Source organism: Musca autumnalis, unplaced genomic scaffold (assembly GCF_047663935.1).
Source record: "Musca autumnalis isolate F117 unplaced genomic scaffold, ASM4766393v1 scaffold_4, whole genome shotgun sequence".
Lineage (NCBI taxonomy): Eukaryota > Metazoa > Arthropoda > Insecta > Diptera > Muscidae > Musca > Musca autumnalis.
In genome coordinates this window covers 21,186,504-21,248,920 of record NW_027411977.1, presented here as the reverse complement: position 1 = coordinate 21,248,920, position 62,417 = coordinate 21,186,504, and the positions used below count along the sequence as shown (strand labels likewise).

Here is a 62,417-nt window from a genome sequence, read left to right as displayed (position 1 = left end):
TAACCTCCTCCAAGTTCGAACGATAAGCCGCGCAGTAAATCCCCGCTTGTAGAGGCGATACAACGTTTGTTAATATGTGAGGTATTTTATTAAAATTTAAAAAAATAAAGCCCTAATAAACATGTGCTTCTTTGATTTCCAAAACAAAACATTGAAACAGCTTCTCCTTTTTCTATGAATTTCCAGCGACACCAAACTTTTCTGCAAGAATTCTACTTTCTGCGAGAATTTATGCATTTAGTGGAATGATGTGGAAACATACAAATTGAAAATATAACGAATTTTCATTCATGTTTTCCAAAATATTCAACCAAATGTGAAAAATTATTAGTTTTTTAAATTCCAATAATTTATAGACATTTCCTTGTTTTGTATACAAATACAAGTGGCAGTAACGTTACAAACAAAAACAAATTCATTTGTGGTTGTTGTTCGAGTTGTATTTGTTGTAGTATTAACTTTACCTTGTATTTGTTCTACCATGCATACAAATGTTCTAAAAAAAAATTTAAAAACCATTGAATTCGATTGCTTTTAAAATTGTTTGACATATTTTTCAAACAGCACACGCACATACACAGATTGTGTATATAATTTTGAAGTTTTAGGAACACTCAAAAGAAAAAAATTTAAACTGACAGATAGCTTTAGCTAACCTTTTTAATTGAACCATGGTATGGTGTAGAGTTGTGTAGTTCCGGAACGAACTAGTTCCAAGGAACTATTCCGGGCAAGGAACTATTGGAACTATACCCGCTCTTGCATTTATATAGTTCCTTTCGTTCTCAATTTAAAGCCTACGTCAATCATTCGTCTTTGCTGTTTTTTCGCTGTAATTTATTTATTTTTATGTCATTCATCCACCAAACCATGAAAAGATTTCGGTCTCGGAACTATTTGGAACAAAGGAAACAAACGAACGACGAACGTTGAACTATTCGGTCTCGGAACTATTTTGAACGAAAAGAACGATGAAAGAGAAAGATTCGTTGATCTATATACATAGGTCTCGGAACTATTTAGAACTATGGAACTATATTAAGGAACACGTTCCTTTTGGAAAAAGGAACTAGAAGGATCGATCCACTCCGGGAATTGATTGCCCAATTCTAGTAGGGTGCTTTCGCATTTTCCTGCAAACATGATGAAGGCTATCTGGTAAGTGATACAGATAGCTTACCGAGGATCTGGAAGGAGGATTTCATGAAGCTCTTACCATCGAATAGGGGCGACAATGACTGTACCCCAGAATATGACATAAGGAGACTCTATTGACATAAGAAGACTCATCTTATCATTAAACACTTCAATAGAAAATGTCAACATTTGTTCAAATTATTTTGAACATTCTGCCCGCTCGCAAAGAGATGAAAGCTACAATTTTCTGTTTAAAATATTTTGAACAGGTCGTTTGAATAAAATGAAATAACACTTTCCCTAGAATATGACCCCAGAATATGACATAAGGAGACTCTATTGACATAAGAAGACTCATCTTATCATTAAACACTTCAATAGAAAATGTCAACATTTGTTCAAATTATTTTGAACATTCTGCCCGCTCGCAAAGAGATGATGCTACAAATTTGTGTTGAAAATATTTTGAACAGTTCGTTTGAATAAAATGAAATAATACTTTCCCTATATTTAAGTTTGGTTACGGAATGTAATCTATTCTGCAGACTTATTACCATGTGTAACGTGTTTGCTTGAGAGATAACGATGCGTGTTTATGACCTCTCCATGAACACTAGTTTAAGTCATATTGTAATACTTAGTTCATAAGAATATATTTCACTATTTGGTGTAATTTAGTTGATCTTTGGGCTGAGTATTTTTGTTGGCTTAGTTTCGCTTTTAGGTCAGAAATTAAAAAAAAAACAAAGTTTTTGTGTTTATTTTATTTTTATTCTCCCAATATTTTCAACATCATCGACGTTCATCATGTGGATTTTATTTTCGCTTTCTCTTTATCGACTATCGGCACACATCATCACTTTCTTACAACTAGCATATGGAAATTAGTTGTGAGCAAGTTGAGATGTGTGCCGATAGTCGACGATAAATAGAAACCGAAAATTAAAGCCCTGATGATAAACGCCGATGATGTTCGAAATATTCGAAGAATAAAATAAAAACACTTCGTCGGTGCACGTCGTCAATGTTTCTAGAAGGAAGATCAGGTAACATTTCAAATACCAACAATTCATGAGTGCAACAAACAGACGGAAAATATCGGCGACGTATGAACCACGAGCTGTATCTGCTATACAACGACATCAGTATAGATAAACGTATCGCGATGCCACAATTGCGTTGGTTAAGACATATCATAAGAATGAGCGATGATGTGCCCTCTAAAAAAGGTGTATAAATATGGGCCACATGAAAGTTAACGGAAATTCATCTCAATTAAATTAGATCAAACAGTTACATTCGAACCACAAATAAATTCCACCAAAATAGTGTTTTTTTAGTCGCTTTCTCAGAAGAAACTGGCATTTTTCGCCTATGAAAGAAAGTTTATAATATGTATGAACTTGAACATTGGCAACACTTTTTCCATCATAATATGTATGCTTTTTTTCTGCTCCATCCATTCTAAACACAAAAAAAACACATAGCAAACAAATTTATGTTTTCAATTTATTTTATTATCGAAACGAGCTCAAAGAACCAACTATCCAGAAGTTTTCTTTGTTTATTTGTTGACAACACCAGACTTTTCAGCGATCCAATCCAAGTAGGCAGTGACACGGGTGAATACACCTGGGAAGCCCTTTTCGCAACCCAAAGCAATACCGAAGGAGGTGGCACCAATAACGGTGTTAACACCATCGTGCTTGTATACCAAGGGACCACCAGAATCACCATTGCAGGTGGACTTCTTGCCAGAGGTACTGATGCAGATCATCTTATCGGTAACAACACCCAAGTAGTAGGTCTTGCAAGTGCTTTGCTTCATAACGGGAACTTCAATGTAACGCAAGAATTGGGAAACAGTGGTGGACTTATCGCTGTCCTTACCCCAGCCAGAAGCCCAAACCATATCACCTTCATAAGTGGAGTAGTGACCGTCCATCTTGGGCAAAGCAGCAGGTTGGATGCGATCGTTGAATTCAACGGCAACGGGCATTTTGATCAAGGAAATGTCATTGCTCAAGGTGCTGGGATCCCAGTCGGCGTGGATAACAATGTTGGACTTGGAGGTGTAGATACGTTGTTGGCCCTTTTCGTTGTCGTCCTTGATGTCAATGGCACCCAAGTAAACGGTAACACCATCAGCACCATCGGTACAATGGGCAGCAGTCAAGATCCAACGGTCAGAAATCAAGGTACCACCACACCAGGCACCGGAGCTACCGAACACCAAACTCAAACCGACTTGATAGGGGAATTGACCAGGCTTGGCCAATTCACCATTGGTGATGCGGCCCTCCAATTCTTCCAAGGGCATCAAGGGGACCAATGGCACAGCCGAGGCAACGGCCACCAACAAACTCAGAGCTACGATCACTTTCATTGTCAACGCTGTTTAGGTATTGACTATGTACTGTCTTTTTCGCCTCAGGCCCTGTGGTTTATATAGGAAAATTATGTTTGCCAAAATGAAATGTTCTAGAAATGCTTAGAAATGCACTGCGGCTCTTTATCTTATCCATCCATGCTGGTGGTAAAAACATATTAGTCAAATGTTGCATACCTGACGCCTCCGTTGTCCACCATTTACTATCTACTGGAGTTTATAATGATAAGTATTATCAAAAATGAATTTAAATCTCTTAATTTTGCCAAATATTATTTAGATTCGTAGGTCTTCACAATTTTTCTATATTGAATATTTTTGCAAGTTAGTCAGAAGAATTTTATCTTTGTTTTTGCCTTTAAGCATTTGGTACTGATATCGAAATTGGGAAAGTGTGCCGCTTTTATCTTTGTTTTTATGTTCTAAATCCTTTCGGTGAGCGATATGCCTGCCTAACTTTAAACAATGGTCTTCAATTTTCCAAACTACCTACACGGTGCTCTTGAACCAACTTTAATACGACCAAAAATGTGCCTCATCGAAATAATGGTTTTAGACCCCAAGTATGTTTGGACGAAATTCGTTTCAGACAATTTGGATTCGATTTAGCCGTGTCCGTCCGTCTGTCTGGCTGGTGCGCACGATAACTCTCTAACGGATCAACCGAATCGAATTAAGTTTTGCACTTCGTAATATTTTCCCCAAACTTAGTTTAAGTTCGAAAATGGGTCATATCGGTCCACTTCTTCGGGTACCTCTCCCACAAAAGTTCAAAAATTTTCTGTAAAATGGTGTGAACGATAACTCTCGAAGGGGGCAATCGATTTGGATCAAGCTTTGCCCATCATATTATCGAATATGGGCTACGTCGGTTCACTACTTCGGGTACCTCCCACACAAAATTCGGAATAAGTTGAGTTTAGGAGCTCCTATCGGATCTTTTTAAAATATTTTCAGCGTGTTGTCCTAAAATCTCCAAGAAACTCTGACAAATCCAACTAAAAAAGCAAATCCGCACGATAGCTCTCCCACACAAAGTTTGTGAAAAGTGCAGTTTGAGGACTCGTCTCGGATCTATTTGAATTTTTTTGCAGAAGATTGTTTTCACGGTCCCTATTACAACTGTACAATTTTTTACCGGAGAAGTCTCCCTTGTCCCTTATGGGATGTTTGTGGAACAATTATATATAAGTTTATACTTCCTGAGGAAATGACCCAAAGTATCACAAAAAAACCCTGTCGACGCGTACTAAAGTGACTTTAGTGCATACTTTTTCAAAAATGTCTTCCAAAACTTTAGATGAAAAAAATCCAAAAACAAAAAAATCGCTTTAGGTATTTTTATTTTATGTTTATTTTAGGTTTTCGCAATTTAGCGTGGAAACCGCAAGTGCTATCGAAATGGGGCTAAAGAAAATGTTGTAGCTGTTCTCTAGAGGATTGTCGTTATTATTTGTTCCTATGCTTTACCATTTTTGAGGTATAGAAAGAAGTTCAGGTCACATTTTTAGGTTTTTTTGTTAGGTTATCACGATTTGCTTCAAAACGGTAAGTCTTATCGAAATTGGACTAGAGAAAATCTTATAGCTGTAAACATTTTCTACAAATTTTTTCCCGTAATTTTTTCCTAGGTTGTACCATTGTCCCAATGTGAATTTGACCGCGATTTATTTAAAAAGCGCTCCGGCGATTTTTTGTTTTTTTTTTTTTTTTTTTTTTAATTTTTCTCATCTAGGAACATTGTGTTTTCAGAATCCGCAAAAACTTCCCAGGTGTAAGCTTCTTTCATTTAAAGTTGATTCAGCAGCACCGTGCCTAAAATGCCAGCAACGGATTATTTAGATTAATAATATTTCGCATAATGAAGAGTTCGTTTCTGATAATATTTATCATTATAAACACCAATAGATAGTAAGTAAAGGCTGGATAACGGAGGCGGCAGGTATGCAGCATTTGGCCAATATGTTTTGGATGGATACGATAATGTGCAGTTGTGCATTTCTAAGATTTCTAGAACGTTTCAGTTTGGCAAACATAATTTTGCTATATAAACCACAAGGCCTGCGGCGAAAAAGACAGTACATAGTCAATACCTAGACAGCGTTGACAATGAAAGTATTCGTAGCTCTGAGCTTGTTGGTGGCCGTTGCCTCGGCTGTGCCATTGGTCCCCTTGATGCCCTTGGAAGAATTGGAGGGCCGCATCACAAATGGTGAATTGGCTAAGCCCGGCCAATTCCCATATCAAGCTGGTTTGAGTTTGGTTTTCGGTAGCTCCGGTGCCTGGTGTGGTGGTACCTTGATTTCTGACCGTTGGATCTTGACTGCTGCCCATTGTACCGATGGTGCTGATGGTGTTACCGTTTACTTGGGTGCCATTGACATCAAGGATGACAACGAAAAGGGTCAACAACGTATCTACACCTCCAAGTCCAACATTGTTATCCACGCCGACTGGGATCCCAGCACCTTGAGCAATGACATTTCCTTGATCAAATTGCCCGTTGCCATTGAATTCAACGATCGCATCCAACCTGCTGCTTTGCCCAAGATGGACGGTCACTACTCCACTTATGAAGGTGATATGGTTTGGGCTTCTGGCTGGGGTAAGGACAGCGATAAGTCCACCACTGTTTCCCAATTCTTGCGTTACATTGAAGTTCCCGTTATGAAGCAAAGCACTTGCAAGACCTACTACTTGGGTGTTGTTACCGATAAGATGATCTGCATCAGTACCTCTGGCAAGAAGTCCACCTGCAATGGTGATTCTGGCGGTCCCTTGGTATACAAGCACGATGGTGTCAACACCGTTATTGGTGCCACCTCCTTCGGTATTGCTTTGGGTTGCGAAAAGGGCTTCCCAGGTGTATTCACCCGTGTCACTGCCTACTTGGATTGGATCGCTGAAAAGTCTGGTGTTGTCAACAAATAAACGAAAACAAATTTTATTTACTGGCATTTTGAGTTCGTTTCGAAAATAAATTAAATTGTGATCAAAAATTTGTTTGTTTTGTAGTTCGTTTTGCGGGATCGATGGTACACAGAAAAAAATAACTTATACAAATTGTGAAGACTGTTCAAAAAGTTGTTCCCAAAGTTCAGGAAAATCTTAAGAATAGTACACACTGACCAACAAAATAGACAGTCATCTATACTTATAGATGTAAGATTGAGATGTAAGATTGAGATATGGAGGCAGTTTTAGAAATTCGTACATATGTGTACGAAAAGTACTAAGTAGTACTAAATTTGGCACAATGTGCATTGGGTGAACGGATAGAGCTGGGAACCTGCAATTTGGAATTAAGATCCCTGTTGGTGTGTAGACTTGAGATATGGATGTAGTTTTGGAATTTCGTACTTATGTGTACAAAAGTACTAAATTGAAGTAAATGTTGTAACATTTTGAGTTATATCAACCGATAGAGCTAAAAAATTTACATTTGGAATAAAACCCAAGTTTGAGAAGTAGAGTTGATAGATGCAAGGAGGTGGTTTCGGAAATGTTTACAAATTCGTACTTATGGGTACGATAAATACTAAATGGTACCAAAATTGGTATAATTTGTAAACGGATAGAGCAGGAATCCTGAGATTTGGAATTAAGATAACTGTTGGAGTTTAGGATTGAGGTAGTCTTAGTAGTACCAAATTCGGTACAATTTGATCTTAGGTGATCGGATACATTTAGAGTCCTGAATTTGGAACAAAGAATGCTGTTGGAGTGGAGGATTGAGATAGTTTTGGTATATGGCACTTCGTAAAATAGTACCAAATTTGGTACAATGTGGATTTGGGTGATCGGATACAGCTATAATATTGAAAATTGGAAATAAGATTACTGTGGAGTGTATGACTGAGGTAGTTATGGAAATTCGAACTTATGGGTTTTTTGTACTAAATGGTACCAAATTTGGTACAATTTGGATTTTGGTAAACGGATAGATCACCAAATATACGATTTGGAATTAAGATCACTGTTGCAGTGTGGGATTAAAGTAGTTTTAGAATTTCGTACTTATGGAGAGTACTAAATGTTACTATATTTGGTACAATTTGGATTTGGGTGAAGGAATAAAGCTGAAACTCTGAAATTTGGAACTAATACTACTTTATAAGGTAGCGATATACTCAATACATTGTCCCAATTTGAAGTTCTATATTTCAATAACGGTAAAACCTATGAAATTATCATAAAGGTCAATCTTGTAGAGAATTTTTACAGCTACAACATTTTCTTTAGTTCCATTTCGATAGGACTTGCGGTTTCCAGACAAAATCGTGAAAACCTAAAAAACCCCTAAAATGTCAACTTGAATCACGATTCATTTAAAAAGCGCTCGGGCAATTTTTTTTGTTTTTTTTTTATTTTTCTCATCTACGAACATACGGCGGTCAGAAGTTGAGGTTAGGTCGAGTCGTTTGACGATAATATGAAGATGGTCTCCGGTAAACTGCTCTAATGTGAATTTCTCAATTTATCCGTACATCGCTGGACTCCTCTAGATATTGCGTAGGACTAGCAATGTCTAAGCTTATGATGAGCATTGAAGTTCCCTCCAAAATCCATTTGTATCAGGCATATAGCGCATGGCACACATGCAAAAATTCGTACATTCTGTATCTGATTCAAGCTCAAATGAGATAAGTCTGTACTGGACAGACTCGTGTATAAAGAAAGCAAATCAAACTTTTCCGCTTCCTATGCTATCCTTTCACAAAACGTTGTAACCATTGCAACGTTGTTTCCTGGATCGCGTCGACCATGATGTTTCTCTGACTCAAAGTCCACAATTTTGCTGATTTTGTTCCGGAGACAATTGAATTGCAGGAACGATGCATTAGGGGGAGCTGAACAAGAACATGTTTTAGTTAGACGCTTCGTTTGTTTTTGGGGAGAAAGTGGTGTGTCTCGTATTCCGACGATGACGTAGTTGGAAACGCGCTGAGAGATGTTCTGAAGCAAGCAACATAACTCCTATCGCAATAGTCTTGTAGGCGGCTAAGACCAGAACATCCTCAGAACTGTACCCATTCGCTACATCCATTACATTCCACCGACGCTGTTGTCATGTGGTGGATGCGGATCTGGCAAACGGAACAAATCCATGGTCATGAGGTTCATATCTATCCTGACACGGACCAAAAAAGTTCGGAGCAATCATTCCGGGAAATTTTGCCGCTTCCATGTTAGATAAATACGAGGGCCGCACGAAAACTATCTGCCCTAGACAACACCAGGCGCCATTTGAAATTTTTTTGGACATTTTGACAGTTTTTAGCCAGGACAGTTTGCCATACGACCTCGTGTTGTGTTGTTTACAGTGACTTGAAAAAATCACTTTGCAAAAAAATTGAATTTACTTGTGAACACTTTCGTTCGATCATTTTTCACAACTTTCGACGTGGATATCAACAATGCATCGATCAAATCAAATATTTGTATGTCGATAAAGGGCCGTCCGAAGGAACTATGAAAAACAGGTTTAATAAATTCAATCGTGGCCGACACTAGCTAAAACACGAAGGTCGTGAGGGTCGTCCAAAATCGGACGTTGTGCCAGAAAAAACTAAGCCGTGCGTGAACGGATAATGCAAGATCTTCATGTTATATACCGTGAGATAGAGGCATCCTTGGGCATTTGTTTCCACTAACTAACATTTTGATATTGCCCGAAACAAGACATGAATCGACCGTTTAGGTCTCCGAAAGCGAGACAAATCCAAGGAAAGTTGTTCATATAAAAAGCACTTGGAAGCAAATGATCGCCTGTTTCTTCGGCAAAACTGACGGTGTGGCGACTATATGGCTTCAGAAATGTAGGACGGTTAATTCTGAGTGGTACACTACAATTTGTTTGCCAGAAGTCTCCTGATAAATTTGCAAAACGAACAAGAGAAGACGAATCATTCTGCATCATGACAATGCGAGCTCTCGCACATCGATTCAAACCAACGCATGTTTGACCGGACAAAACATAGAATTGATGGGTCATCCGCCGTACAGCTCTGTCTGGGGATCCAATGACTTTATTTGATTCCAGCATATCAAGAAAAAAAGGCATGGTCATCGAGTTTCGTAGCCGGAAGATGCTATAAAGGCGTTCAAAGACCATGCTTTGGAGGTGTCTAAATCGGAGTGGAAAAAGGGATTATGCAATTGGTTTGAGCGCATGAAAAGCGTATAAATCATGCTGGAGACTATTTAAGAAAACAATAAAACTATTTTTGAATGTAAAGATTCGCTTTTTCATTGTTAGGTCAGATAGTTATCATTCAACCCTCGTATATGCCCGCAAAACAAATAAAACACAAATCAGAGATGAGAATTGCTATAGTGGTCATTACTGGTTACTGTCATATAGGATCTGTGATAAGCCAATGGGAGAACAACATCGGAAACTCGTCGATTCTCAGCGTTACAGTAACTAGTTCCACTTCTGACCCCTCACAGTCGTCGCAAGCGGGACAGTACCCTTGAGATTGCAGATCTTTTTAAATGTCTCCCTCTCTCTTTTCATGATGAATTTAGGATCTTAAATGGTTGTATTACCCCTTGCCGTGTTCTTTTAGCATTTAATATAACCTAGGGGGTGCAATGTTTTTAACTGAGTAACCCACTCCTACATATCGTAAATGTGTTGTAGTTTGGCGCCTAAAAGTCTTTAAAGATTTAAAGTCTTTAAAGATTTCTAACTCAAGTTTATGTAGGACAAAAACCCTTAATCTGAATTTGTTGTTCTGGCCACATTTCAATGATTTATTGTTTACCTTATTTGTGACAACTTTAAAGCGGAAAATTGATAATGACGCTAAAAGATAAGAACTTCAGACATAACAAAATTAGACAAGGGTCGTGCGTACTATAGCATAATATTTCGATATCAGAAGTTAATTAATAGAGTCAAAAATGAAAAATATGTTATAAAAGATATTTCGCCAACTTGCAAATTGGAACCACACAAATCTCATAAGCATTCTGCATAATCTAAATAAACCAAAATAAATAAAAAACAATGGAGTGTCTCTAATTGAATTTGATAATACAAATTATGACAAATAGAATATATGATAAAGGATGGAAAATGGTGTGCATTAAAAACATAATGCCCTGATAAATGTTACCGACCAATGGCAATTGACTTAGATAAAACGTAGTTATGCATTTCAGAGAATTCTAGACATCTGGATAAATGATAATTTTTCCTATAAAAACCTTTGACCATTTGGGGAAAATACAGTAGTCAATAACTAAACAGCGTTGACAATGAAAGTATTCGTAGCTTTGAGTTTGTTGGTGGCCGTTGCCTCGGCCGTTCCATTGGTCCCATTGATGCCCTTGGAAGAATTGGAGGGCCGCATTACCAATGGTGAATTGGCCAAGCCCGGTCAATTCCCCTATCAAGCTGGCTTGAGTTTGGTGTTCGGTAGCTCCGGTGCCTGGTGTGGTGGTACCTTGATTTCTGACCGTTGGATCTTGACTGCTGCCCATTGTACCGATGGTGCTGATGGTGTTACCGTTTACTTGGGTGCCATTGACATCAAGGACGACAACGAAAAGGGTCAACAACGTATCTACACCTCCAAGTCCAACATTGTTATCCACGCCGACTGGGATCCCAGCACCTTGAGCAATGACATTTCCTTGATCAAATTGCCCGTTGCCGTTGAATTCAACGATCGCATCCAACCTGCTGCTTTGCCCAAGATGGACGGTCACTACTCCACTTATGAAGGCGATATGGTTTGGGCTTCTGGCTGGGGTAAGGACAGCGATAAGTCCACCACTGTCTCCCAATTCTTGCGTTACATTGAAGTTCCCGTTATGAAGCAAAGCACTTGCAAGACCTACTACTTGGGCGTTGTTACCGACAAGATGATCTGCATCAGCACCTCTGGCAAAAAGTCCACCTGCAATGGTGATTCTGGCGGTCCCTTGGTATACAAGCACGATGGTGTCAACACCGTTATTGGTGCCACCTCCTTCGGTATTGCTTTGGGTTGCGAAAAGGGCTTCCCAGGTGTATTCACCCGTGTCACTTCCTACTTGGATTGGATCGCTGAAAAGTCTGGTGTTGTCAACAAGTAAATGATGTCAACAATTTGATTACTCTGTTGAATAAATTGTTTAAATTATAAATTTTAATTTGAGTTTCTTGGGATATAAACTAGGATGTTATTTGGGTGGGCACAAAGGGTAAATGGGAATCAAGTAAAGAGAAAGTCTTCAATGGACATAACTTGATTTCACTTCTAATGTTAATTATCAGTAAATAGAACTATTTCGCATGAACATTCGATAAGTTACAAGATGCAGCTTCACACAACTTATGGAAGACAATGACTTAGTAAAATTGGGTCTGAAATTGCATTTGTCTCGGACCTCAGACTCAGATATTATTCTTGTTTAAAGGTAAAAACCCTTAAAATATATTTCCATTGGAAATACTCGATCAGAGGATTAAAAAAATCTTGCTCTGACATTGAGGGTTATGGTTTTTGCTCGGAAAATATTTCTTCGGCCATGAGAACATTAAATTTGATCACGAGATAAGAAAAAAATATTTCTTAGGCCGTTACAGACCACCGAATTGTTTTGCTATAATAAAATACCATTTTATAAAAGTGAGAGCTAATAGCCTTGGGCAATACAATTTTCAGAGAAAATCACGGTTAGATTATCTCAGATAATAGCGAGTTTTGAGTTTTTTTTAAGCTGAGTAGGGAGGATATATCGACACCGGCAGAAAAGGCAATTAAAATTGCTTGTGTCGATAAAACTACCACCGATTTATGTGTGGCTCGTGTATAGGTTATATCCAAAATCACTTCTTAATCCACATTTTTAGAAACATCCTTACCATTGCTAAGAATGCTTATCAATATGTATAAGGATCATGGCTTCGCTATATGCAACATATTTACCGACAAAGACTTCAGAACTACAACCGACGTAACTAGGCGTTTACACACAGACAGTATTGGCAAGACAATAGCAAAGTTACAAACCATTTTCACCAATACATTCATACTTTTCTCTATACATATTTAAAAATTTATAAATGTATTTGTGAAAAAGGTTTGTATTTTTGGGGCTATATGGAAGGCGTGGACCTATACCGACAAATGTAAAGGAGAGGATTGAGTACCCCCAACGAAGTTTCAATACCAAATTTCAGCTATTTTGGGGTAATATTTAGGCCACAACCTTCAAAATACCGAAAATCGGGAGGTACAGTTCTATGGGGGCTACATGAAGGCGGGAACCTATACCGACAAAGCTAGAGGGGGAAGTTTTGTACTCCCAAAAAGGTTATATACCAAATGTCAGCCATATCGGTGGAATATTGAGGCCACAACCTTCAAAACACCGAAAATCGGGAGGTACCGTTCTATGGGGGCTGCATGAAGGGATGGACCGATACTGACAAAATTCTTGGAGAAAATTTTATACCCCCCACGAAGGCTAAGTACCAAATTTCAGCCATTTTGGTGGGATAATGAAGCTAAAACCTTCAAAATACCGAATATCGGGAGGTACCGTTCTATGGGGGCTATATGAAGGATTGGACCGATATCGACAAAATTCTGGGGGAAAGTTTTATACCCTCAACGAAGACTATGTACCAAATTTCAGCCATTTCGGTGTGATAATGAAGCTAAAACCTCCAAAATACCGAATATCGGGGACTATATGAATGCGTGGACTTATACCAACAACATTTCAGGTGGAAAATTTTATACACCCAACGATAACTAAATACCAAATGTCAGCCATTTTGGTAGAATAATGAAGCTAAAACCTTAAAAATACCAAAAATCGGGAGGTACCGTTCTATGGGGGCCATACCAAACCGTGGACCGATATATCCCATTTTCAATACCAACCATCCTGTAAGTAATAAAAACTTCTGTACCAAATATTGACTCTCTATCTTTAAAATTGTGAGCTGTATCTTGATTTCAACAGACAGACGGACGGACGGACAGACGGACATGGTTAAATCGACATAGAATTTTATGCTGTTCAATAATATATGTATATACTTTATAGGGTCTCCGACGAATATTTCGATGTGTTACAAACGGAATGACAAATTTAATTATACCCTCCATATGGTGGAGGGTATAAAAATCACTTCTTCATCGACATTTGTAGGAACATCCTTTACATTGTTAAGTTTGTTTGTCAGCATGAATTCGAATCATAGTATCAACAGACAACGTCATTTGAAGCACCGCCTTTTTATACCCTGAGCCTTTAGGCTAGAACGGTATATGGCGAATAACAAAATTCCTTTACAATTCCATTTGAAAAAAATTAAAATTTTTTTTACGAGCACATCTACGATTTTTGGTACAGAGGTAAAGGAAAAAAATCCGGTTTCAAATCTGCTCGAGTTCACGAAATTGGCCAATGCGCGCAAAAGTTATAGCGGTTTTTATTCTCATATAAAGAAAAAATATTTAAAAATATATTTTTTGTTGTTATGAGAAAATGTATGCATAAATCGTTAACAGCATTCCATATCTATTAGTAGATGTTTAAATAGTTATTAAATTTATTATTATTTTCGCGGAAAATCAACAAATAATAAAAAAATTTTGAAGTACATCCAAATTATCCTGTCCCAGAATCCGTACAAACCCTCAAAAAATAAATTAAAGAATATATGCGGAATCTAGACAATGCGTAGAAAAATATGATACCAAATGTATAGAGATTGGGTACATAAATTGCATATTATAGCAACAACAAAAGAGAAAAACTTATTTTTGGAAAATATTGTTGCAAATATTTTTTTGGTTTGATTCTAAAAATTAGAAAAAAATATTTGGGAGTTCTCCAACTATTTTGCTAAAATCCCATAGAATAATGAATGTATACTGTTAAAACTTCATCAAAACATATGGTTTACCATCGCAAGAGTTTAACTGATTACTGTGATAACTTATAAGGGTAGGAAATTAAGAGTAATATTGAAATTACAATCATTAAATTAATATTATAATTAAAAAGCCTGTTATTCGCGAATTAGTTAAAGTCGGTTGATGCGCATCCGTTTTTGGATACAGCGAATCAATCTCTGTGAAAATTTATGCATATTTCGATGTTTCACTCAGGGGCCATTGTGTGCCACCAGTTGCATCATACACAGCAAAAAACCTTAAAGTTGGTAAAAGTCGCGCAATGTGCATACGATTTTGATGCGCATCCGGTTTCGTCAGCGCCTATCAAAAATACGTCCAAATATACCAATTTTAATTAGATTCTTCAAGAACCGCGGATGTGCCTCCACATTCTATTTTTGGTGAAAACCCCATATTACAGGCGAATCTCTGTAATTTATGACACGCGTTTTCGCAAATATTATAATCGCGTATAAAGGATTCCATTCACGTAAAAAAATTTCAAGAAAATCGCGGTTTAGTAAGCGGATTTGTCGAAATAATTTTTTGCTGCTTTTCCTATTTTCAGGGTATCTATATCCGCGGTTTAAGTGGATGGATTCGATCGCGGAAGGTCTCATTAGATCCGTCGCGTAAAAAAACTAAATTCACGCGGGGTACAAAGGAAATTTAATGGCACTTGTAAATTTTAAACGCAAAAAATAGGTTTTTTAAAAAAAATCACGCATCAAATATTGGCCTTTAGACTCCAATTACTAGGATGCTGTAAGGAGCACACTCATGAGATATGCATTAAACGACGTAGAATCACGAGTTTTATAATCCTAATGTGAGTTTTGAATATTATCTTGTTGCGCGTCCGAATTATTAAAACAATTCAAAAAAAACCCGAAATTCCGGCTTCAAAATGTCAGCATCAATTTTAGGTGGATGCAGTGGATATATCGAAAAATGATACACTAGTATCATATTGCCCATGAAGTATTCTTTGAGTCTTTCTTTGGGCATATGTCTATAAAATGTAAGGTTAAGCCTAAAATCGGAAGGGAGCATAAAAAAACTTGTTGGCTTCAACCCATTTTTACCTATTTTTCTACATTGATGCCAACACAGCTTCCACGTAAATTAATTTTAATGGTCGACCTTATGGGATTCCTCCTAAAACACTTCAGTTTAAAGAATGTATATCATACTATATAGAATATGTTAACAGTTCGCGAATTCTGAAAGGGTGAAACTCGGATTCATCGATTGTAAAAATTTTTTGTTTTTCGCCATATACACTTTGATACGAACAATGTTTGTCTGTCTGGCTTTTGCGCACGATAACTCTCGAACAGTTGAACTGATTCGAACCAAATTTTGGGTATCGTAATATTTTGTCCAAACCTAGTTTAAGTACGAAGATGGTCCATATCGGTCCACTCCTTCTGGTACCTCCCCCACAAAAGTTCAAAATTTTTCTGTAAAATTGTTTGAACGATAACTCTCGATGGGAGCAATCAATTTGGTCAAAACTTTGCACATCGTATTATTCCTTCCAGATGTAAATCTGGTTCGAATATGAACTATATCTGTCCTCTCCTTCGGGTACCTCCCATACAAAATTCGAATAAAGTGAAGTTTAAGGGCTCCTCTCGGATGGTTTTACAATTTTTACAATGGCAAATCCGCAACATAATCCTCGCATGGAATTTCTTATTGGTGCTGGCTTTGCACATCGTATTATTTTATGCAGTCATGTATCAGGCTGGAATATGGATTGTATCGGTCCACTCCTTCGAGTACCTCCCACACATAATTCGGTTAAAGTGAAGTTTAAGGGCTCCTCTCGGATGGGTTTTCTATTTTTTTCAGTAAGTTTTTTTTGTGGCTCGCTTTACGACGGTACAAGTTTTTGCCGGAGTAAGTCAATAATTCCTAAGATATTGGCCTAAAAGCTCCAAGAAACCCTAACGGCACCAACCAAAATGGCAAGTCCGCAAGATAATCCTCGCAGGGAGTTTTTGATTGATGCATCCTTTGCACATCGTATTATTTCATCCAGTCCAGTATGGGATTGAAATATGGACTATATCGGTCCACTCCTTGGGGTACCTCCCACACAAAATTAGGATAAAGTGAAGTTTAGGAGCTCCTCTCGCATCGTTTTGACTCTTTTTCAGTAGATTGTTGGAGCGGCCTCATTTACAATGATACATTTTGTTCCGGAGTAAGTGAATACTTCCTAAGATAATGGCCCAAAATCTTCAAAACCCTGTCGGATATTGCGCAAGATAACTCTAAAACTTTTTCAAACATTTCTTTCAAACTTATTTTAACATAATTTAATATTTTGAGTCCTTTATGAGGACGTTTGGTTGCCAAAAATGTTTGGTATATGTCAATGATTTGGTATAAGCCCACGTTACGGTACCTACAGACGGTCGCCACTGTTACATGAGCGCAACCGGAAACCGAGGGTCTATCTGGCCCATATTTAGCACCATGCAACCCACTTATATAGGAAACGTTTTTGCAAAATTTTGGTGTCCTACGTCCTTTACATTAAACGTTATTAGTAAAGTTCCACTAAAGTGCACATATTTCGCACTGTGCAGCGCATGTTTGACCGGACAAAACGAGGAATTGATGGGTCATCCGCCGTACAGTCCTGTCTGGGAATCCAATGACTTTATTTGTTTCCAGCATATCAAGAAAAAAAGGCATGGTCAACGAGTTTCGTTGCCAGAAGATGCTGTAAAGGTGTTCAAAGACCATGTTTTAGAGGTGTCTAAATCGGAGTGGAAAAAGGGATTATACAATTGGTTTGAGCGCATGAAAAGCGTATAAATCATTCTGGAGACTATTTAGGAAACAATAAAACTATTTTTGATAGTAAATATTCGCGTTTTCATTGTTAGGTCAGACAGTTATCGTTCAGCCCTCGTATACGTCCACAAAACAAACAAAACACAAAACAACCCAGCAAACCAAATGTCTGATGTCAGACACGTCTGAACAATTTCGGAAGCAAAGTCGTTGAGATTTCGTTCCGATTTCTAAACGATTTTTCGGAGAGGAAATAGTTCAGATTTTGTACCGATTTCGGAACGAATGTCGGAAAGAAATTTCCTTTCCGAATTTCCCAAGGATTTTCTTCAGATTTCGTTACGAAATCGGACCGAAATCGATCCGATGTCGCTCTGACATTTCGTTCCGAAATTATGTCAACCACTTCATACAACTTTCGTTAAGATATCGTTTCGATTTCGGATCAGATATCGGACCTATCGTCCGAATTTCGTTCCGATTTCGTTACGATGTCTGTACGATTGGTTTGCTGGGAAAACACAAATCAGAGATGATAATTGCTATAGTGGTCATTACTGTTTAGTGCAGGAGGAGGCATTGTGACTCACAAGAGAGCCAATGTGCTCTAAGTGAGCGTAAATTTGTTATCGCTCACAGCCTGTGTAGATGCTAACACGTTGTGAACAACAACAAATTTATGCTCATTGAGAGCACAAGAGAGACCCAAAAATGTTCTCTGCCTCACTCTGGTTTAGTGCATGGATGCTCAAATTAGTTGGTGTATTAGTAGTGGTAACACACTCTCCCCATTGCTAAGCAATGGCAAATCAAAAGTAAAGAGAGAATACATATGGTTTGTTTTTACGCTACCGTAAGGAAGCGAGCGCCAATGGCTTAGTGTATTGGTGTCCACAAAAATGAGAGAGGATTGATGGGAGACTAATGTCCCTTTGATAAACAACGGCTGGCATAGCTCTCATTTGAATTCGTTATTCCCTGTTGTTACGACAACGTGCAGGATCTGTGATAAGCCAATGAGAGAACAACAACATTGAGTACTGAAGGCTCTCGAAGAGACATACACGATCGAGTATCTTCTCACTTCTCTTACCTTGTCTGTTGAACAAAAGACACAGTACCCTTGAGATTGCATCTCTTTATTCTCTTCCATAGAACACACAACCCTGATGGGATACTGGAGGATTTTTAAATTTCTATGGGTAGGTTTATTTAGATCTACTTAAGTTCCATTACACGGTGAGCCTTAACTAATTTTAAATGGAAGGTGCTTACACCTCGGAAGTTTTTGCTGATTCTGAAACTACAATGCTCACAGATGAGAAATATCATGAAACAAAAAAATCGCCGGAGGGATTTTCAAATAAATCGCGATTTATTTTCACATTTTTAGGGGTTCTTTAGGTTTTCACGATTTTGCTTAGAAACCGCGAGTCCTATGTAAATGGGACTAAAGAAAATGTTGTAGATTTGAAAATTCGCCACAAGATTGCCATTTATGATATTTTCGTAGGTTTTGCCGTTTTTGAGATATAGATGTTCAAATCGAGACAATGCACTGACTGTACCGCCTCCTTATAAAACAATGTCATTACTGCAATTTTTCAAATAAAACTTATTAACTTGAAAATGGTACAACCTAGAAAAAAATAAACCATCCAGTCTTGAAGAGAATTTTCACAGCTTTAACATTTTCTTTAGTCCCATTTTGATATGACATGCGGTTTCCAAGCAAGATCTTGGAGACTTAAGATAAAAACCTAAATATTTGAACTGAACCTCTATATCTCAAAAATGGTAAAACCTAAGAAAAAACCTAAAGGTCAGTCTTGTAGAGAATTTTCACAGCTACAACATTCTCTTTAGACTCATTTCGATACGACTTGCGGTTTTCAAGCAAAATCGTGAAAACCTAAAAAACCCTAAAATTGTGAATTTCGATCGCGATTTATTTAAAAATCCCTCCGGCGATTTTGTCTCTTTTTTTATTTTTCTCATCTATGAACATTGCTGTTTCAGAATCCGCAAAAACATCCCATGTGTAAGCCGTTTTCATTAAAAGTTAGTTAAGGGACACTGTGCATGATATTGTTTTATAAGGGGGCGATACAGTCAGTGCATTGTCCCAATTTGAACTTCCATATCTTAAAAACGGTAAAATATACGAAAATATCATAAAGGGCAATCTTGTGGAGAATTTTCTCTGCTACAACATTTGCTTTAGTGCGATTTACATAGAACTCGCGGTTTCCAAGCAAAATCGTGAAAACCTAAAGAACCCCTAAAAATGTGAACTTAAATCGCGATTTATTTTAAAATCCCTCCGGCGATTTTTTTGTTTCATGATATTTCTCATCTATGAGCATTGTAGTTTCAGAAACAGCAAAAACTTCCGAGGTGTAAGCACCTTCCATTTAAAATTAGTTAAGACTCACCGTGATTAACTTCTTCACCACTTAAGTTTGATTTTCTCCATTTCTCCTTGTATTTCCTCCATTCCAGTTTCCCCCCTTCCTCTCGTCTCCTCACTCCCTCTCTCTCTCCTTTCAGGACGAACACAATGTATCGCTTGTCACCGAGTGGAGTAGCTGTCTACTAAAATTGCAGCGCAACCTACAACCAAATTTAATCTAAGGTAAGAAACTTTGAAAAAAAAATCTTTGATACTGCATTCTTTAAAACGAGCGTCATCTTAACGTCAACTAGTGCATAGTGCATACATTTAGGCGCTGCAGATTGGGGGCCTGGTGTGAATTTAAACAATGGATCTGTATTCCTCTTAAAGATAGAAAATTAACTTGATTTAAAGACCAGACAACTGAATTTAGGATCTTAAAGGATTGCATTACCCCTTGCTGTGTTCATTTAGCATTTAATATAACCTAGGGGGCGCAATGTTTATACTGAGTAACCCATTTATACATGTCGTAAATGTGTTGTAGTTTGGTCCCTAACCCGGCGTTTACAAATGCCAGTATTGGCAAGACAACAGCAAAAATTCAAACCTTTTCCACAAATACATTTATAAATTTTTAAATATGTACTCAGAAAAGTATGAATGTATTGGTGAAATGGTTTGTAACTTTGCTATTGTCTTGCCAATACTGTCTGTGTGTAAACGCCTAGTTAAAGTAGAAGGCTTTAAAGTCTTTAAAGATTTCTAACTCAGGTTTATGTAGGACAAAATCTCTCAACATGAATTTGCTATTCTGACCACATTTCAATGATTTATTGTTTACCTTATTTGTGACAACTTTAAAGCGGAAAATTGATAATGACGCTAAAAGATAAGAACTTCAGACATAACAAATTTAGGCAAGGGTCGTGCGTACTATAGCATAATATTTCGATATCAGAAGTTAATTAATAGAGTCAAAAATGAAAAATATGATATAAAAGATATTTCGCCAACTTGCAAATTGGAACCACACAAATCTCATAAGCATTCTGCATAATCTAAATAAACAAAAAAATAAAAAACAATAGTGTGTCTCTAATTGAATTTGATAATACAAATTATGACAAATAGAATATATGATAAAGGATGGAAAACGGTGTGCATTAAAAACATAATGCCCTAATTAATGTTTACCGACCAATGGCAATTGACTTAGATAAAGCGTAGTTATGCATTTCAGAGAATACTAGACATCTGGATGAATGTTATTTTTCTTATAAAAACCTCTAAACATTTGGGGAAAAGACAGTAGTCAATACCTAAACAGCGTTGACAATGAAAGTATTCGTAGCTTTGAGTTTGTTGGTGGCCGTTGCCTCGGCCGTTCCATTGGTCCCCTTGATGCCCTTGGAAGAATTGGAGGGCCGCATTACCAATGGTGAATTGGCCAAGCCTGGTCAATTCCCCTATCAAGCTGGTTTGAGTTTGGTGTTCGGTAGCTCCGGTGCCTGGTGTGGTGGTACCTTGATTTCTGACCGTTGGATCTTGACCGCTGCCCATTGTACCGATGGTGCTGATGGTGTTACCGTTTACTTGGGTGCCATTGACATCAAGGACGACAACGAAAAGGGTCAACAACGTATCTACACCTCCAAGTCCAACATTGTTATCCACGCCGACTGGGATCCCAACACCTTGAGCAATGACATTTCCTTGATCAAATTGCCCGTTGCCGTTGAATTCAACGAACGCATCCAACCTGCTGCTTTGCCCAAGATGGACGGTCACTACTCCACTTATGAAGGTGATATGGTTTGGGCTTCTGGCTGGGGTAAGGACAGCGATAAGTCTACCACTGTTTCCCAATTCTTGCGTTACATTGAAGTTCCCGTTATGAAGCAAAGCACATGCAAGACCTACTACTTGGGTGTTGTTACCGACAAGATGATCTGCATCAGTACCTCTGGCAAGAAGTCCACCTGCAATGGTGATTCTGGTGGTCCCTTGGTATACAAGCACGATGGCGTCAACACCGTTATTGGTGCCACCTCCTTCGGTATTGCTTTGGGTTGCGAAAAGGGCTTCCCAGGTGTATTCACCCGTGTCACTTCCTACTTGGATTGGATCGCTGAAAAGTCTGGTGTTGTCAACAAGTAAATGATGTCAACAATTTGATTACTCTGTTGAATAAATTGTTTAAATTATAAATTTTAATTTGAGTTTCTTGGGATATAAACTAGGATGTTATTTGGGTGGGCACAAAGGGTACATGGGAATCAATTAAAGAGAAAGTCTTCAATGGACATAACTTGATTTCACTTCTAATTTTAATTATCAGTAAAAAGAACTATTTCGCATGAACATCCGATAAGTTACAAGGTGCAGCTTCACACATTTTACGGAATACAATGACTGAGTAAAATTGGCTCTGAAATTGCATTTGTCTCCGACCTCAGACTCTGAGATATTATTCTTGTTTAAAGGTATAAACACTTAAAATATATTTCCATGGGAAATGCTCGATCAGAGAATTAAGAAAATCTTGCTCTGACATTGAGGGTTATAGTTTTGGCTCGGAAAATATTTCTTCGGCCATGAGAACATAATATCTGAAAAAAAATATTTCTTAGGCCGTTACAGACCACCGAATTGTTTTGCTACAATAAAATACCATTTTATTAAAGTGAGAGCTAATAGCCTTCTGTAACAAGGTTTTCTGAGAAAAATCACGTTTAGATGATCTCAGATAATAGCGAGTTTTGTGTTTTTTAAGCTGAGTAGGGAGGGTATATGGACACAGACAAAAATAGCCACATAAAATTGTTCCGGATAGATATCGCTTTTTTTCCTTACCCAAGATACATACAACCCTTGTGTCGATAAAACTACCACCGATTTATGAGTAAAAGGCTTGTGTATTGGATATTTCTAAAATCACTTCTTAATCAACATTTTTAGGAACATCATTACCATTGCTAAGAATGATTATAATAACAATATAAGGATCATGCCTTGGCTATATGTAACATATTTACCGACAAAGACTAAAAACTACAACCGATGTAAGAGCAAAAGGCTCGTATCTAGGATTATAAAAGCACAGAATGTTTGTCAACATGAGGATCATGTCTTGGCTAGGGCCAACATATTAACCGACAAAGACTATAAAACTATCATGCCTAAGATATTTATAAAAGCACTTCTTATCGACATTTTAGGGACATCCTTCCTTACTATTACCAAACATGTTTATTAGTACAAGGATCATATCTTGGCTATGGTCAACATATTTACCGACAAATACTTGAATTCGAATGATAATATCAACAGATAACGCCACCAACCATAGTTATTATAAAACATCGGATTTTTGCATGTTTTGGAAATTTCAAACAATTCTAACTACGTTACTATATAGAATTATGTCGTTCTAATAATGTAAATTGGATGTCATATTAAAAATTATCAATAATACGTACAAAGAAACCTATTGTTTAATAAACGAATTATTTGCATTATAATTTTTAAAAATATGCAAAAATCCGATGTCTAGTTATTATTTCTGACAAAAGGTTTGTGGAAATGCCTTGAAATTGAAATGAGAATACCAGCAGATACTATGAAAGATGACACAAAGTGTTTAAGAAATATTATGAGCAGAGACAGTGGCTAATATTAAAAATATAATAGCTAAGGCTCACATCTCCAGGAGAAAAGTGACAATCTTCTCAAATATCATATGGGAGTGAATTGGCCAACAACTCAGGAAAAATAACATTATAAACAGTTTTCTATAAAAAACATAGGTATCACTAGTGAATCCAATATTTCATCAGTTTTCAGCTTTGAGAAACATATTTATATTCTCAAGCAATGAATCAATTATCCAAATTCTTACATGACCCCTTACAAAAAATCCCCCAGCCATCACTCAAAAAATAACTCAAATCACATTTTATAAAATAAATAATTTATTTAACAGAGTATTCAATATCACGATAACATCATTTACTTGTTGACAACACCGGATTTCTCTTCGATCCAATCCAAGTAGGAAGTGACACGGGTGAATACACCTGGCCAGCCCTTTTCGCAACCCAAAGCAATACCGAAGGAGGTGGCACCAATAACGGTGTTGACACCATCGTGCTTGTATACCAAGGGACCGCCAGAATCACCATTGCAGGTCGACTTCTTGCCAGAGGTGCTGATGCAGATCATCTTTTCGGTAACCATACCCAAATAGTAGGTCTTGCAAGAGCTCAATTTCATGACGGGAACTTCAATGTAACGCAAGAATTGGGAAACAGTGGTGGCCTTATCGCTGTCCTTACCCCAGCCAGAAGCCCAAACCATATCACCTTCATAAGTGGAGTAGTGACCGTCCATCTTGGGCAAAGCAGCAGGTTGGATGCGATCGTTGAATTCAATGGCAACGGGCAATTTAATCAAGGAAATGTCATTGCTCAAGGTGCTGGGATCCCAGTCGGCGTGGATAACAATGTTGGACTTGGAGGTGTAGATACGTTGTTGACCCTTTTCGTTGTCATCCTTGATGTCAATGGCACCCAAGTAAACGGTAACACCATCAGCACCATCGGTACAATGGGCAGCAGTCAAGATCCAACGGTCAGAAATCAAGGTACCACCACACCAGGCACCAGAGCTACCGAACACCAAACTCAAACCAGCTTGATAGGGGAATTGACCAGCCTTGGCCAATTCACCATTGGTGATACGACCTTCCAATTCTTCCAAGGGCATAACAGGGACCAATGGAAGGCGTTGTTGGAGTGGCATAGTGCCGGCCGAGGCAACGGCCACAAATAAACTTAGAGCGATGATTGCTTTCATTGTCAATGAATTTGACTACTGTTTTTGCCAAGTCTAAGCAATAAGTTTTTATAGCAAAATATGAAGCTTTGCTAAAACGGAAGATCCAGCAACAACAGCGAATAGTTTTATCTTATCCATTTGTTCTAGAAATGGCAAAAAAATAATAATAATTCAAAATATTGGTCAGTGCATGCCTGTCACACTAATTGAGACGCAGTCAAACTCAAGAGCAGCATAAGGTTTGATAATTATGTTATCGTCCATATTGGTTGGATGAGTTGTTTGTTTGTCGCTGATTTTCTGAAAAGATATGGTTTCACGTCAATATTCGCATGTATTTGTTTGAAAACAAAAATATTGTTACGGAACTAGGTTTAGATAAACTTCGTGTGAACGTTATTTGTATGAAATAAAACTAGGGTTTGTTTAGATTACGGGTTCTACAATGCTTTATTTACTTTATTACATTTATTCACAATCGACTTTAATTAGGAAGCACACAGCTTAACTCTAATCAGAACACACAGTCTCAATTACAACTGACCCACAACTCCCCGGAATGTTTGCCAATCGCTTCTCGTTACCGATGTTTCTAGACTGAAGATCTGGTAGCGAACTATGACATATACATACATATGGCCGACAGAGTGACAAACACAAGAGAATTTAATGAACAGCAATGACGTCTCTGCATGGTCAAAACAAACATGAAAGAGTACAACAAAAACAATAGCAAACTAAACGGTAATTGCATGTTGTTTTCCATATAAAATACCTGGGTTCGATTCCCAAGCCAGAAATCATAAAATTTTTCAGCCTTGGCAAGAAAAACTCTCAGATGTAGGCCACATTTCCTGAGTATTGCAGCCATGCTTTACTTTTTACAAGTGGTGTCTTGTGGCACACCGTTCGGACTCGAAGATAATACGCAGAAAAAACAAAAGTATGATTTTTTTACTAATTCCTTTCATATTTTTTTGTCCAAATTTTTGTATTCATGTACACAATACTATTTTTGCAAAAGTATGAATGCTTTTCTAAAATAAATTTTCTAGTTTCCCCTACATTTCCCATTATTTTTTTTTTTTTTTTCTGGCAAAACCCCGTTTTTGTGCTTTGCCTATAAAGATGCTGTGGTTTTGCTTCTATTGTTGTTGTCTTTCCTCCTCTCTATCGTATCTACACGCTCATTGACTCCGTGTCAACAAAGCACAACAGCTTAAACAACCACCACTACCACATTAACAAACCAAACACGTATAGATTTCGTTTGTTGTAGGAAATACTTACTATATCAATAGAATTATTTCGCATATACAATTTTTGAATTTCTTTAATATAAATGCAACATCTAAAAAAAATATAAACAAAGTTCTGATAATAAGTTACTTTTTCTTGCTTTGAAGAAGATTATTTTCAGTCCTATGGAAATGAGACTAAAGAAAATATTGCAGTTATAATTCTCTACAAGATTATTCTTTAATATATTTTCGTAGGTTTTACCGTTTTTGAGATATAGAAGCTCAAATTGGGACAATTCGCTGACTGTATCGCCTCCTTATAAAACAATGTCAAGCAGGGTGAGCCTTAACTAACTTTTAATGAAAACCACTTACACCTGAGATTTTTTTGCGGATTCTGAAACCGCAATGTTAATAGATGAGAAAAATCCGGGAACAACAAAAACTTGCTGTAGAGATTTTTAAATAAATCGAAGTTAAAGTTCACATTTTTAGATTTTCACGATTTTGCTTGGAGACCGCAAGTCCTATCTTAATGATATCCAATCTTAAAGAAAATGCTGTAGCTGTGATAATTCTCTACGAGATTGGTCTTTACAATTTTTTCTAGGATTTTCCAATACCAAGCAATATCCTGAAAACATAAAAACAACCTAAAAATGGGAACTTTAACAGCGATTTATTTAAAAATCTCTACAGCGATTTTTTGTTGTTTCCGGATTTCTCCTCTATGAACATATTAGTTTCAGAATCCGCAAAAACTTCTCAGGTGTAAGTTTCATCCGTTTAAAGTTAGTTAAGGCCCACCGTATAAGAGGTCCTGCTGTTGTTTTATTACAAGATGTGAACTTTAATGTAAAGCAAGAATACGAAAATATTGGTGGCAGAAAGTTTGAATTGTAACATTTAGTTTAGCCTATGATTTGCTTTGAAATGTCCCACTTCTGATTCTCTCTGTACAAATACATTACCCAAAAAACACCACAAATAAAATAGCAAATCATATCTACACCAGCCCCTTCAAATAGTTCGACAAACTTCTTCGCAAGCACCCATCCATAAAAACATAAACACTAGAAAATCCCAACAAATCAAAGCTACCTATAATTATGAACGATAACAATTATCAAAACTAAAATCAAAATATTGATTGAATGCGTTTTCGGTCACACTTTTACGCTACTACCAAAAAAGTCGACTGTCTGCGGGATAAGTTAAAAAAGTTATCTCGCTGAAGAATACTTTTGGCAAAACAAACAACTTTTTTCCTATAAAAAGCCCATCGCTACTGTGATTAAGACAGTAGTCAAATTCATTGACCATGAAAGCAATCATCGCTCTAAGTTTATTTGTGGCCGTTGCCTCGGCTGGCACTATGCCACTCCAACAACGCCTTCCATTGGTCCCTGTTATGCCCTTGGAAGAATTGGAAGGTCGTATCACCAATGGTGAATTGGCCAAGGCTGGTCAATTCCCCTATCAAGCTGGTTTGAGTTTGGTCTTCGGTAGCTCTGGTGCCTGGTGTGGTGGTACCTTGATTTCTGACCGTTGGATCTTGACTGCTGCCCATTGTACCGATGGTGCTGATGGTGTTACCGTTTACTTGGGTGCCATTGACATCAAGGATGACAACGAAAAGGGTCAACAACGTATCTACACCTCCAAGTCCAACATTGTTATCCACGCCGACTGGGATCCCAACACCTTGAGCAATGACATTTCCTTGATCAAGTTGCCCGTTGCCGTTGAATTCAACGATCGCATCCAACCTGCTGCTTTGCCCAAGATGGACGGTCACTACTCCACTTATGAAGGTGATATGGTTTGGGCTTCTGGCTGGGGTAAGGACAGCGACAAGGCCACCACTGTTTCCCAATTCTTGCGTTACATTGAAGTTCCCGTCATGAAATTGAGCTCCTGCAAGACCTACTATTTGGGTATGGTTACCGAGAAGATGATCTGCATCAGCACCTCTGGCAAGAAGTCGACCTGCAACGGTGATTCTGGCGGTCCCTTGGTATACAAGCACGATGGTGTCAACACCGTTATTGGTGCCACCTCCTTCGGTATTGCTTTGGGTTGCGAAAAGGGCTGGCCAGGTGTATTCACCCGTGTCACCTCCTACTTGGATTGGATCGAAGAGAAATCCGGTGTTGTCAACAAGTAAATGATGTTACCATGATATTGAATACTCTGTTAAATAAATTATTTATTTTATAAAATGCTATTTGAATTATACTTTGGTTTGTTGGCTGTCGGTATAGGTTGTTATGGGGTCTGTAAGAATTTGAATAATTGATAAAATATTGGTTTCACTTTTGATACCTATGGTTTTTAAAGAAAACTGGTTATAGAGTTCTTTTTCCTGAGGAGTTGGTCAATTCATTCCCATATGATATTTGGGAAGATTGCCACCTTCTCCTGGATATGTGAGCCTTAACTATTATATTTTTAACATTAACATACACGCCACTGTCTGCACTCATAATACTTCGTAATAATTTTGTGGCATCTTCCATAGTATCTGCTGGTGTTCTCATTTCAATTTTAAAACATTTTCACAAACCTTTTGTCAGAAAGTATATTCTATTAATAATAACTATGGTTGGTGCCGTTGTCTGTTGATATTATCATTCGAATTCAAGTATTTGTCGGTAAATATGTTGACCATAGCCAAGATATGATCCTTGTGCTGATAAACATGTTTAGCAATAGTAAGGAAGGATGTTCCTAAAATGTCGATTAAGAAGTGCTTTTATAAATATTCTATGCATGAGCCATTGATAAGTACGTGTGGTAGTTTTATAGTCTCTGTCGGTAAATATGTTGACCATAGCCAAGACATGATCCTTATGCTGATAAACATTTTTAGCAATGGTAAGGATGTTCCTAAAATGTCGCTTAAGAAGTGATTTTATAAATATCCTAGGCACGAATCATGGCTCATATCGCGGTGGTAGTTTTATCGACACTAGGGTTGTTTGTATCTTGGGTAAGGACAAGAATGCTACCTATCCTGAACAATAATAAACGGGCTTTGTCTGTTTCGATATATCCCGCCTACTCAGGTTAAAAACTCTATATAAAGATGTTCTTCCCTAAAGTAACTATTTTTTGAATTATTTTAGCCGTGATTTTCTCGGAATGTCCTGTTAAAGAGGATCATTAGCTCTAACTTGTTTAAATAGTATTAGTATTAATAATTTGTCCAGGATTTCTGAAATGTTTTTTACTATTGTGAAATGTTCACAGACGTGAGAAATATTTCCCAGGGCAAAACAATCTCCCTCAAAGACAGAGAAAGATCTTCATAAACCCCGGATCAAATGCTTCCCATGGGAATATTATTTTAAGCAATTGTGGAATTCCACCTTTAAAAGTGTTAAATTCTCAGAATCGTGGGGCATCACAAATTCAATTTAGACCCAATTTTACCCACTGCTGTCCAAAAGTGGAGAGAAGTTGTGCACCTTGTACAGTCTCGGATGTTCGTAAAAAATATTTATTTTTTACTAATAATTAAAAGTGAAATCAAGTCACGCCTCCTATACACTTTCCTTCAATTGCCTCAGATTCAATAAAGTAATGGAATTGATTCCCCATTCACAAATTAGCCCCACCCAAATTGCATCCGAGTATATAATCCAACAAACTCAAATAAAATTTTATAATCGAAAGAATTTATTCAGCAGAGTAATCAAATTGTTGACATCATTTACTTGTTGACAACACCAGATTTTTCTTCGATCCAATCCAAGTAGGAGGTGACACGGGTGAATACACCTGGCCAGCCCTTTTCGCAACCCAAAGCAATACCGAAGGATGTGGCACCAATAACGGTGTTGACACCATCGTGCTTGTGTACCAAGGGACCGCCAGAATCACCATTACAGGTAGATTTGCCATCCTTGCCGCTGATGCAGATCATCTTGTCGGTAACCATACCCACGTAGTAGGTTTTGCAGGTGCTTTGTTTCAAGACGGGTACTTCAATGTAACGCAAGTACTGGGAAACAGTGGTGGCCTTATCGCTGTCCTTACCCCAGCCAGATGCCCAAACCATATCACCTTCATAAGTAGAGTAATGACCGTCCTTCTTGGGCAAAGCAGCAGGTTGGATGCGTTCGTCGAATTTAACAGTAACGGGCAATTTGATCAAGGAAATGTCATTGCTCAAGGTGCTGGGATCCCAGTGGTCGTGAATAACAATGTTCGACTTGGAGGTGTAGATACGTTGTTGACCCTTCTCGTTGTCATCCTTGATGTCAATGGCACCCAAATAAACGGTAACACCATCAGCACCATCGGTACAATGGGCAGCAGTCAAGACCCAACGGTCAGAAATCAAGGTACCACCACACCAGGCACCGGAGCTACCGAACACCAAACTCAAACCGGCTTGATAGGGGAATTGACCAGCCTTGGCCAATTCACCATTGGTGATGCGTCCCTCCAATTCTTCCAGGGGCATCAAGGGGACCAATGGCACAGCCGAGGCAACGGCCACGAATAAACTTAGAGCGACGAATGCTTTCATTGTCAATGGATTGACTACTGTCTTGCTCGTTGCAATAGCTTAGTTTTTATAGCAAATTCTAACGATTTGCTAAAATGAAAATACAACAATATATTCTTTTATCTTATCCATTTGTTCTAAAAATTAAAAAATTAATTGAAAATATTGGTCAGTGCATTCATTGCAAGCATATGCGGTTTGATACTTATGTTATCGTATTGCAAATCAAATTGTTTGTTTGTCGAGGGTTTTCTTAAAGATATTATTCGACGGCAAGTTAAAAAAAAAAAATAAATTATATTAGAAAAGATCTGAATAAGTCAGCTTCTATAAGAAATAGATAGCCGGGCCACTTTTGTTGAGAAGAATCAGCGTCCTTCTGTGAGAAGGAGACCAAACCATCTGCTTAGACTAAATAAAAACAAATAAAATGTAATTAAGGATGATTCAAAGCCTTGTAAAAAATTTTATGTGTAAATGAGCTAATGATCTTCTATAGACCTTGTTGTGTCACCCTGATTGCACGCGTCAAACGCACGAAACCACAATGGAACGTTTTTGAATAAAGGTAGTTATTCAGATCACGACAGCTGTTTTTTCTGATAGGGGGCAACACCACGCAAAATGACGTATGTGCAATCAACTTCCGCCGCCATTTAAGTAATTACAAGAAAACGAAGCGAACGAACAAATAGAAAAGTGGTTTTGAAGCTAAAAGTTAAGCTTCAAAGTTTAATTGAGCTTAGAGTTAGGAGATTCCTAACCCCAACTGGAATTCCTGTTTGTTCCGCCAAAATTTCTTTGGCAACATACCGGTGGTGAGTGGAAAAACATCTAATTTGCAATGGAAAACAATTCCTGACAATTTTTTTGTTGGTTTTCTTGCAAATCTCTTTCTTCCTTTTACTAGGATGAGTTGCAAATCTCCTCGTGGCCCTCTTTATGTGCCTCCCTCATACACCGTGTCTATCATCTAGAGTTCTGGCACCACATTGTTTGAAAACCAGCATTCGCTTAAACAGGTACCCAGTTGACGTGAAGGGTGAGCAAAACGAATTTTACGTGGAGAAATTGTAACCTGCATATTACAGCATTGCAAAACCATTCCGCCATTTTGGAAGAAGGCAACGTTGCTGTTTGCGGTTCAACTAGAATATTCCCTCGCTTGCATTGCCCGAAGTACAGGTTGAGCCTTGCATCGTCATTCACCTGAGAAATAGCAAGAAATACCACCACTTGGACCGCTATCCAATTAAACATCAGTCATCTTTTGATTCGGACCCAATCTCGTTTGCCTATTGAAGTCACGTAACCCCACCACCACCGGGATACGTTAACAATCATATCGTATGCATTAAAAGGAGGACTTTCATCCGAGCAATAACCATTGTAACAACTTTTGGATTCAGGATAAGTACACAAAAGCCGTAACGTCCAAATTGTGTGTGTCAAATAGTGTCACAGCCTTGAGTGATCCTGTTGCGACCAGTGTAAAAGATGTTTAATTAGTATCCAATACCTTTCCGTCACAGACGGGAAAGTATTTGGATCTAATTTTATATCCCATCGACGATCAGCCGATAGTATATACCAGAATATGTGATTTATCTTTTTGCAATCATAAATTGTGTCAATTTATATGTATGTGTACGTATGTTTGTATGCCTAGATCACATTATGTGCCATATAGCTAACGGTACGTCTACGCGCAATAGCTTATGTCAGTTTTAGCTAACGGTTTAGAAATCACGTTCTACTGGAGTACAGTTGTTCAGAAAAATATTTTTAAATTTTTGGAGAGTGATTATCTCACACCATTAGCCCTTTGGATTAAATTATCACGAATTAGCTATTAAAGGTCTTCGGTAGAAAAGTGACTATTGCAGACTTTTGGCTACTCAATTAAACGGCCATAATTTATTGGTCTGTTCCAGTACTGCAAGAATCTACTAATTTGTACTATTTTTTCCGATAACATAAAGGAAAAAATGTTATCGTAGTAAAAAATAGTAGCTTGTTACAGGTTCTGGAACAGAGCATATCTTTCGACCTGTGTAAAAAAAAAAACAGTGATTATTTGAAATAATTTTAAAAAAGATCACATATCCTATTGCTCGTGAGGCACCGCAATAATACTATATTATATACATTTTTGTATTTCATTAATTTTATATTCGATTCGTATACATTGAGTAATGTGCTCAATATAAGAACGATTTTATTGGATCCAATCCTACCACGATTAATTCTGTAAATAACAATTAACGCCTGTTAATGTTAATCCCATTAATTATACAAAATTATTAGAGTTAAATCCGGTCCATATTCTATGACCACACATAGTAACCATTGAGCTCAATAGGTTTTGTTTGTTTTGATTTACCAAGCAGTGAACTTAGTGCGCAGTGTCACTTAATGGGATAAACATATGATAACGATATTTCATGGGCGTAATAGAGATATTTACGCCCATGAAATATCGTTATCATCCTTCATAATTATTTTCACTATAGGATCATTATGGATTTAAATTAGATCTAAGATATCCTATAACGTATTATATAAAATGTTAAGACCTGACCCTGTATGAATAAAGAGGGTATAATGAATTTCTTTATAGCCCAGTTGTTAATGGAATTTACTATGTTCTGAGTTATTTGAGAAGGTGATGTAAGGTAGCACCAGCCAAGCTAAATATATTTTTTGGGGTTTTCATAAGTCATGAGACCCGTAAGGGGATTTCGAATGTACATGTTCGAGCAAGGTCGATGAGCCAAGCCGGTGCATGGATAGAAACACTCACAAATGTTGCATACACAACAACAGCAGGGTATGACTTGACACAGTATTCCAAGCTCGTAGCATGTTACAAAGTGTGATAGTCTTCCCGAATACCCAAGCAAACAAATATCAGGATATTCAATATGATTATCAAATATGCACTACTGTCTGACCTTTATTCTACGATCTGAGTAGGTAGACGGTAGTGGCCCAAATAAAAAAGCCATTAAAATTGGGTCAATTAGATGAAGCCGCTATCGCTACCCGAGAGACAAATATGCAAAACACAGACTTCAGTCAAAAATGCTACTTATCGACATATGTATAAGAAGAGGGTCGTGTCTAAGATACATGGAAAAAGAGTTCATGGTTTTTTACATATTTTCGTTCATGATGTATATGTGCAGTTTCTCATATCCATCTGAAAGCCACCATTTTCTTTTTTTTTCAAAAAAATGTAAGATTTTCATCAGATGCTAAACCACTTTCCTAATTTTCCCTACATTCTCATTATTTGCTCTCATATTTCCTCTCATGTGTGGTAAATGCTCTCAAGTTCATTCTCATTTTCTTTTGAATGATCTGGTCGCCTCATAGTAAGTTTACATTTACGAAATCCACTCGATTTCAACTGTCAATTGCTTAAACGTCGAATGAAATCCAATGGATTTCTTGTTAGAAATGATCGGTGATGAGAGTAAGATTGAAACTCACCACAAGTGAGATTGAATTTGTGCACACAGCAATTCCCCAAGGGCGTCATGGTGGTTAAGGCAGGCGTAAATCGTTTAGTTGTATTTCAGTCTGGTTGTTGTGTTGTGGTTTGTTGATACAGTGTCAATTTGATGGTGAGATGATGAGACCGTTACAAAGAAAAAGAGAACAAAGTTGAGAGCATTTACCAAACAAGAGAGGAAATACGAGAGCAAATAATGGGAATGTAGGGAAAAATAGTAAAGTGATTTTGCATTTCATGAAAATCTTACATATTTTTGAACAATAGTGGTTTTCGGATGGATATAAAAAACTGCGCATGTATAATATGTGAGGTACCTGTACAAATAATAAAGGATGATCCAAAGCCTTTTCAAAAATATGTAAGATTTTCATGAGATGCTTAACCACTTTCCTAATTTTCCCTACATTCTCATTATTTGCCCTCATATTTCCTCTCATGTTTGGTAAATGCTCTCAAGTTTTTTCTCATTTTCTTTTGAATGATCTCATCGCCTCAAAGTAAGTTTACACTTACTCGATTTCAACTATGAATTGCTTAAACGTCAAATGAAATCCACTGGATTTCTTGTTAGAAATGATCGGTGGTGAGAGTAAGATTGAAACTCACCACAAGCGAGATTGAATTTGTGCACACAGCAACTCCCCAAGGGCGTCGTGGTGGCTAAGGCATGCGTAAAGCGTTTAATTGTATTTCAGTCAGGTTGTTGTGTTGTGGTTTGTTGATACAATATGCCTGTTCGATAACTTTGCAAGTAAAAAGATTTTGCAAGTTCTTGCAAGACTTCTCAATTCTCTTTTACTGAACAAGTTTGTTATCGAACAGCATTTTGTAAAAGTTTGTGCATATTTGTACAAACTTTTAGGTTATCGTACATACCTAATGTCAATGTGATGGTAAGATGATGAGACCATTACAGAGAAAAACAGAACAAAGTTGAGAGCATTTACCAAATAATAGAGGAAATATGAGAGCAAATAATGGGAATGTAAGGAAAAATAGGAAAATGAAAATCTTACACATTTTTGAAAAATAGTTGTTTTCGGATGGATATAAAAAAACTGCATATGTATCTTATGTTAGGTACCTGTACAGTATGAAAAAACTACATTATCAACGTAAATATGAAAAAATTCTTGAAATATTTTTTTCTGTGTAAACCCACTTGATAGGGAAATTGACGTTCAGAGGCCACTTGGCCATTGATAATGCGTCCTTCCAACTCAGCCAATGATATTTTGGGTAGGCGTCTAGGGATTGGTGGCACAACGCCAACCATTGCCAGGCAAAAAATAAACTTAGAACTACAATGGAATTCATCGCGAAAATGTTAACTGTAGGGTGTCAAAAAAACCGGTTTTTCCAAACAAAACGGTTTTCGGTTAACCGAAATTTTCAAATTTTTCAAAAACCGGTTTTCGGGTTTTAAAAATTTTCAAAACCGGTTAACCGGTTTAAACCGGTTTTGTTAAATAGGTACAAATTTGTTCATAATTGATATATATTTGACTAAAAATGTGCGGCAAGGGGTAAATTAAGTATAACGACTTCGGTTTTATATAATTATCTCATAATATCCTTGTTATTTGACAATAAACCTCGAAATGGGGACAGCAAAATTAAGACCGAAATTCTGACCTAAGTATAGTAAAAGCCCTTACAAATATATAATGTGTACCAAAAGAATTTATTATGTTCTGATTCTTCGTCTTGCTTTGCCAATCTCAAATTATCGTGAAATTACTAAAAATTCGGCGGCTATTTGAATAACGACTAAGTTGGACCAAACATTCGTTTTAATTTGTAGCTCTAGTTCCAGTTCACTGCATTAGTTCAAAAATGTAACGTATACGCAGATTTTTCATACAAATGGTGTGACCATTGGAACTGCGTGGTGAACTAAATTTGCACAACTCTACATTTTACACAAACTATTTTTCAAATTTAAAGGTATCTGACATTTAAAACTTTGCCGTACCTTGTGTTAGTTAATTTAGTTTACCATAAAGAATACAATTGTTATGAAATATTAAAACCAGTAAGGAAAGGACCAAAGTCGGGCGGTGCCGACTATAAGATACCCTACACCACTGTGAATATGTAAAATATAAATCGGAGCTTTATCCAGATCTTAACCGATTTCGATATAATTTGGCACACTTATTTCTAGACCGAATTCAGTCAAACATTCCAAATTTCATCAAAATCGGACGTATGTAGCGTGTTTGGTGCAGCAAATACGTGAAATCGGGCGAACATTTATATGGGAGCTATATCCAAATCTGAACCGATTTTCACCAAAAGCAATAGCGTTCTTCCTATGGCTAATAAAGTTGTAGTCCCCAATTTTCAGCTGAATCGGACAAAAAATGCGACCTGTATGTTGCGAACAAAAATACATGGACGGACAGACAGACAGACAGACGGACGGACACGCATAAACCGACTCAGAAAGTGAACTGTGGGTCTATTTCGTTTCCTTTTGTATGTTACATACAAATGCACAAAGACATGATACCCTTTACCACTGTGTGGTGTAGGGTATAAATATTACTATTTTTTTAAACCGGTTAACCGACACAAATAACCGGTTTTTTCGGTTAACCGAAAATGACGTTTTTAGCGAAAACCGGTTTCGGTTTTGTAACTTAAAACCGGTTAACCGGTTTCGGTTTTGGACACCCTAGTTAACTGTTCACCACCGCCATGGAAAGGCATGCCTTTTATAGCCAATTTTTAATGCCTTGAGAGTTCATAAATCTTCTTACTATCTGTAAAAGTATTACAAGAAGAAGAAAAGTATTGCAATAACGCAATTAGATCTTCTTCAGTGGAATTTTATAATATAACTACAAATTCCTATCAAAAGTATAGAACATAGGAATTTAGATCTTGCAATACTCAGTTTGATCGTTAAAATATAAACATTATGGTCTTCTTGATGATGTTTGATGGTATCTTCATTACAATATTAGCAGTTACAATAACTTCCGTATAAGTATAAGATTAGAATCATTACCAGTGAAGCCAATTTCACTGCCTGCGTAACTAACAATGAAGCCGTTTGCCTATTTTGCAGGTTGTGTGGGAATCTGTTTGGCTTTCCTTTTTCATAGGCAAAAAAAATCTTCGCTCAACTCCTACGAGAAATTAATATAAAAACTTTTTTAAAAAGCCGATCGCTACTGTAATTAAGAGAGTAGTCAATTGAAAGCAATCATCGTCCGTGCTTATTTGTGGCCGGCCGTTGCTTCGGCTGGCACTACGCCAATTCAACAACGCCTTCCGTTGGTCCCTGTTATACCATCGGAAGATCGTATCGCCACTGGTGTATCCCTATCAAGCTAGTTTGAGTATGGTGTTCGGAGACTGGTGTGGTGGTTTCGTGATTTCTGAACTTTGGATCTTGACACTGCCCATTGTGCCGATGTTGCTACCGTCTACTTGCGTGCCATTGACATCAAGGATGACAACGAAAAGGGTCAAGAACGTATCTACACCTCCAAGTCCAACATTGTTTTCCACTCCGACTAGGAACACCTTGAGCAATGACATGTCCTTGATCAAATTGCCCGTTGCCGTTGAATTCAACGATCGCATCCAACCTGCTGCTTTGCCCAAGATGGACTGTCTACCGACCATGGTGATTCTGGCGGTCCCTTAGTATACAAGCACGATGGTGTCAACCTCCTTCGGTATTGCTTTGGGTTGCGAAAAGGGCTGTTCAGGTGTATTCACCCGTGTCACCACCTACTTGGATTGGATCGAAGAGAAATCCGGTGTTGTCAACAAGTAAATGATGTTACCATGATATTGAATACTCTGTTAAATAAATTAGTTATTTTATAAAATGCGATTTGAGTTATTTTTTGAGTGATGGCTGTGGGATTTGTAGAAATGGGTCAAGTAAGAAATTGAATAATTGATTCATTACTTAAGATTATAAATAGGTTTCTCAAAGCTGAAAACTGGCGAAATATTGGATTCACTAGTGATACCTATAGTTTTTATAGAAAACTGTTTATAATGTTCTTTTTTCTGAGGTGTTGGTCAATTCACTCCCGTATGATATTCGAGAAGATTGTCACTTTTCTCCAGGAGATGTGAGCCTTAACTATTATATTTTTAACATCAGCATACACTCCACTGTCTGTACTCATAATACTACGTAAAAACTTTGTGGCATCTTCCATAGTATCTGCTAGTATTCTCATTTCAATTTCAAGACATTTTCGCAAACCTTTTGTCAGAAAGTATATTCTATTAATAACTATGATTGGTGGCGTTGTTTGTTGGTATTAGCTCTGTTTCTTTACGCGCAAGAATCTTCAAGTTTACCACTTTTTGCTCGAAAAGCTTCCTTTACTTCAGACACCTTATAATTCATATGGAAGCAGTTTACAACTCCTACTACTTCTGCCGGTTTTACCATTTTCAAAAGTAAAGCAACAAACTAATTATCATCGGAATTCAAGTATTTGTCGATAAATTTGTTGACCACAGCCAATGCATGATCCTTATGCTGATAAACATTATTAGCAAAGGTATGGATATTCCTAAAATGTCAATTAAGAAGTGCTTTTATTAATATCCTAGGCATGAGCCTTTTGTACGTACGTGTGGTAGTTTTATAGTCTCTGTCGGTAAATATGTTGGTCCTAGCCAAGACATGATCCTTAAGCTGATAAACTTTCTTAACAATGGTAAGGATGTTCCTAACATGTCGATTGAAAAGTGAAATATCCTAGGCACGAATCATTGCTCATATCGCGGTGGTAGTTTTATCGGCACAAGGGTTGTTTGTATCTTGGGTAAGGACAAGAACGCATTGTATGCGGAACAATAATAAACGGCCTTTTGTCTGTTTTAATATAATCCCGCCTACTCAGGTTAAAAACTCTTTATAAAGATGTTCTTCCCTAAAGTAACTATTCTATGAGTTATTTTAGCCGTGATTTTCTCGGAATGTCTTGTTAAAGAGGATCATAAGCTCTATTAGTACTAATAATTTGTCCAGGATTTCTGAAATGTTTTTTACTCCTGTGAACAAATAAAATGTTCTCATACTTGAGAAATATTTTCCAGGGCAAAACAATTTCCCTCACGGTCTGAGAAAGATCTTCATAGTCCCCTGATCAAATATTGTGGAGTTCCAGCTTTAAAAGTGCTAATTTCTCAGAATCGGGGGGTATGACAAATTCAATATAGACCCTATTTTACCCATTGCTGTCCAAAAGTAGAGAGAAGTTGTGCACCTTGTACATTCTCGGATGTTCGCGAAAAATATTTATATTTTACTAATAATTGAAAGTGAAATCAAGTCACGTCTCTTATACACTTTCCTTCAATTGCCTCAGATTCAATAAAGTAATGGAATTGATTCCCCATTCACAAATTAGCCCCACCCAAATTGCATCCGAGTATATAATCCAACAAACTCAAATAAAATTTTATAATCGAAACAATTTATTCAGCAGAGTAATCAAATTGTTGACATTATTTACTTGTTGACAACACCAGATTTCTCTTCGATCCAATCCAAGTAGGAGGTGACACGGGTGAATACACCTGGCCAGCCCTTTTCGCAACCCAAAGCAATACCGAAGGAGGTGGCACCGATAACGGTGTTGACACCATCGTGCTTGTGTACCAAGGGACCACCAGAATCACCATTACAGGTAGATTTTCCATCCTTGCCGCTGATGCAGATCATCTTGTCGGTAACCATACCCACGTAGTAGGTTTTGCAGGTGCTTTGTTTCAAGACGGGCACTTCAATGTAACGCAAGTACTGGGAAACAGTGGTGGCCTTATCGCTGTCCTTACCCCAGCCAGAAGCCCAAACCATATCACCTTCATAAGTAGAGTAATGACCGTCCTTCTTGGGCAAAGCAGCAGGTTGGATGCGTTCGTCGAATTTAACAGTAACGGGCAATTTGATCAAGGAAATGTCATTGCTCAAGGTGCTGGGATCCCAGTGGTCGTGAATAACAATGTTCGACTTGGAGGTGTAGATACGTTGTTGACCCTTTTCGTTGTCATCCTTGATGTCAATGGCACCCAAATAAACGGTAACACCATCAGCACCATCGGTACAATGGGCAGCAGTCAAGACCCAACGGTCAGAAATCAAGGTACCACCGCACCAGGCACCAGAGCTACCGAACACCAAACTCAAACCGGCTTGATAGGGGAATTGACCAGCCTTGGCCAATTCACCGTTGGTGATGCGTCCCTCCAATTCTTCCAGGGGCATCAAGGGGACCAATGGCACAGCCGAGGCAACGGCCACGAATAAACTTAGAGCGACGAATGCTTTCATTGTCAATGGATTGACTACTGTCTTGCTCGTTGCAATAGCTTAGTTTTTATAGCTAAATCTAACGATTTGCTAAAATGAATATACAACAATATATTGTTTTATCTTATCCATTTGTTCTAAAAATTAAAAAATTAATTGAAATAATGGTCAGTGCATTCATTGCAAGCATAGTAGGAAAACATTTATTCTTGGAAATATGTGGTTTGATACTTATGTTATCGTATTGCAAATCAAATCGTTTGTTTGTCGAGGGTTTTCTTAAAGATATTATTCGACGGCAATTTAAAAAAATTAAATTAAATTAGAAAAGATCTGAATAAGTCAGCTTCTATAAGAAATAGATAGCCGGGCCACTTTTGTCAAGAAGAATCAGCGTCCTTCTGTGAGAAGGAGACCAAATGGTCTGCTTAGACTAAATAAAAATAAATAAAATGTAATAAAGGATGATCCAAAGCCTTGTGAAAAATTGTATGTGTAAATGAGGTAATGATCTTCTATAGAAGTGTGATAGTCATCCAAAATTCCGAAGCAAACGAATATCAGGATATTCAATATGATTATCAAGTATGCATTACTGCATGACGTTTATTCTACGATCTGAGTAGGTAGACGGTAGTGGCCCAAATAAAAAAAACCATTAAAATTGTGTCAATTAGATGGAGCTGCTACTACCCAAGACACAAGTATGCAAAACACAGACTTCAGTCAAACATGCTACTTATCGACATATGTATAAGGAGAGGCTCGTGTCTAAGCCACACGAAAAAAGAACTTCATGATTTTTTACATATTTTCGTTCATGATGTGTATGTGCAGTTTCTTATATCCATCTGAAAGCCACCATTTTCTTTTTTTTTCAAAAATATGTCAGATTTTCATCAGATGCTAAACCACTTTCCTAATTTTCCCAACATTCTCATTATTTGCTCACATATTTCCTCTCATGTTTGGTAAATGCTCTCAAGTTTGTTCTCATTTTCTTTTGAATGATCTCATCGCCTCATAGTAAGTTTACATTTACGAAATCCACTCGATTTTAACTATTAAACGTGAAATGAAATCCAATGGATTTCTTGTTAGAAATGATCGGTGGTGAGAGTAAGATTCAAACTCACCACAAGTGAGAGTGAGTTTGTGAACACAGCAAGTGCCCAAAGGCGTCATGGTGGCTAAGGCAGGCGTAAAGTGTTTAGTTGTATTTCAGTCAGGTTGTTGTGTTGTGGTTTGTTGATACAGTGTCAATGTGATGGTGAGATGATGAGACCATTACAAAGAAAACAAGTAAGAATAGCGTTAAGTTCGGCCGGGCCGAACTTGCTATACCCACCACCAGAGCTGAATTGAAGTAAAATGAAATAATTGGTTTCCTTTCGTGCATGAAGAAGACTTAATACTAAATTTCAGCAATATCGGTAAACACCGTTCTGTTGGGGCTATTTCAAAACGTCAATCAATACCGACAAATTTCTGGCGTAAAGTTTTTAGACTCAAAGAAGACTAAATGCCAAATTTCTTATATTTCAGTAAGTAAATGTATCTAAAACTTAAAAAATACCGACCTATACTGATAATACTATTCTGCAATATTTTATAACCCCTTGGAAAACTAAATAACGAATTTCAGAAATTTTGGTGGGATATTGACGTCACAACCTTCCGTATTACGAAAATAGGGAGGTACCGTTTCAAGGGGGCTATATCGAAACGTGGACTGACGAATTTTAGTCGGAAATGGGGGCAATATGAAGGCGTGGACCTGTACAGACAAATCTCTGGTTAACAGTTTTATATCACCAACGAAGACTAAATACCAAATTTCAGCCATTTCGGAGGAATATTTAGGCCACAACCTTCAAAATACCGAAAATCGGGAGGTACCGTTCTATGGGGGCTACACGAAGGCGTGGGCCTATGCCGACAAATTTAAAGGTGGAAAATGTATACCCCCAACAAAAATATATACCAAATTTCAGCCATTTCGGTAAAATATTGAGGCCACAACTTTCAAAATACCGAAACTCGGGAGGTACCGTTCTATGGTGGCTATATGAAGGCGTAGATCGATACCGACAAAATTCTGGGGGAAAGTTGTATACCCCCAAAGAAGACTATGTACCAAATTAGTGATAATGAAGCTAAAACCTTCAAAATACCGAAAATCGGGTGGTACCGTTCTATGGGGGCTATATCAAAACGTGGACCGATATAGCCCATTACCATACTAACATCCTAGGAGTAATAGAAACTTCTAAACCGAATTACAAAGCTCTATCTTAAAAATTGCGTGCTGTAACTTGATTTCAACAGACAGACAGACGGACAGGTTTAGATCGACTTAGAATTTTACCCTGATCAAGAATATATATCGTCACCATAAATGCCGGAAGACGTAACCCACAAAAATAAAACTTTACAGGAGAAGCAAAAAACGTTATAAAATGAAAACGGTGTTATAAAATATCGAAAATTTTTAGTATTGTGTTTTAAGACAGAGAAGAAATATATTCTTGGAAAAAAATTAAATTTTTTTTCCAGAATGTTAGAAGCTGTGTGGGTTACGTCTTTTGGTATTGTATTTTTCTGAAATGCCAAACGACGTAACCCACAATTTATTGAGTATACATTTGAAGAAATTAGTATAAATGAAAAATTATAATTAAATTAGAATTAGCTTATTGGCCTACGCGGCTATGTGAACTTTAAACTAGCAATCTGACAGTGTTGGGTTCAATTCCCAGTCTTAACGGTGATATTTCAATGGACCACAATTAGGTGAGCATCACTATAATTATCTATAATTATTTATAAGTATAACATCACTATAATTATTTATAAGTTCAATTGTATTAGACTATATTTAAATCATCAGATCTAGAATATTATATTTATTGTTGTATTTATGTCAATTTATCGACAAAATGTAGTTAATATAAATTAAGTGATCTGTAATAATTTAAATGAAACTTTTAATTCTCATAAGAATTTTGTCATAAAAGTAGGATGGAGGATGCACTGCTTCAAAATTTGTGGAACTTCTCTATGGTAGAATCTGGTAGTCGTTTTTGATATCAGTTTTAAAACAAGTTATACCACTAGGATCATAAGTCAATTCTCAGTTTATTGACTGTAGGAACTCCTGTCTTTTTGTCTAAGTAAACCAATACAGAAAATTTCTTTGTATTGGAACGACGTGAATTTTGACCATATACTCGTTTTCGTATAAACGTCTCAATATTCTCGTTACGTACGTTTTGCTGTCAGAAATTTTGAGTATTTCCGTTCGTTCTTTCTCTTGAAAAAATGAGCAATTTCGAAGCGACCTGCCTTTACAAAATTATGATGTACATCTGGGCTTCATTTGTCTTGCATTGCCTTCCCAATAACCACTTCCTTTTGGCCGTTTAACATATTGTTTTCCATATATGCCGTTTTAGATGTTTTTTTTTAAATCAGGACACATGTCTTCTGTCATCCTCTTCAATTGATTCAATTATGGATTTTTTTCTGTAAGACATATTGGAAACCATCTAAACTAAAAGTTGTTGATTTAAAAATTAACTACAAGAATGGTGTTTGTGATTTTTGAAAGTATCCACCATTTTTGAGATATCGTCACCTTAGAGTCAAATTAAACATATGGAGAAATAAGCCGATTACGAGTAAAAGCCAAAACTGTTAAAGTAAGCAACCATGTGATAGGTATTTCCATAAGCTTTCATACGATATTCATTTTGTAGTAATCGGTTCAGTAGAACCGGGTCTAATCCAGTTTTTGAATCTAGACTTTCGGGTCAAATAACCGGATAAGCGGATCCGCTCCACATGAAAATTATACATTTTCGTTATCAGCGCAATAAACCCTACTTTTGGCATAATATATTCTGGAAAAATCAAAGAATACATTGAACACTACTGATGTTTCATTTTGAAATAGTGAGGGTTACGCCTTTTGTGTTTTATGAAAATTACAGTATGTTGTTACGTCTTTCGGCATTTCTTGTATAGGATCGTGATTTTAAAATGTAGATGCTTGAAATTTTCCCAGAGCATGTATTTTAGCTTTATGTATCTGATTCCACCAAAAAACGAATTTCGATTTTCATGTCGGTTACGTATTCCGGCATTTATGGTGACGATATACTTTATAGGGTCTCCGATGAATATTTCGATGTGTTACAAACGGAATGACAAATTTAATTATACCCTCCATAATATCGTGGAGAGTATAAAGAACAAAGTTGTGAGCATTTACCAAACAAGAGAGGAAATATGAGAGCAAATAATGGGAATGTAGGGAAAAATAGGAATGTGATTTTGCATCTCATGACAATCTTACATATTTAGTGGTTTTCGGATGGGTATAAGAAACTGCACATGTATCTTATGTGAGGTACCTGTACAGTATGAAAAAACTACATCACGAACGAAAACATGTAAAAATACTTGAAATAAAAATAAACTTGGAACTACAATGGAATTCATCGCGAAAATGTTAACTGTTCACCACCGCCATGGAAAGGCATGGCTTTTATAGCCAATTTTTAATGCCTTGAGAGGTCATAAATCTTCTTACTATGTACATACCATATATCTTTAAAAATGGTACAAGAATTCCTTATCTTCTCTGCTGGGGTTTTTACTTCCTCAATAATGCCATTAGATCTTCTTCTTCGATGAATTTCATAATATAATTACAACTTTCCTATCATAAGTATAAAATGTAGAAATTACATTCTTTAATTCTCTCCATTTGAAGCTTGGTGGTATCTTTATTACAATATTAGCAGTTACAATATCTTCCGCATAATATTAGAATCATTGCCAGAGAAGCTGATTTCACTGCCTGTGTAACTAACAACGAAGCCGTTTGCAAATTTTGGAGGTTGTGTGGGAATCTGTTCGCCTTTCCTTTTTCACACGCCTTTCCTTTCGCTCAACTCCTACGAGAAATTACAATAAAAACTTTTTTTTAAAAGCCGATAGCTACTGTAGTTTAGGGAGTAGTCAAATGAAAGCAAACCATGAAAGCAATCATTGTTCTAAGCTTTTTTGTGGGTGGCCGTTGCTTCGGCTGGCACTACATTGGAAGAATTGGAAGGTCGTTACCGCCAAAAGTGTAATGGCAAAAGCCTGGTCAATTCCCCTATCAAGCTGGTTTGAGTATGGTGTTCGGTAGCTCGGTGCTTGAAGTGGTGGTACCGTGATTTCTGAATGTTGGATCTTGATCACTGTCCATTGTGCCGATGGTGCTGATGGTGTTACCGTTTACTTGGGCGCCATTGATATCAAGGATGACAACGAAAAGGGTCATCAACGTATCTACACCTCCAAGTTCAACATTGTTATCCATTAAGGCTGGGATCACAACTCCTTGAGCAATGTCATTTCCTTGATCAAATTGTCCGTTGCCGTTGAATTCAACGATCGCATCCAACCTGCTGCTTTGCCCAAGACGCACTGCCAACCGGCCATGGTGATTCTGGCGGTCCCTTGGTATACAAGCACGATGGTGTCAACACGGTTACTGGTGCCACCTCCTTCGGTATTGCTTTGGGTTGCGAAAAGGGCTGGCCAGGTGTATTCACCCGTGTCACTTCGTACTTGGATTGGATCGAAGAGAAATCTGGTGTTGTCAACAAGTAAATGATATTACCATGATATTGAATACTCTGTTAAATAAATTATTTATTTTATAAAATGTGATTTGAGTTATTTTTTGAGTGATGGCTGGGGGATTTTTTGTAAGGGGTCATGTAAGAATTTGGATAATTGATTCATTGCTTGAGAATATAAATACGTTTCTCAAAGCTGAAAACTGATGAAATATTTGATTCACTAGTGATACCCATGGTAGAATAAGAAAAGGTAGCAGCAATACACAGCTGACTGAACTGGGTTGTAACGTTAGTGTCAAATTTCATATGACATTTTATACATTTATTTTTATTTCGATGTACATTAGGGACATATACTTTTTGAGAAAAAAAAAATATATCATTCGGAAAAAACCATTTCCCAGAAAGACTTCTTCATATCAATGATATGTAACCTCCTCCAAGTTCGAACGATAAGCCGCGCAGTAAATCACCGCTTGTAGAGGCGATACAACGTTTGTTAATATGTGAGGTATTTTGTTAAAATTTAAAAAAATAAAGCCCTAATAAACATGTGCTTCTTTGATTTCTAAAACAAAACATTGAAACAGCTTCTCCTTTTTCTATGAATTTCCAGCGACCCCAAACTTTTCTGCAAGAATTCTACTTTCTGCGAGAATTTGTGCATTTAGTGGAATGATGTGGAAACATAAAAATTGAAAATGTAACGAATTTTCATTCATGTTTTCCAAAATATTCAACCAAATGTGAAAAATTATTAGTTTTTTAAATTCCAATAATTTATAGACATTTCCTTGTTTTGTTTACAAATACAACTGGCAGTGACGTTACAAACAAAAACAAATTCCTTTGTGGTTGTTGTTCGAGTTGTATTTGTTGTAGTATTAACTTTACCTTATATTTGTTCTACCATGAGTGATACCTATGGTTTTTATAGAAAACTTTTATCAGAAAGTATATTCCATTAATAATAACTAGACATCGGATTTTTGCATACTTTTGAAAATTATAATGCAAATAATTCGTTTATTAAACCATAGGTTTCTTTGTACGTGTTATTGATTATTTTCAATATGACATCCAATTTCCATAATTAGAACGACATAATTCTATAGTTAGAATTGTTTGAAATTTCAAAAATATGCAAAAATCCGATGTCTAATAATAACTATGGTTGGTGGCGTTGTCTGTTGATATTACCATTCGAGTTCAAGTCTCTGTCGGTAAATATGTTGGCCCTAGCCAAGACATGATCCTTATGCTGATAAACATTCTTAGCAATGGTAAGGATGTTCCCAAAATGTCGATTAAAAAGTAATTTTATAAATATCATAGGCACGAATCATTGCTTATACCGCGGTGGTAGTTTTATCGACACAAGGGTTGTTTGTATCTTGGGTTAGGACAAGAATGCTACCTATCCTGAACAATAATAAACGGGATTTTGTCTGTTTCGATATATCCCGCTTACTCAGGTTAAAAACTCTATATAAAGATGTTGTTCCCTAAAGTAACTATTTTATGAATTATTTTAGCCGTGATTTTTTCGGAATGTCTTGTTAAAGAGGATCATTAGCTCTAAATTTTTAATTGTATTGGTATTAATAATTTTTCCAGGATTTCTAATTTTTTTTTTAATTTTGTGAACAAATAAAATGTTCTCATACCTGAGAAATATTTTCCGTGGCAAAACAATCTCCCTCAAGGTCAGAGAAAGATCTAATAATATTTTAAGTGCTTGTAGAGTTCCACCTTTAAAAGCGTTAATTTCTCAGAATCGGGAGGCACAACAAATTAAATTTAGACCCAATTTTACCCATTGCTGCCCAAAAGTGGAGAGAAGTTGTGCACCTTGGAGAGAAGTTGTGCACATTCTCGGATGTTCGTGAAAAATATTTATTTTTTACTAATAATTAAGAGTGAAATCAAATCATGCCTCCTATATACTTTCCTTCAATTGCCTCCGATTCAACAAAGTAATGCAATTTATTCCCCATTCACAAATTAGCCCCATCCAAATTACATCCGAATATAGGTATAACCCAAAAAAACTAAAATACATTTTTATAATCAAAGAATTTATTCAGCAGAGTAATCAAATTGTTGACATCATTTACTTGTTGACAACACCGGATTTCTCTTCGATCCAGTCCAAGTAGGAGGTGACACGGGTGAATACACCTGGCCAGCCCTTTTCGCAACCCAAAGCAATACCGAAGGATGTGGCACCAATAACGGTGTTGACACCATCGTGCTTGTGTACCAAGGGACCGCCAGAATCACCATTACAGGTAGATTTGCCATCCTTGCCGCTGATGCAGATCATCTTGTCGGTAACGGAACCCAAGTAGTATGTCTTGCAGGTGCTCAACTTCAAGACGGGGACTTCGATGTAACGCAAGTATTGGGAAACAGTGGTGGCCTTATCGCTGTCCTTACCCCAGCCAGAAGCCCAAACCATATCACCTTCATAAGTGGAGTAGTGACCGTCCATCTTGGGCAAAGCAGCAGGTTGGATGCGATCGTTGAATTCAACGGTGACGGGCAATTTGATCAAGGAAATGTCATTGCTCAAGGTGCTGGCATCCCAGTGGGAGTGGACAATAATGTTGGACTTGGAGGTATAGATACGTTGTTGACCCTTTTCGTTGTCGTCCTTGATGTCAATGGCACCCAAGTAAACGGTAACACCATCAGCACCATCGGTACAATGGGCAGCAGTCAAGACCCAACGGTCAGAAATCAAGGTACCACCACACCAGGCACCAGAGCTACCGAACACCAAGCTCAAACCAGCTTGATAGGGGAATTGACCAGCCTTGGCCAATTCACCGTTGGTAATGCGGCCTTCCAATTCTTCCAAAGGCATCAAGGGTACCAATGGCACAGCCGAGGCAACGGCCACCAACAAACTCAGAGCTACGATCACTTTCATTGTCAACAATTTAAAGAATTGACTGATTTTCTTAGCCAAAATTCACTGCTTTTATAGGGAAATATTGGGCCACTTTTCAACTTTTACTATCTTATCCACAAAGTGCACTACAAAAAAATGCCCGTAGATTTTCAAGTGTGGGGTTGTTTGTGGCGTATCATTTTCCCACAAACAAAATGTTGGCCCATCTCTTTGCATAGATAAAGAGCCGGACATAATCGGCCATACATATTTAAGGCCCGCATTTCACACTGCGTTATTTTCGTTGATTAATTATCAATTTACCATTGTGGCACTAAAGTGTTGACCTATGATTGTGTGATAAGACTGAGTGGTGGTGGGTTGTTGAAAGTTGGGGAAATTCGTTGGAAACCCCGTGCTGATCACAATAAAGAAAGCATTTCAAATGATATTGCTTGAACTCATAAGGCTAAGGCGATGGGATTATCTTTACGAATATTTATGGATGTTGTTAATATGATAAAATTACATGCATATATTGGTTAATGAAGTATTCTAAGATGATATTATCGGACACGCGTTTGTCACCAAACAAGGTTTTAAAAAAGGAGACTTCAATATCTTGCTGGAGAAGATCATACGAAATAAAGAAGGGAATAGAAATGGCACTATCTACAACAAAACCCGCATATTCCGACGACATCGACATCATAGGTCGGTCGGAACAAGTTGTACGGAATATTTTTGTAAGAGTTGAAGAAGAATCTGCCACAGAAGGGATAGCAGTAAATGACGATAAAACAAAATTGATGGTATCGACGCGTAATACATCATCTGTAGTGGGATTCTGTAACTCATTTTTGCTGTTACCGACAAAAATCGGTAAAATTAAACAGCAAAATTATGACTAAAAATATAAAGAAAAGTTGGCATCACTGTTTGTGTCGGTAGAGGCTAGCGACTACTTTCTACTCATCGTTAACTTACCGAAAAATTTCGTTAATTATCGAAATTATAAGCATATTCATTTTACCGACGATTATCGATAACAACAAAAATGAGTTACAGAATCCCACTACTGAATTCAGTCCAACTGTGGAAGTTGGGAAATACAACTTTGAGGTAGTTAGCGACTTCATCTATTTCGGCACCGACATAAATAGAGCAAACAACGACAGTTCTGAAATAAGGAGACGTATAATATTGGCAAATAGATGCTATTTTGGACTTAGTAAGCAGTTTAGAAACAAAGCCACCTCTCGAGAAACCAAAATCACACTTACCAGACACTGATAATACCTGTGCTAATGTATGGCTCTGAAGCATGGGTATTTGTGCAAGCAGATAAGTCAATACTTGGTGTGTTCGAGAGAAAAATTCTCCGCAAAATATACGGACCAGTCTCCGTCGACGGTGAAAATTATTTTAATAAAATGAATTATAACACTAAACTATGGGCCTAATGACAGGTTTTTGAGGCAACAAGTCACTGGAAGCTGCGGGACCTTTGAAATTTCGTCCTGATGTTTATAGTGAGCATAAAAATATATCGACAAAATTTGGAAGGAATCGGTTCAGATATAAATATAACTTTCGTATATATGCGTATACGTATATCGGCTTTGCCGACAGAGATATACCATCAGCCTATGTGAATTGTAACTTTCGTCTACGGACAGATCGAATGTATTTAGGGTCTTTTCAGAATTTTTATGGCACTTTTTGGACATTTGAACTTGCCGACAAAAATGTGGATTAGGATTAAAGCTCCAAAGTTTTGCGGAGGAGGGAATGGACCGACATAGTGCATTACGAAAGTGTATCTTATTTGGAGAGTCATATCTTTTCGATAGATATCGCGCCCACTAGTAATTTCAGGAAAACATATATGGCTGTAAACAGGACCACAAAAACATCATCGGTATAAATTTGCAAAGGATCTCCGAACAGACCATAAACTGCACTTGGACACAAATGTTGAACCTTTGTGGGGGAGGTATCCTAAGGAGAGGACCGATATGGGCCATTTTAGAAGTTAGACTAAGTTTGGACAAAATATGACGAAGGCCAAATTGTGGACAAAATCGGTTTATCAGTTCGAGAGTTATTGGGCTCCCCAGCTTCTACATATGGGTGTCATAGGGGTTTTTACAACTTTCGGGCCGTTCTCCTAAGAGTATGGATTTGCCACTGAAAAAAACGTTTACCGTTGTAATTGAGACAGCGATTGCAAGTTGCTTCAACAGAAATCAAAGTTAGTCAAGAGCAGGTCTTAAATTTAACTTATCCATATTCAAACCTGATCTGTATCTGGTAGATATATTAGGAACCGAACATTTTTGAACTTTTGTGGGGAGGTACCTTACGCAGTGAACCGATATGGCTTATCTTCGAACTTAAACTAAATTTGGACAAAGTATTGTGAAGGCCAAATTTTGGATCGAATCGGCTGATACGTTCGAGAGTTATCGTGTGCTCCATCCACTACACAAGCTGCCATGGACATTTTTATAGCTGTTGGGGTATTTTCTCAGGAAGTATGTATGTACCTGCACCTGAAAAGACTTTTATCGTCGTAATGATGGCAGCGAGTACAAGTCGCTGCAACAAAAATCAAAGTGATTCGAGAGCAGGTCTTAAACTGAACTTTTCCGAAATTGTGTGTGGAAGGAACCCGAATAAGTGGCTCGATAAATTCCATCTTGGAACTTCATCTATTTCTGGTAGAAATTTCACGATGTGCAAAGTATGGACCAAATCGATTACTCTCTTCAGGAGTTATCGTGCGCACAATTTTCCGAACATTTTTGAACTTAGTGCGGGAGGTACCTGAAGGGGTGGACGGATATGGCCCATCTTCGAACGTCAACTATGTTTGGACAAAATGTTCCATAAGTCGAACTAAGAAAAGATCTCCAATTCTCTCAGTTTGTTGCTTCGCTTTTTGGAATACCGCGTCTTTCCATCTCTTTTTCCACTTGTTCGCTCCATCGAAGCCTTGGCCTGCCAGTTCTGCGTGTGCCGCCATGTGGCCCGTATTTAAACGCCTTTTTAGCGGGTTCATCATCGCTCATTCTTATGATATATCCTAGCCAACGCAATTGTTGCATCTCGATACGCTTATCTATACTGATGTCGTTGTATTGCAGATACTGCTCGTGGTTCGTACGACGTCGATATTCACCGTCAACGCAGATTGGACCGTAGATCTTTCCAAGAATTTTTCTCTCAAACATTCCAAGCACTGCCTTATCTGCTTGCCCAAGTACCCAGGCTTCGGAACAAAGGTAGTATCAGTGTTTTGTAAAGCGTTGTTTTTGTTTGACGAGATGTGGCCTTGTTTTTAAACTGCTGACTTAAGCCAAAGTAGCATCTGTTGGCCAACACAATTCTTCTCATTATTTCACAACTGATGTTGTTTTTTGTGTTTATGGCGGTTGACGAAGTCTTTTACTACCTCAAAATTATAGGAAACAACTTCCAGTGTTGGTCTTAGCTCCATGGACGCATTGCGCGTCGACACCATCAACTTTGTCTTTTCGCCGTTTACTGCCAGACCCACTTTTGCTAATTCTCCTTCGACCTTCATAAACGTATCAGTTACTTCCTTTACTGATCGTAACATGTAACAGGTGGCTGTTGCTCTATATTGTGTCATTTCTTTTGACATTTGCATCTCGAAGAACCTTTTCCAGCAGGACGTTGAACAGGTCAACCGAAAGGCTGTCTCCTTGTCTGAAACCTCTTTTGGTATTGAATTGTTCGGAGAGGCTCTTTCCTATTTTAAATGAGGACCTAGTACCAGTTAAAGTCATATTGCAAAGCCTAAAGAGTTTTGTGGGGATACCAAATTTAGACATGGCTTGGAATACCTTTGGGCGTAGGGGGCTGTCGAAGGCTATCTTATAATGGACAAAAAGGTGGTAGGTGTCGATCTGCATCTCTTGGGTCTTCTCCATGATATGGTATCACGAGTTTGCTTTAAAATCTGTAGATACCGTAATGTGGGGCTATACCAAATCATTGACACATACCAAACATTTTTATTAACCAAACTTTATCATAAAGGACTCGAAATATTGAATGACGTTAAACTAAGTTTGAAAGAAATTTTTGAAAAGGTTTCAGAGTTATCTTGCGCAATAGCCATTTTGGTATGTGCCGGCAGTGTTTTGGTGCTTTTGGGCCATAATCTCAGGAAATATTGACTTACTCCGAAAAATGTACTGTTATAACCGCTCGAACAACCTACTGAAAAAAAATTCAAAACGATACAAGAGGAGCTCTTAAACTTCACTTTATCCAAATTTTGTGTGGGAGGTTCCTGAAGTAGTGGACCGATACAATCCACATTCCAACCTGATACATGACTGGATCAAATAATACGATGTGCCAATTAGAAACTCCCTGCGAGAATTATTTTGCGAATTTGCCTTTTGGTTGGTGCCGTCAGGGTTTCTTGGAGCTTTTAACAAATATCTGAGGAAGTATAGACTTGCGCAAGAAAAAAATTGTACCGTTGTAAAGGGAGACGCAAGGAAAACTTACGGAAAATAATGTTAAAACGATCCGAGAGGAGCTCTTAAACTTCACTTTATCCGAATTTTGTATGGGAGGTACCCGAAGGAGTGGACCGATACAATCCATATTCCAACCTGATACATGACTGGATGAAATAATACGATGTGCAAAGTCTGCACCAATAAGAAACTCATTGTGAGAATTATTTTGCGAATTTGCCTTTTGTTTGGTGCCGTCAGGGTTTCTTGGAGCTTTTAAGCCAATTTCTGAGGAAGTATGGACTTGCGCAAGAAAAAAATTGTACCGTCGTAAAAAGAAACGCAAGGAAAAGTTACTGAAGAAAAATCAAAATGATCCGAGAAGTGCTCTTAAGCTTCACTTTATCCGAAATTTGTGTGGGAGCTGCCCAAAGATATAGTACATATTCGAGCCGGATCTATACCTAGAAGGAATAATACGATGTGGAAAGTTTGTAACAACTCGTTTGCTCCCTTCAAGAGTTATGGTGTGAACGCCATTTTACAGACAAATTTTGAAATTTTGTGGGGGAAGTACCCGACGGAGTGGACCGATATGGCTCGTCTTCGAACTTATACTTTGGACAAAATATTACGATACCCAAAAATTTGGTTCGAATCGGTTGATCAGTTCGAGAGTTATCGTGCGCACCAGCCAGACAAACGGACGGACATGGCTAACTAAATCCACTCCAAATTGTCAAACGAATTTCGTTCAAACATACTTGGGGTCTAAAACCGTTATTTCGATGAGACCATTATTTCGATTTTTTGGTCTAGCCTAAAGGCTGAGGCTATAAAGAAACGTTGAATTTTCTCCACATGATATGAATATTATCCGACCATCATCAAACTCAATGGGGGCTATATGAAGACGTGAACCTATACCAACAAATCTCAGGTGGAAAGTTCTAAGCACCCAGCGATAACTAAATACCAAATTTCATCCATTTTGGTAGGATAATGAAGCTAAAACCTTAAAAATACCGAATATCGGATGATGCCGTTCTATGGAGACTATATTAAGGCGTGGACCTGTACCAACAAATTTTAGGTGGAACGTTTTGTATCCTCAACGAAGACTAATTGCCAAATTTCAACCATTTTGATGGGATAATGAAGCTAAAACCTTCAAAATACCCAATATCGGGAGGTACCGTTCTATGGGGGCTATATGAATGCGTGGACTTATACCAACAAATTTCAGGTGGAAAGTTGTATACACCCAACGATAACTAAATACCAAATTTCATCCATTTTGGTAGGATAATAAAGCTAAAACCTTACAAATACCGAAAATCGGGAGGTACCGTTCTATGGGGGCCATACCAAACCGTGGACCGATATATCCCATTTTCAATACCAACCATCCTGTAAGTAATAAAAACTTCTGTACCAAATATTGACTATTTATCTTTAAAATTGAGAGCTGTATCTTGATTTCAACAGACAGACGGACGAACGGGCGGACAGACGGACATGGTTAAATATATTAAATATTTCGATGTGTTACAAACGGAATGACAAATTTAATTATAACCTCCAAATGGTGGAGGGCATAACAAGCAAAAATCGCTGGAGAGATTTTTAAATAAATCGCGGTCAAAATTACCATTATTTTTTCAGGATTTTGCTCGGAAACGTCAAGTCCTATGGAAATTGGACTAAAGAAAATGTTGCAGAGAATTTTCACTGCTACAACTAGTCGCTAGGACTCCTAGCAGTCCTTGCCGTTTCCAAAATAGTGATTTTTGATTTTTCTCATTTATGGACATTGTAGTTTCAGAATCCGCAAAAAAACTTCCGAAGTGTAAGCAGCTTGCATTTAAAGTTAGTTTACTCGCACCGTGATAAACTTCAATAAATTTAGCACACAATTTTTTTTTTTTTTGCAAATATTCCTCTTATTTATTATTGCATAATTAATATTTAAGCTTCTTAGCAAACAACAAATACTTGACATTGACTTTATTTGTTTACAACACCCGATTGTTCTTCGATCCAATCCAAATAGGCGGTGACACGGGTGAATACACCAGGCCAGCCCTTTTCACAACCCAAGGCAATGCCAAAGGATGTGGCACCAATAACGGTGTTTACACCATTCTCCTTGTATACCAAAGGACCACCGGAATCACCATTGCAAGTCGATTTACCATCCTTACCGCTGATGCAGATCATCTTCTCAGTAACGGAACCCAAAAAGTAATTCTTACAGGTGCTTTGCTTCAGGACAGGAACTTGAATGTAACGTAGAACAGAGGAGACACTGGTGGCAGCATCACTGTCTCTACCCCAACCGGAAGCCCACACCAATTCGCCTTCATAAGTCGCATATTGGCCATTCTTCTTGGGCAAAGCAGCTGGTTGGATGCGTTCATTGAACTCCACGGAAACGGGTAACTTGATCAAAGAAATATCATTGCTCAAGGTGCTGGGATCCCATTCAGCATGGACAACAATATTTTTGTTTGAGGTGTAGATACGTTGTTGTCCCTTTTCGTTGTCATCCTTAATGTTAATGGCGCCCAAATAAACAGTTACACCTTTAGCACCATCAGTACAATGGGCAGCAGTCAAAATCCAACGATCCGAAATCAAAGTACCACCACACCAGGCATTACCATTACCAAAGGCCAAACTCAAACCAACCTGATAGGGGAATTGACCAGCAGAAGCTAATTGGCCGTTGGTAATACGTCCTTCCAACTCGTCAGCAGGCATCAGGGGTAGCAAAGGTAGACGGGGTTGAATGGGTGGCATAACGCCAGCCATTGCAACGGCAACAAATAAACTTAGAACGGCAATGGATTTCATTGTGAGTGAAATCAATTCGAAACTGTAAATGTTGTCCATTGCAATGAAATGCAGCGCTTTTATAGGCAACTCTTTTGATGGGTTTTGCAGAGGTCATAAATCTTTGGGCAATACTCGTATTTGTAAAAGTATTACAGGAAATTGTTATCTCTTTTTGCCGGGTTTTTCACTTTGCTTGTGTAAGTTATTGACCAGCAGGAAAGGCTGATAACTCGATTTTTTTTCTTTTTTGCTGTTAAGTGGAAGGAAAATCTTATCAATCTGTTTAAGATTATAATTTTTTTAATTAAATCGTGGGGTTACAACGCATTTTGATCTTTAACATCGAACCGCAAATGGATTTTCAATTGCTTCTCCATGTCTTAACAAAGAAATTCCTTCCATACCAAATTGGCATACATATAGAATGACTAAGAGATAATTTTCCAGCTTTGCTTTTTAACCAAGGAATTTTTGTTTAGCTATTGACTACATTATGCATACAGGGTGGCGTAGGGTTTGAAAGATACCAAGCAATGGTCCTGACCGTTTTTGACATGACAAAATTCAGGGCTTATCTTAGTCCCTCTGTCATCTCAAGTGAACACTGACCTCCCAATGGTGTCACCTGGGGAGCCGCTTTTAACAACCATCAACGGTAGTGTGCTAACATGTGCCGCGCATTCTCCCATAAGAACGATAAAATTTTGGGTTTGGGCGTCGGTTTAGTAATCCAACCCTGAAAAAAAAAAAAACACGGTGCGCCTTAACTAACTTCAGCTTCACCTCAGTGAATGAAAGACTTGCTACAATACGGATAAAACGAAAGTTATTCAATATTAGCTTTATTTGCGCTCTTCCTCCCCCGCCTGAAGACATGGAAGAACAGACCAAAGATATATTTTACGCGCGCTTAAAATAAACATATGACCGCTGGCCGGCCTATGACATTAAAATAGGTTAGGTTAGGTTTTAGGATGCGTAGCTGCTGTGATGGCAGCCACTCCACTCGGAAACCTTGGGGTCCATTGTGATCATCCTGAATGTTGAAACGGATTAGCTGTTTGTGGTGTATATGATGGTAGTTGTGGATAGATGAAGATTGTGAGTGATGTGGTTGTAGATACGTAGAAGCCAATGGTTGAGGTGTGGTGGTGATGTGAAGGTGATGGCGGGTGTGAGGTGATAACGGATGAGATGTAATGATGTAAAGGTGATGTCTGTAGATTGGATGTAATTTTCCGATGCAACTGTAAGAGCCCAGCAAACCAATCTTACCGACATCTTAACGAAATCTGAACAAAATTCGGAAGATACGTCCGATGTCTGACCTGAAATCGTAACGATATCTTAACGAAAGTTGTATGAAGTGGTTGACATAATTTCGGAACGAAATATCGGAGCGACATCGTATCGATTTCGATCCGATTTCGTAACGAAATCTGAAGAAAATCCTTAGGAAATTCGGAAAGGGCATTTCTTTCCGACATTCGTTCCGAAATCGGTACAAAATCTGAACTATTTCCGCTCCGAAAAATCGCTTAGAAATCGGAACGAAATCTGAACGACGTTGCTTCCGAAATTGTTCAGACGTGTCGGACATCCGACATTTGGTTTGTTGGGAGTAGAAAGAGGTTGTAGATGAGAGTGTAGATGTGGTAGTTATACAGATATAGATGTAGTGAAGATTGTAGTTGTGAAGATTGAAGTCAGTTGTAGCTGGGACGTGGTTGACAATGCTACTGTGTAGAGATGGTGATTGTCCTGTTCTCAGCACATTGGAACCATTTCAGGCCTTTTGTCATGTGCAGTAGATCCGACGGCTCTGTTTGGCAAAATGCTGTTAAAGATTGGATGGTGTGCACACCCATGGGGCGTTGTCTTCTAGAAAGGAGCATAGGACAACGACATAATAGGTGCTCGATCGTCTCTATTTCCTCCTCATCCTTGCACAGCCTGCAGTAGTCAGCCGCGTCGGCTTCTTCCCATTTGCTCGTCATGAATCCTATTCTGCAGTGACCCGTGATGATCCCCACTGCTAGTTTCAGGTCTGATTTACTCATTGAGAGCAGTGAGGCGGTTCTTGACTTGGACGGGATTGGCCAGATTGCCCTTGATATGCTGCAGTTTGGCGTGTTTTGCCACTGTTGCAAGAATTTCTCCCGATATTTTTGTTCTATTGTTTCCCTAAAGTGGCACAGTGGTGGCTTGATTGAGTAGTCGATTTCAATGGTTTGTGACTCCGATCCGCAGCGTGCGAGTTCGTTGGCTGTCTCGTTTCCTTCGACGTTGCAATGCCCAGGGACCCAATTTGATTTTAGTGGCTCCAAAGCGTGTTTGCAGTCTAGAACAGCTACGGACTTGATATAATGGAACTTGAGTGATTTAAGGGCCGCTTGACTATCGACGTAGATAGTCACCGGTCCAACTATTTCCCCTCTAATGTTGTTTATGTTGTGTATCAGTTCCGCGGCCTTTCTGAGCGCAAAAACTTCGGCTTGGAAGACACTACAATATTCGTTCAGCTTGTATGATTGTCGTAGACCAAGGGATTTGCTATAGACGCCTGATCCTGTGCCTGTTTCCATCTATGAGCCATCAGTATAGATCTGTATACCGTCTAGAGGTTGGCTGCTGTTTGTCCATTCATCCCTGACATTAAAATTATTGTAAGCGATTTTAATGCCAAAATTAAAAAGGAGAATATCTTTGGTCCAGTCGAGAAATTTAGTCTCCAGATCAAAGAACTAAAAATCAAATTGATCCCCTTGGATGTACGATTGTTCGGAGGAGCAAAGATAGACTCGGACCACCACCTTGGTACGTACCTGATTATACGTAGCAAATAAAGTATGAACAGACACTACACGGAAGTTGGACATTGGTAAGCTGTAATCTCAACAGATAGCCACAGCATATTCCACTCAACTGGAAAGCACTCCTCGTCCCGTTTACTTGTCAGGACAGTGGCAAAGTATTGTCCAGCACTTGCAAAAAAACCGCAAAATCCATACAGCCGCAAAAACCGGAGCCCTACACCAAGGAACCCATGGCATGACCAGCAGTATCGTGCTGCTACCGAAGAAAAAAATGCGGCATATAGGGCTACTCTACAATCTGTAGCAAAGCCTAGCGCACGAGAGAGGTATCGAGAGAAAAGAAGAGAGAAGAAACGTCTTTTCCGCATGAAGAAAAGAGAAATGTACACAAGTCACAGAGTAGAGGCCCTATGCTCCTCAAGGGGTTAAGCGGAAAAGAACAAGAAGACATGAGTCAGATTGAAGTCCGAAAATTCTAGCAAAGAGTGAAACATCAAACTGATGGCTTTGATACAAGCACATACTGTAGAGACCAGCAATGTAATTTGGTAGCTGATACAGAAATTGCGTTCGGGATTTGAGATGAGCAAACTGTTGGTGTCCAATACTAGCGACGACGACGAAGATATCAGAAACAATAAAACGGCTGAAGAATAATAAGGCAGCAGGAGGCAATGGTCTACCAGCCGAGCTGTTCAAAACTGGAGGCGACACACTGATAAGGTGTATGCATCAGTTAGGTCGCACCATCTGACAAGAAGAAAACGTGTCCGACAATTGGAACTTGAGTATCCAGTGTCCCGTTCACAAGAAGGGAGATAAGACTGTATGCTTTAATTACAGGTGTATAAGTCTGCTCCCTATTGCTTATGAGATAGTCAGGGATATTGTGCGAACGACTAAAACCTATGGTCAACGAAATAATTGGGCCATGTCAATGCTTTTTTCGAACTGGCAAATCTATCATTAAGCAGATATTTACGCTGCAGGAAATCCTGCAAAAAACCCAAGAGATGCAGATCGACACCTACCATCTTTTTGTCGATTATAAAGCAGCCTTTGACAGCGCCCTACGTCAACATACCGAAAATCGGGAGGTACCCTTCTATGGGGGCTATATGTAGACATGGACCTATACCGACAATTTCCAAATTTTACAAATGTCGGTGGGATATTGAGGACACGACCTTCAAAATACCTATATCGACAATTTTCAGTTGGAAATTTTTATACCCTCAACGAAGACAAAGTACCTTCAAACCTTAAAAATACCGAAAATTGGGAGATATAGTCCTATGGGGGCTGTATGAGAGCGTGGACCTATACCGACAAATTTCAGATGGAAAGTTGTATACCCTTAACGAAGACTAACTACTAAATTTCAGTCATTTCGGTGGGATATTGAGGTCACAACCTTCAAATTACCGAAAATCAGGAGGTACCTTTCCTATATGAAGACGTGGACCTATATCGACAAATTTCAGCTGGAGAGTTGTATACCCCCAACGAAGAATATTGAGGTCACAACCTTCAAAATACCGAAAATGAGGAGGTACCATTCCATGGAGGCTATATGAAGACATGGACCTATACCAACAAATTTCAGGTGGAAATTTGTATATCCCCAACGAAGACTAAACACCAAATTTCAGCCATTTCGGCTAAAACCTTCAAAATACCGAAAATCGTCTTATGGGGACTATATCAAAACGTGGACGTTTCATTTGAAGTTAGTTCAGGCGCACAGTGACGTTCAAAGGTATTCCAAGTCATGTCTGAATTTGGTATCCCCGCAAAGCTCATTCCGCTTTGCAGGATGACATTAACTGATAATAGGTCCTCAGTTTAAATAGAAATTAACCTCTCTGAAGAGTTTTGTACCAAAATAGGTTTGAGACAAGGCGACAACATTCTGCTCGAAAAAATTATACGTGATGCAGATGTTAAAAGAAATGGCACAATCTACACCAATAGCCACATGTTACTTGCTTATGCTGATGATACAGACGTCATGGAACGATTAGTAAAACAAGTAAATGATACCTTTATGAAGGTCGAAGGAAAACCTGCTAAAGTAGGTCTGGTAGTACACTGCGATAAAACCTAGTTGATGGTATCGGCGCGTAATGCGTCGACAGAACTCGGACCAATTGTGGAAGTTGGTTCCTATAATTTTGAGGTAGTTATAGAATTCGTTTACCACGGCACCCTCATAAACACAACAAACAACATCAGTTGTGAAAAAAGAGAAGATGTTACTTTGGCTTAAGTAAGCAGTTTAAAAACAAAGCCACATCTCGTCAAACAAAAATAATAATTTACAAAACGTTGATACCACGCGTGTCAATGTATGGTTCCGAAGCCTGGACACTTGCGCAAGCAGATAAGGCAGTGCTTGGTGAGTTGCAGAGAAAAATCTTTGAAAGATCTACAGGCCAATCAGTATAGACAAGCGAATCAAGATACAAGGATTGCGCTAGCTCATGTCATAAGAATTGGAGATAAACTACCCGCTAAAAAGGGCATGTAAATACGGGCGAATGGTTGTACGGAATGCTCTGTAAAGGACCATCTAAGTAAGTGTGTATTACCAATGCGTGGTTTGCGAATTTAAATTAACTGCGAAATTGCCCAATGCGAAAATAAATTATATAACGAAATGGCAATCCTATTATAAGGGGTTTTCTATCAACTTATCTGCAAAAAAACAAACATTGGGTATATATATGAAATTTTCCAATTTCATTTGATAATATTCCGCCAATGTCTAATCGAAATGTGTGTGTAAGTGAGTCGTTGTCGTGTGTTAAGACGTTTGTTCGCACGTCCACACTTTTTTCCATGTCACGGGTAGTATCATTTGAAGCTGATTAATACTCAAATCAAAATAAGAATAAAACAGTAGTCGAGTACTATTAACTCGGCAGATAAGCGAGACTAACATTATAAACAAATCAAAACGTAAGCAACTACTTGAAAATACATACAACAATATTTAGTGATATTGACTCGAATATGTCTACTTCAGGTATTAAGGCCATAAAATAAGAAACATGTCGAATAAAAGAGTCATTTGAAGGGAAAGACGCCGGCAGTATGTGATGTTATCTAAGGATTATGTATGTATGTGATGATTTAAGACGGGTATCTGTTATTAAAATCGACACGTAATAGTTCGATCCAGAATGACTAAGACAACACTATTGAGAATAGAAATAGATCAGTCAATAGTGTCATTGGCAGAGGGGATAGCTTCGGCCACTTATGAATAATCTCTCAATAATTGGAAAACGTACTAATGAACCCTTCATGGAGAGCACCGATATTTGGTAATAACAAGAAAGTTGCCAGACTGCGAATTATTTGGGAATTCAACTTGATTACTTAGCTGACCATCTACATAACATTAGTTCCATAAGCCGAACTAAGAAAAGATCTCCATTCCTCTCTATTTGTTGCTTTAGTTCTCCGATTTGGAATACCGCGCTTTTCGACATCGTCTTCCACTTGTTTACTCCGTCGAAGCCTTGGACTTTTTGTTCTACAAGTACCGTCATGCGGCCCGTATTTACAGGCCTTTTTAGCGGGCTCGTAATCACTTATTCTTATGACATGACCTAGCCAACGCAATCGTTACATCACGATACGTTTATCTATACTGTTGTCGTTGTATAGC

General features: G+C 38.0%; 10 protein-coding genes and 1 pseudogene across 10 annotated transcripts; 5 read left to right on the top strand and 6 right to left on the bottom strand.

Moving 5' to 3' along the window:
- Positions 1–2,701: 2,701 nt before the first annotated feature.
- Positions 2,702–3,523, bottom strand: LOC141401932 (brachyurin-like). The gene has a single exon (XM_073982502.1). It carries the CDS (start codon positions 3,521–3,523, stop codon positions 2,702–2,704), a length of 822 nt encoding a protein of 273 aa, XP_073838603.1.
- A 2,112-nt stretch (positions 3,524–5,635) lies between these two features.
- Positions 5,636–6,457, top strand: LOC141401931 (brachyurin-like). Its single transcript, XM_073982501.1, has one exon. It carries the CDS (start codon positions 5,636–5,638, stop codon positions 6,455–6,457), a length of 822 nt encoding a protein of 273 aa, XP_073838602.1.
- Positions 6,458–10,792: 4,335 nt separating this feature from the next.
- LOC141401929 (brachyurin-like) lies at positions 10,793–11,614 on the top strand. Its single transcript, XM_073982498.1, has one exon. The coding sequence runs from the start codon at positions 10,793–10,795 to the stop codon at positions 11,612–11,614; it is 822 nt and encodes a 273-aa protein (XP_073838599.1).
- Positions 11,615–20,980: 9,366 nt separating this feature from the next.
- Positions 20,981–21,802, top strand: LOC141401926 (brachyurin-like). Its single transcript, XM_073982495.1, has one exon. The coding sequence runs from the start codon at positions 20,981–20,983 to the stop codon at positions 21,800–21,802; it is 822 nt and encodes a 273-aa protein (XP_073838596.1).
- Positions 21,803–23,653: 1,851 nt separating this feature from the next.
- LOC141401922 (brachyurin-like) lies at positions 23,654–24,499 on the bottom strand. The gene has a single exon (XM_073982489.1). The coding sequence runs from the start codon at positions 24,497–24,499 to the stop codon at positions 23,654–23,656; it is 846 nt and encodes a 281-aa protein (XP_073838590.1).
- A 2,544-nt stretch (positions 24,500–27,043) lies between these two features.
- Positions 27,044–27,889, top strand: LOC141401919 (brachyurin-like). Its single transcript, XM_073982485.1, has one exon. The coding sequence runs from the start codon at positions 27,044–27,046 to the stop codon at positions 27,887–27,889; it is 846 nt and encodes a 281-aa protein (XP_073838586.1).
- Positions 27,890–29,385: 1,496 nt separating this feature from the next.
- LOC141402165 (brachyurin-like) lies at positions 29,386–30,259 on the bottom strand. The gene has a single exon (XM_073982948.1). The coding sequence runs from the start codon at positions 30,257–30,259 to the stop codon at positions 29,438–29,440; it is 822 nt and encodes a 273-aa protein (XP_073839049.1). The 3' UTR covers positions 29,386–29,437.
- A 2,700-nt stretch (positions 30,260–32,959) lies between these two features.
- LOC141401911 (collagenase-like) lies at positions 32,960–37,419 on the top strand (annotated as a pseudogene).
- A 1,836-nt stretch (positions 37,420–39,255) lies between these two features.
- Positions 39,256–40,077, bottom strand: LOC141401909 (brachyurin-like). The gene has a single exon (XM_073982464.1). The coding sequence runs from the start codon at positions 40,075–40,077 to the stop codon at positions 39,256–39,258; it is 822 nt and encodes a 273-aa protein (XP_073838565.1).
- A 7,716-nt stretch (positions 40,078–47,793) lies between these two features.
- On the bottom strand, positions 47,794–48,627 carry LOC141401904 (brachyurin-like). Its single transcript, XM_073982461.1, has one exon. It carries the CDS (start codon positions 48,625–48,627, stop codon positions 47,806–47,808), a length of 822 nt encoding a protein of 273 aa, XP_073838562.1. The 3' UTR covers positions 47,794–47,805.
- A 6,376-nt stretch (positions 48,628–55,003) lies between these two features.
- LOC141403363 (brachyurin-like) lies at positions 55,004–55,974 on the bottom strand. The gene has a single exon (XM_073985678.1). It carries the CDS (start codon positions 55,941–55,943, stop codon positions 55,095–55,097), a length of 849 nt encoding a protein of 282 aa, XP_073841779.1. The 5' UTR covers positions 55,944–55,974; the 3' UTR covers positions 55,004–55,094.
- Positions 55,975–62,417: the final 6,443 nt, after the last annotated feature.

Bases quoted from the DNA above. Each gene is read 5' to 3' on its own strand.
- LOC141401919 (XM_073982485.1), top strand. From the start codon at position 27,044: ATGAAAGCAATCATCGCTCTAAGTTTATTTGTGGCCGTTGCCTCGGCT.
- LOC141401926 (XM_073982495.1), top strand. From the start codon at position 20,981: ATGAAAGTATTCGTAGCTTTGAGTTTGTTGGTGGCCGTTGCCTCGGCC.
- LOC141401904 (XM_073982461.1), bottom strand. From the start codon at position 48,627: ATGAAAGTGATCGTAGCTCTGAGTTTGTTGGTGGCCGTTGCCTCGGCT.
- LOC141401909 (XM_073982464.1), bottom strand. From the start codon at position 40,077: ATGAAAGCATTCGTCGCTCTAAGTTTATTCGTGGCCGTTGCCTCGGCT.
- LOC141401931 (XM_073982501.1), top strand. From the start codon at position 5,636: ATGAAAGTATTCGTAGCTCTGAGCTTGTTGGTGGCCGTTGCCTCGGCT.
- LOC141401922 (XM_073982489.1), bottom strand. From the start codon at position 24,499: ATGAAAGCAATCATCGCTCTAAGTTTATTTGTGGCCGTTGCCTCGGCC.
- LOC141401929 (XM_073982498.1), top strand. From the start codon at position 10,793: ATGAAAGTATTCGTAGCTTTGAGTTTGTTGGTGGCCGTTGCCTCGGCC.
- LOC141401932 (XM_073982502.1), bottom strand. From the start codon at position 3,523: ATGAAAGTGATCGTAGCTCTGAGTTTGTTGGTGGCCGTTGCCTCGGCT.
- LOC141403363 (XM_073985678.1), bottom strand. From the start codon at position 55,943: ATGAAATCCATTGCCGTTCTAAGTTTATTTGTTGCCGTTGCAATGGCT.
- LOC141402165 (XM_073982948.1), bottom strand. From the start codon at position 30,259: ATGAAAGCATTCGTCGCTCTAAGTTTATTCGTGGCCGTTGCCTCGGCT.